This window comes from Euprymna scolopes, chromosome 41, assembly GCF_053919585.1.
Source record: "Euprymna scolopes isolate OS-2025 chromosome 41, ASM5391958v1, whole genome shotgun sequence".
NCBI classification, from domain to species: Eukaryota; Metazoa; Mollusca; class Cephalopoda; order Sepiida; family Sepiolidae; genus Euprymna; species Euprymna scolopes.
In genome coordinates, this window is record NC_136522.1 from 14,167,627 (window position 1) to 14,239,715 (window position 72,089).

General features: G+C 36.5%; 2 protein-coding genes and 1 pseudogene across 2 annotated transcripts; 1 reads left to right on the forward strand and 2 right to left on the reverse strand.

The window, feature by feature from the left end:
- Positions 1-7,746: 7,746 nt before the first annotated feature.
- Positions 7,747-13,730, forward strand: LOC145266353 (protein fem-1 homolog A-A-like). Its single transcript, XM_080121968.1, has 2 exons — positions 7,747-7,964; positions 11,205-13,730. The coding sequence occupies exons 1-2, from the start codon at positions 7,955-7,957 to the stop codon at positions 13,046-13,048; spliced, it is 1,854 nt and encodes a 617-aa protein (XP_079978094.1). The 5' UTR covers positions 7,747-7,954; the 3' UTR covers positions 13,049-13,730.
- Positions 13,731-22,678: 8,948 nt separating this feature from the next.
- Positions 22,679-22,823, reverse strand: LOC145266775 (U2 spliceosomal RNA; annotated as a pseudogene).
- Positions 22,824-58,780: 35,957 nt separating this feature from the next.
- LOC145266354 (protein fem-1 homolog A-like) lies at positions 58,781-66,854 on the reverse strand. The gene is made up of 2 exons (XM_080121969.1): positions 66,597-66,854; positions 58,781-62,273 (listed from the first exon to the last, which is right to left on the reverse strand). Exons 1-2 carry the CDS (start codon positions 66,604-66,606, stop codon positions 60,436-60,438), a joined length of 1,848 nt encoding a protein of 615 aa, XP_079978095.1. The 5' UTR covers positions 66,607-66,854; the 3' UTR covers positions 58,781-60,435.
- Positions 66,855-72,089: the final 5,235 nt, after the last annotated feature.

Here is a 72,089-nt window from a genome sequence, read left to right on the forward strand (position 1 = left end):
CTGATTGTTTCTCCTCTTATCTTGAGCATGTGGAAGAATGGTGAAAAAATGTGTGGTTACTTTTTAAGCATCTAAAACCAAACTTCTATATTTTCATCATCAACATTCTGATCCCTATCTAGCATCAATTGAAATTTTCTTAGGGAGGCTCCATGTTCTGACAAGCTTCTGGGCTTGACTTTTACTCCTTATCTGAAATGGAAGACGTACATCAAATCCGTTGCCAAGGTCGCTGGAAAAATGGTGGGATCGTTCTACCGCTCCAGTAGATATCTACCTGCTGATTCAATTCTATACCTATGTAAGAGCCAGGTACGTCCAACGATGGAATACTGTTGCCACATCTGGACAGGAGCTGCTAGGAATAGCTTATCCTGCCTTGACAGATTTCGAAATAGATTTCGTAGCCTAGTGAGGGGTGGCCTTTCCTTTTCCCTGCAACCTTTTTCTCACGGAAGAGACGTCGCGAGACTGTCTCTGTTTTATCTTTATTTTCATGACAAGTGCTCGTTTGAGCTCCAATCTATGCCCCTCTCGTCGCCAAACATTCACGAGAAACACTCGTCTTCCTGGAAACACTATCAATAATTTTCCGCACTCTTTATCTGTGCCTAAACCTAAACGTAGATCCTATGAACAATGCATCTTTTTAATAACTGCACACGTGGAACTCCCTTCCGTTTACCTGCTTTCCAGCTGACTACAATATGGCTGTCTTCAAGTCCAACGTAAACAAGTTCTTGAAATCTAATTTACCGAAGTTACACTTGTTACGATTACTATGATATTGTCCTTTTGACCACTTTAGCCTCGAGTGGCCTATGGGCCTTGATAAGTAGTGATTCCTTTGTAGAAAAGGGGGATAGAACACATGTTCTCAACTTCTTTACTTAGTGTTCATGATGTAAAAGAGAATTATTTGTGTATCATATATCCTGTGCCTCAGGAAGTGGGGCCCCTTGATTTCTGAGAACTTCAACGAAAGTAAGATAAAACTATAACCAATTTTGAGGTCATTAGTGTTGATGGTTTTAGATGTTTTATTTTACAAGGTCCCTTCAATAAGTTTCTAGACTTTTTCTACATGCATTACAAATTAGGGTAGACGCTAGAAAATTCAGTATGTTATTGCTATACACCTTATGCAATGATTGACCTATCTTTATGATTTCAGATTCAAATCAACAGCTACAGCAAGAATTGGAATACATCCTACTAAAGTCTGAATTTCACAGCTGGTGAATTTTAAAAATGCAATCTGGACGCAAGGAAACTTAAAAAAAAAAAACGATATGAATAAAATTCTGTTTTAAACTTTGAAAAAAAAAATGTCTCAGAAACGTATGGAATGGTTCAAACTGCTTTTGGACTATCTTATTTGAAGCAAGCATCAGTTTTTGAGTAGCATAAGAGATTCAAGGAAGGCAGAGAGTCTATGAGGGGTGGTGAGATGTATGAGAGGAGTAAGAAGGAAGTCAGAATTGAGTGATTAAATACAGAATTTAATGGATAAGGACCGTCGTGTGTCTATAGAGACAATTTGATGCCAGTGTGGGAACTGTGCACACAATAATTCACGAGTAACTGAAGATGCGGAAAATTTGCGCGAATGCACCAGTCCACAACTCCATCCTTGTCACAGACTATTTGACGAAGATGGACATCAAGATAGTTCCTAACCCTAACCCTGACCCTCACCCCCCCTATAGTCCAGACCTTACTCCCTGTGACTTTTGGTTATTCCCTAAGATCGAAGAAAACAATAGAACCTTCAAAGTGCCGTTCCAGAAGTTGCTGGAATAGTACAACAAGCGCATTTCAGCCGGAGAAGATTACTCCAAAGTCGACTAGAGTTTGATGTATGTACTATCAATAAAAGTGTCCATAGGGGAAAGGTCCGTAAACTTATTGGAGGCACGTCGTATTTACGGAAATGTTTATCTACTGCCATGAGAAAAACTATGGCAATTTTTATTTTTATACCCATGTCATTTGGTGGATTAAACCATATCATATTTCGTCTTCTATTATTATTATTATTATTAGTAGTAGTAGTAGTAGTAGTAGTAGTAGTAGTAATAGTAGTAGTTTTTATTACGGACAACCGTTAGTAGTAGTAGTAGTAGTAGTAGTAGTAGTAGTAGTTTTTATTACGGACAACCGTTTGTTAAGGCGACTTATTAGATTGTATTACTCGATTTAAGTAGCCCAAGCCATCTAGTTTTTTCAACCAATTATATCGCTTTCTGGGACACATCGTAAGTATAGATGCATGTAAAATGGATTTCATTAGCAGTTTACACTGTATAGCTAATCTGCGCATGCGCAAAATATTTCGACGGAAACGAACTACTAGTGTAGATTGCAGTAATCAGTAAATGTAATTAAAATGATTACTTTGACGAAAAGATTGAGATGGAAACGATTCTATATTATCAAAACGGATAACGACGGCATTCATTTATAATCGGTGATTTAGCTTTATTAAATGTTCTTTATGGACATTATCATTTTTTTAATTTAAAATGTGGTGCTTTTGTACAAACATAAAGCCGAGAAAAAAGGGCGATGATGTTTCTTTTGTTGTTTTTTTTTTTTAATGGGCCGATTTTAAAGATGGGTTCGTTTATCGTTTTCACCCACAAGTAATAACACTAGCGTATTGCAGCGAAACCTTAAGTCTGCGTAAAAAGAACGTTTTTTTACACACGAGATCTTCGATATGTACTGCCAACAATGCATCGTGCAAAGCCCTCTCTCTCTCTCTCTCTCTCTCTCTCTCTCTCTCTCTCTCTCTCTCTCTCTCTCTCTTATCCTGACATTACAAAATCAACATCGCAATCTAGGGAGAGCTTATTTCTTCTCTTTCAGACAAAAATAGGTCTTGTTTGTTATCTTCTCTTATTGGGTAGGTTTTTTACAGTATTTTGTTATTATCATTATTATTATTATTATTATTATTATTATTATTATTATTATGTAGTAGTTATTTTTTATTATTATTATTATTATTATTATTATTATTATTATTATGTAGTTATTATTATTATTATTATCATGTAGTTATTTTCAAGACTTCAAATATTTAGGTGTCAAGTCGCGGCCATTTTCCTTGTTCTCACGTAACTCTCAACACTATTTTTCGAACTGAACAAACGTTTTCAATTTAGTAAAGCCACTCTGAACTTGTCTAGATAGGTAGAAGAGTAAGTTATCGTGCCTTTGATGATATTTATTTGTTATGTATTTGAATTTTGACACCACCTTTTGTAACTCTGTGTATTGTAACATAAACCCGCTATATATAATTATTTACTATACTAATTATTAAATACCTACAGACACTAGTGTTTCATCCTTTCTGGAATCATCAGTGCAGTGTGTCACGATTAACACCGGTGGATAGATTCAAACCCGGCACCAGAAGACATCTTCGACTTCATTATATATATATATATATATATATATATATATATATATATATATATATATATATGGCAGGATTGTTCTCTTATACATATTGCATTGATAAGCAGAGATAATCCCTGCTTGTTTCTCTTGTGATCCGTTTTTTTCATTTGGCGGGTCAATATCCGAACCTTCTATTTGAACGTAAAAAGAAATTCACCAAAACCGCGAACATTTTCGACTTCCATGAATCGTCTTCAGGCGAGTAATGAATTAAAAAATTACGTTCAATGAATTGATTGAAAAATTCAATTAAAAAAGCTTAAAAGCATGAGTAGGGCTTTTTTGATGGGAAGGCGTAGGTTACAATATGAGACGGCTAAAATGACGGTAATTTTTAGGCTCATTTTCGTGTGCAAATAGATATTGGTAGATGGAGCTGTGAGAAGACCGGTGATATGTAAGAAGGAGAAATATACTAGTCTTTGTCGTGCCGATATATGAATTATTTTTGGAGACACATTCCCTATAGGATATCTGAAAACATACACGACCTTACTAATTTTTAGCAAATTGTTGTCGACATCGGGTTTTTGTGTATTAGTTAGTCGTTTTGAATTTTTTCTGTTACCATTGTTTCTTAAAACATTATTCCATAAAATATTTACAGCAAGCACTGGACTCGCTAGAACCATAGCAAATAAATATATTCTGTTTCTTTATCGTGTAACATGGCCGTTATATGTCCACACTTGCGACCCATACGTTGTGTGCAGACAGTTGCAATGAATGTTGGACAAAGAAACAATTCGACTGACTTTTATTTTTTTAGCTGAAACAACATATATTTATTTACAGGTACTTGCACTATAACGCCTTGTCTATTGTTCTAAAGTCTTTTTGTATTCTATTGTGCTCTAGCGTGTCAACCACATGGTACCCTGTCTTTTCCTTGTCCCTCTCGGACAATGTGTGTAACACGTCTATCTCTGTCCTTCTTGGCAACGTTTTTTCTTCTTTCATAATCTTTTTCTTTTCTTCTTCGTAGCTGTGACGTCATATCGCATATGGCTCGCTCATTTGCATACAGTTGCTGCTGTCATGCGCGCGTCCGCGTTCTCTTACACTCTCTCTCCGCCTCTTTATTTCTCTCTCTCTCTCTTTCGCTTTCCGTGCTCAAAACTACATCCAAACGAAAATTCCATGAACAAAGTTTCTTACCATTAATACAGCCACACAAAGCTGCTTACACACTGATTACAGCATGATTTTTGTCAAGTCTAATGCAAACAAATTCTCACTATGTTGTATCACTGTGCCTGTTTTATTACATGTGTCTTAAAATGTGCTCTGACGAGCTCGCAGCACTTGTGATCTCTTGGAGGTAAATAACTTTCCTACTGACCAGACAAGCGGCAAAATCCCACCTCTATACTGCAGAAGTCCCTAGATGTCGGAAAACAAACGAAGCTAATATTTTCTTCCATAAAGATACTAGACTTTGGAATACCTACGGGTCTCTTTCTCCTTTAACTGTACTGACATACAGAAATTTAAATTTCACTGCTCAACTCCCTACTATGGATACGTCCCCAAATTTTCGCTTCATACCTCCAAGTGGTAATAAGCATTGTTTGGAGTGAAAAGTGACAAAAAATAATGTTTTCTTTTTTTTCTTTCTTTTTTTTTTTTTTTTTTGTTAATTATTTCTCTCCGTCTCTTACTGAAGAATAAAATAAATAAAACTAGGGAAATCAGTAAATGTAGGCTTTGTGGACAAAGAGACGAAACATAACAAGTGAAGCATGCATAGTCCCCTGTGAGTGCACAGTGAACGAGATATAAAAAGTCACCAAGTTCAGCATTTGCCCCCTCCCATTTAGCCCCAAAAGTCCCCAGGGGACGTCAAATCCTGGTTAAAATGAACAAACGGTGCAGTTTTAGGCCTTAGCATATGTAAATTTGAGTTCTGCACCATGCAAAAACGAAATAAGTTCATCACTTGTCTCCACTATTTAGTCCTATAAGTCGCCAATGACTTAACATGTTTAAATTTGAGTTCAGCACCATGCAAAACTGCTAAATATACATACACAGAAAATTTTGGACAAATATGGTAAAATAGTCCCAAAAATGGAGCGTTTTTATTAGGCCTAAAAGAGCCCCTGGAGCACACACAAGAGTTATCACTAAGCATAGACAAACAAAATTATATAGAAATCAGTTTTATAAAAATTCAAGGCATCAATTTTTTTTTTAAGAAGCACAAGTGCCCATTTTTGCCATTTTAACCCGAAAGGCACCCCAAGGGGGGGGGTACCCGGAAAATCCGTTCTCTTACTTTTTTACTCACATCATGTTTAATGTTTGTGCAAAATTTCAAAAAATCCCAAGGCGTAGTTATTGAGAAAAGTGCGAACAGACGAACGAACGAACGGACGGACGGACAAGGGGGAATTTAAAGGTCTACCCTCCTTTTTGTCGGAGGACTAATAATGAATGCAGTAAACTAGTTTTTAAATATTACTAGAACAGACGCGACTATATTGGAAAGCAATACACAAAGAATTGCGCCAACGACTACACTTTGAACACAAGTATATGTTTGGGAAGTGTAGTATCTGTTCGCTTATCATTGGACGATCACCATAGCATTACCACTTTTTTTGGAAATCGTGTATTATAAGTTTTTCCTGTTACTATCCTACTCCCAGGCATTATATTCTCATTTGGGCTGAGAGTGTAGGTTTGTTTATCATGAAATTATTTCCCCAGGCATTACCTTCCTCTTTTAGGGAAAGTCGTGCAGTATATTATGTACGTCATCATACTATCCTCTCAGGCATTATCTTCTAACATGGGCTGAAAGTGTAATATATGTTCGCTAGTCATGAAATAAGCTTCCTAGGCATTACCTCTATCTTAAAAGGAGAGCCCTGTGGTATATGGTTTTCGTCACAATATTATCCTCCCAGGCATTATCTTCACCTCTGTGGTGGCAGTGTAGTACGTATTTCTCTGTCATAGCAGCATCCTCACATACTAGTAAAAAAAAAATATGTGACAGTAGTAGTAGTAGTAGTAGTAGTAGTAGTAGTAGTAGATTAGGCGAATTATAATGCACTAGCGGGCGTGGGGGCGCCCGGCTTTAAGGGGTTTTCTTATGTGACTAGCCTGGGTGCCCAACGTTGTTCGGGTGTTTGGAGGCGTGTGTTGAGCAGAAAAAAAAAGAAGTGGTAGTAGTAGGCAGGCAGGCAGGCTCGAACCCGTACCGCGGAGGAGGAAAAGGACGTGAAAAAAAAACGTGACGTGTTTGCTGTTGTGCCCATCGCCAAATCATAAGTGACGAAGGTTTTAATTAAGGCCAGACAACCGAAAAGAGGGGATGACTTTCGAAAATATCGGCGGAAAAAAGCGACCCATCCCTGTAGAACAGTGCCCAGTTGAGGGTGAAGGAATTATTGCATTTGACCAATTTTTCGATATTTGTCGTCCGAAGCGTCGAGCTTCAACAATCTCGCGAGAATCCGTCGCCTCTGTCGAAAGTTTTAAGCATAATACATACATACATGATGATTGCAACGTCTTGTCAGACGAGTGCCATTCCCTCAGACATTTAAAATCCATGAGCCCAAATGCCTGAGGGAGTATCTATACAAAGACGATGTTACAGAGTCTTAGCTTTGTACGACAGCTAAGTCTCTCTCTCTCGGTTCAAAATGTTGAGATCCAGGAACAAGCAAGAGCAAGATAGCCAGCAACAAATTAAACTGCAGACCAGCTTTATGCGGGTACTGGTCTTCCGCTTTATGGTTTTTTAAATCAGAGATTTGCTTCTCCTAGAAAGGTTGCCTTCACCACGGCTTACGAGAGCCCTCTCCACCCCAAACATACATACATACATACATACATTTAAACAGACTGGTGAGATTTATATTATAGAAGATGATCATCTTTAGTTAACTATTACGTGTAATTATATTCATGCAGATGTCCTACATGATTTATACTTGCGTAATATTTATTTCTTCCTGAGAAAGAAATCTAAATTTTTTTAATCAACTATTTACAGCTTTAAAAGTTAAAAAAATAAATAAAGTTATTTGCTAAAAAAAAAAGTTTTAAATTCGTCGTTATTTGTTTTATTTTTTATTCATATTAGCTATAACGTGGTTTAAAAATGTTCAACTACCGTGGATTTTCCACTGGTTTTGCTTATCCTTACTACTACTACTAATACTACTACTATGACGACGACTTTTCATTCAACAACAACAACAACATGATTAACTATTTAAACACGCAACGCACTCAAAAGGAGGTTGCGACTTTCTTTGGTCTTTCTTCCAGTTTTAACTTTTATTTTATTTGTGCTACTTTAAAAAGTTTTGTTTTTTTTTCTATTATTTTGAGTTTGAGAGACATTTCTTTCTAAGTGTTTCTCTCGCAGTCATACAACTGAAAATCTTTTTTTTTTATGATTTTCTATTTTTTTTAAATTAATTTTCAATTTTTAAATTAGTCAACTACGAACTGATATTAAAGAATGGCTTCAGGTAAGTCTGCCACCAAGTTTTTCGGACAAGCTTTTAAATTTTACGTCAAAGACCGTTGGATTATTTTTTCAATAATTCTATTTCTTTTTTTTTTTTTTTTTTTTTTTGCAACTGTATTTATATTTATCTGTAAACTAATTTGTAATTTGCCACACCCATTTTCGCCAAACTTTTAAACGTTTAAATTTCCGTCCTAAACAGTGCCATACAAATATTTTTAAAATTGGACTTATCACATCTTTTGTAGGTAAATTAAAATTACTTGAAAACCAAAAGATGATTTTTGTCTGAGACATTCGGTGTTGGCATACACCCTTATCAAAGGATGTTGCTTTAATGCGATAGTTTTCGTTCCTTTTTAATACAAAGTAATTAAACACCTTTTCCCTCCCCGTAATATTAAGGTTTTCTAAAGAAATATTTTAGTGTAGTTACATAGATTCACAAATACCCGCCATTGCTGGTCCATCTATACCAGAGATTTACGAGAAACTCTGTTCGTAATATTCAACAGTAACAAAATCCGGTTCGTACAATGCAGCAGTACCAAAATTGAATTGAATTTGAAAAGCCTAAAGAGTCCGTATTCTGTGAGTCTTTAATTTTATATTTCCCATATATAGAGAGGGGGGGAGACTTTTAATAATTGTAAAGTACTTCTGTTTTTTTTTTTTTTTTTTTTTTTTTTTTTTGCATCTTTAATCTTAAAACTTATCAAGATTTCGAAATTTTAGAATTCGATTCTGAGGTCCAAAGTTTCGATTTATTTGAATTGAGGTAAAATACGAACTGTGCTAAACAAATATATAAATTTCGAAACCAATTCTTAAAATACCAAAATTTACTTGACGTCGAGATTATAAATCCGTCGTATCCTGTGTACAAAAATAAATAACTTTGCTCAAACTTCTGCGAGACTAATGTTTTTCGATGTAATTTTCGTTCCGCTACCAATTACTTCGCAAAAATCAATTTCTTTCGGTAGAAGACATAAAACTGAAGACAGGAACGTTACTAGATTTACCAAATTTCGGGGATTTAGCAGATTAAGTGGGGGAAAATCAAATATACAATCAAATGTTACCATGGTTACTTTAGTACCTATCTGGCTTGTTTTGTCTTTAAAGTAGTTTTTTAAATATCAAAATTCGGTTTTTACGAGTGGTTTCGCAAACAAGATGGAAGCCTACAGTTTCTTTCAGGGGAAACAAACCTGCGGCCATTTTGTTTGTAAAACAAGCCGTAAAAAATGAGTTTGTATACTTAAAACAAAACAAGCCAGGTAGTTATATATATATTATATGGCATAATCACGTTGACACGCCATGTTCCTGTCAGCTCACCGATTAAGCAATAATGTGCCTGGCCAGTACCAGATGGGTGACCATTTGAGACTTCCAGGTTCTGTATGTGCTCTCCGATTGTCCCGGCATTTTTTCCAGTCGTCCTGGACTTCTCCTTGCTACTGGACTCGAGCAGTGCCGATTCAGGAGAGGAGTGGTTGGTTATTGTGCAACCTTTGCCACACTATTACACGCGCAACTGCGTCTACAGGGAGTATCATTAGTCTTTCGAGACTAAACGGAGGCATCGATCTATATATGTATGTACTTTCTTTCGTTTGTTGGCTTCTCTGGTTGAGGGTAATACCTCTTTTAGGTAAGTCTTCAGTGAACAACCCGGCCACATTGACGGCACTTCCTCTTGTCCTACGTACATGAGAAAAAAATTCCTCCTAATGCTCTTGATATAGGAAATTAAATTTTAAATTACCAAATTAAATATAAGTATTGACCGATCCAAACAAATCATTAAACCGATCATGAAAGTCGCCGGAAGTAAAGTGTTAAGACCCCCGCCGAATATACTCGAAGCAATATCTATTTTTACAGAAAATATACTAACGTGTTTTTTTTTTTTTTTTTTTTTTTTTTTTTTTTTTTTTTTTTTTTTCGGCATAAGATTATCCGTGAACGATTTTTAAACGCGTTCAGATAATATTTTCAGAACTATTAAAAGGGTTTCAACTATCGAGGTTTACGAATTAAGCAAAACGAAGTAAGCCTCGTTTTGAAATTAGGTTTTCATGTTTTTTCTTTATATATCAGGGAGGGGTGACTTTTTACACTTTGTTTAACATTCCGAACAAATGCTTTTTTTTTTTTTTTTTTTTTTTTTCGCTTTGAGAAGTTCGGTCTGCCTTCCCCCCCCCACTTCGTCCCGTATTTTATTTACGACTTTTTAACAGGTGTTCATGCATTTAACGACCCGCGTTCTGTGTTAAATAGTATTTTCAAGTTGTACGATAGTTTTTAAATTGTTAGGTGAAATTACAGAATTTTTTACGAAACCTTCTAACCCCCCCCCCCCAACACACACATGTTAAATAGGTTTCTAAACGTTATTTCAGCGCGGGTAAATGCAAAAAGTACCTTTTTTTTTTTATCGTTATTTCTTGGATAGTAAATTTCTCCTAACGTCTTTTATAAAGTGTTTGCGCGAAACAGATCCTAAATCGGAACCGAAACGACAGTTGTACCAAAGCGAGCAAGACGAATAGCTATATTAACACGATAGCGTGTTTTCTGTGGCACGCTTACATCCGGATTCTTATGTACTTCCATTTCTTGTCATAAATAATTTCACCAAGAATTCATAATTTGGGTTTAGATTTAGATTCTAGCTAATGGCACTCCGATCTATTTTATAATTTTATCAAGAATTCTTACGAAGTTTTGGTTTCGGTTCTGTTTATAGCTGAAGGAACTAAAGTTATATATTTGGGATTCGGTTTCGATTCAAGCTGATGAACCCAAGTCGTATATAGATATCTTTGCGATTTTTAAAATCGCAACATTACAATATATCAAAATCGCTAGAAAATTAACTCTAATAAATACAAAATCTGCAAGAATTAAAATATATTTAAGCGTATTTTACGACCTGGCTACGCCGGGCGTCTCTGCTAGCTTAGATAAATAATTTGCAGTTTAAACAATAGTTCAGAGCGTCACTGAATATCTACAGAATGCCAACATCAGTATATTACACATGAATCAACCTCCTGTGGAATTTCCACAGGTCCCGTTAGTTATATAGATTATGCTACATGTTTACATTGTCAAATTTAAGCAGCCTTATATCATGCATAGCTGCTAGATTTTTCTGCAAACCAAACTTGTTAGCAATTTTCTTTTTGTTTTAAACAAATTCCTAAATATCACATTTCATCTTTTACAGGACCCCAACCAGAAATGGAATTTGACAAACTGACCATACTTCATAAACTCACCGACATTTTTGACGCTATCGACACCGGTTCGTTACATAAAATCGAGAAGATATTCACTAGCTTCAGCGACGATCAGTGCAGCACAATCTTAAACTCTGCCATACAATGCTGGTCACCACTCCCCTATGCAATCAAGAAAGCCAGGATAGACATCGTCCAGTACCTTCTGGAGCATTCACTTCGACAGGGTCGGGAAACTATGTGCGATAACTGGCGAAAAAACCACCATCCTCTGTCTGTCGCTCTTGAACGGTCTAATTACAAGTTGATCAAAATCATCGCGCGAAACCTGCACGACATCAACGAAATATTGCCAGGTTGCTGTACCCCGTTGACGAAAGCTATCAAATCTGGAGATCTCTTGGTAGTCCAGTTAATGCTGAGGCTTGGGGCCGACGTGAACGTTCCGTGTCTACACGGCACGTCTCCCCTGATGGAATCTACTTCGAAAATTGACATTTGTCGCTATTTGATCGACAACAACGCTAACCTAAACCAATGTGATAACAGAGGCTACGGAGCGCTTCACGCAGCTGTCGAAAAAGGTGATGTGGATGCTTTAGAAATGCTCGTGGACGCTGGCGCTGATGTTCGCCTTGTCGGGAAAGACGGTATCACCCCGTTACTACTGTCCACTGTAAAGTTGAATATGAAGATATTTAGGTATCTTAGGGAGATCCCCACGCTCATTGAAATGGAGCGGATTGACGCTAAGGACGCCTACAATGCATTTATAGTGCTTGCGGGCTTTTCATCACTGGATTACTGGTACGAAACGCTAGAATTGCGACAAAATGGGTATCCTAAAGTATTATGGGTCCCAGATACTGATGTTCTTTCTTCAGAAAGAGAATTCTCTACCACCGACGAGTTAGACGCCATAAGGCACCGACCGGTTAAACTAGGCTACCAAGCTATATTGGTCCTTAAACGGGTCTTCGAACGTTCCGAAACTATCCAACTTCGGTCTCTTATTGCTACGGCTGTGACTGTGAAAGAGGAAGGACACCTGCAGGAACTCCGTGTCCTGCTGGATTATGCCCAATCTTCAGTCAATAAACTGGGTAACATGTCCTGCGTGTTGGAAAACACAGATTTTATTACATTACTCTTTGATATGCTCCTCATTAATCGTGACGAAAATGAAAGGATCTTCTTCCAGGAATGTGCGTTGACACTCTTCGAAATTGTATCGGACGCAACAGCTGAGAAGTGGGGTACCATTAAGGAAGATATCTGCAAGGATCACCACATTGAAGACTTATATTTCGATGAAACCATAGACGCATTCCTGCACATGCTGAATAGCCTTGACCACCTTGAAATCCTTGAGAAGGAAAGCAATCTCTTCGGGGCCGTTGTTAGAAAGGTCGTGGAAAAGGACCCGCGTGTTGACTACAACCAGTCTCTCTTGCATGTGGTTATCAGATTTGGCAGGGAGAAGGAATGGAACACAGCGAGGCTAGTCGAAGTGTTGCTTAAACACGGTGCCAACCCGAATTCAAAGGACTACTTGCGGCACACTCCCTTGATGTATGCGCTCAAACATGCGTCGAATACGGAAGTAGAAAAGATTGTATACAGCTTGATGGACGCGGACTGTAATTTTGGCTATTTGTGTAAGGAAGGCTACTCCGCTATGGACTTTAGTCGTTGGGGAACGCTGCCTAATATTCCAAAACAGCCACTAGACTTGGACTCTCTTGCAATACGGGTAATTGTCGATAATAGTATTCCGTATTCTGGCGTTTTGAAGAAGGAAATTGTGGATTTGATCGACTCTCACTTGTAGACGTCTGTTTGTTGCGGAACTGTACGGTCTGAAAAATTACTGTTGGACTGAAATTCAAGGATTTTGCCTAGCTTTATCTGCTTTCCATTTTTTTTCTTTTTTATTAGTTAGACTGAGAAAACTTAATTTTTCTTCTGTCTCTATTCGATGCCAACTTTGTTTCTTCAGCTGAATTTTTTCCCGCCACATAAGAGATCTTAATTCTATCTCTGTGGTTAGGCAATTGCATAACTTTTATTCCTATTTTTACAAAGCTTACCGTATTTTTTATCCAAATCTGTTTATATTTACGGATTGACTTAAGTTAGTTTTTCTTTCTTTCTCCATTCTGAACATGATCGAAGCTTGAACATATCCAACCATAGAGAAGATCGTAGTTAAATATAGACAAACAAGTAAATAGGAACCTTTTTATCAGTCTTGCTGACTAGCAAGGCACCCCGGCGTTGCCTGGGACAAAATTATAATTAAAATCTGTGTTCATCTTTTCCCCCTCTGATTTTAAAATAATGTAAAATTGAAAAACTGGTCTCCCCCCCCCTGGTAACAAACCTGGCCCAGTTGGCTTTCAAACGATATTTTTTTTTAATTTTAGATATTCATCCGGACCAACGCCGACCAAGAATATACCAACATTGTGGGATTTTGTTTAGTTTTTTTTTTTTTTTTTTTTTACTTTAAACTGGACGCCTGTTAGTTTATATAATAGAAAGCCGCTGGCAGTGCCGTGATGAATTTCTGGCATATAATACGGTTTTATCTCCATGGATGAATCGGTTTATCACCCGCTAGTTTTTAGGGTTAGGATTGATGATTTGCGTCGGTTGGATTGTTCCCTCTACTGTCTCCGTCTTGAGTGTTAGGTGCACAAGTTTTCGACCGATGTAATCTTCGACTTTCGCGAGATGTACTTTATCGAATTCTGGAATCGAGCATATCGACCGTGACTTAAAGAAATTACGAGTTCCGCAAGAGGCATCCGAATAAGGTCGACCAAACATTTTGTGCATCTCCCCACTTCTCTCATTTGTTATTTGCGCAATGTTTCAGCCGATGTAGTTGATTTTCTTCAGGTACATCAACTAATCCGGGAACCTATTCCTGTGGCTTAACTAAATTTCGTGCCGATTTTAGTTCGACGGCATACACATGACGAAGGTAGGCTCCTCCTGCTGCAACATTTTGCAAATTACGCTCAAGATGAGAACAGTAGTTCGAACAATCCAAGTACTTCGCTAAACTGACTTTCAGCAGTATCAGTTTGGTGCTGTTTTTTTTTGTGGAGGGGGTGGTGTCAGCGTCACATTTATGCTATATAATCAATACATCGTTATTTGATAAACAAAATCTATCGATTTAGTGTTTACTGTTGCTTTCTACGGCACAGCCCGTCTATAGAGAAAGCAAACCTTTTCGACATGTAAGAATTGATAAACTTTTCTTGTATACTGTTTTAGCAATGAAAAAGCGTGTAGCTTATGGAACGTAATTCAGCTTAGAATAGTCCAGTACAACAACTTTTATACTCCATGGGCAGAAGAGTTCTTATTCAAGGGATGTAAGTATTTATAATGCTAGTCCATCGTACTAAGAGATGGACTTGTGTTAAAATATTTTACATAAATTCATGCGGTTCTAGAATATAAACTGGTCTCTTCGGAGTTTCAAGTCTGGCTCTAATAGCATTTAATTTGACAAACAAAAGGTGGCAACTGAAAATTTGTCTTGTATGTATGAAATATAGATATGTAATTATATGCGTATATTGACCATCGTTTCTGAAAAGGCTTCGAGAGCCCTTATTGTTGACTATGCAAGTCATGCGTTTCCTCTCTGAGTGATATATAAAGATTTTCGTATTGCATATTTCATCCATTATTGTAGTTTTATTTCTCTTTTAAGTCAACATTTTTTAAACTCCTTTATGATAATATTGGTATCAAAATAAAGTTTTAGAATAAATTTATGAAATACTAGACTACCCGTGACCCGTTGGGTCAGTATGTTATATTAGCTATGGAATTCATGTATGAGCGTGACACTTGTGACGTAAAGAAAAGTTTTTTTTTTTTTTTGAAAAAAAAAATTTACAGTTACTGAATTATAGGTGGTTGGTCATACTTATAGGTAAATATGCACTGAACAGATATCATAATTATAGTTAAATTCAAATTTTGATATATCTGCTTTTTACAACGCTTATTTCTGTATTAGGTTTAAGTTATTTTAAACCCCACTCTTCCCATGTTAAATAATTTCGCAATAATAACGTTAATATTTCAGTGCGCAGGTCAAATTCTGCAAAAGAAGCGATTTGTATTTGTGTACATTGTTATGGGTTAATGTTTATGCGCGCATGCGCAACCGGATGTCGTAAACTGGAAAATGGGGTACATACATCGTTACAAGATCATTCGAGTTTCCTAATTATATAGATTGGGAGTCGAAAAATGAAGTTGAACAATAAAAATGTCTTTTGTAATTGAAATTATTATGCATGACGTTTCTCCTATTTATGCGTTATGATTGTTATATTTGAAGAGATAAACTTTTTATTCATAAAGCTGCCGTAAGTTAGTATTTAAGCGAACAGACACTGAAGGATAAAGTCAACGTAGAACTAGTCTCTAGAGTTAGTTTCTGTTTACCTGACTTTTTTTTTGTCAGCAGTCGTACGTGTTAACATTAATGGATCTGCGGAACCTTGGCTGAAAAACGAAATATCAGTGTTATGCCTACTAGAGAGACCTGTGGAAATTCTACGGCGACATCTTTCATACATAATATATTGCTGCCGGGCCTTCTGTGAACGTTTCGCTATATTGTAACCCTTCTGTTAAAACTAAAATTGTTAATCCAAGATATCCTTATGGGAGTCTGATACATCATAGGGATCCTCCGCACAAACGAAAGCCCAAAATATTACCTTTAGCCAGAACACGATTTTTTTTTTTTTATATAGTTACGCTAGCATTTCAGCCTGGCGTTGCCCGGATGTTTGGAGGTGTATGTTGAGCAAAAAAAAAAAAAAACAGTCGTCAGTTTTTAACTTGGACCCCTTAACATTTTGGGCTCAAATCAAGTTAAATTTCAAATGTTTAGACCAGAAATTGGCTGAGTAATTTGGTACGAACCGCAGAGGTCATGTTTTAAACTTTGACCCCTTAACATTTATTGTTTTGGGCTCAAATCAAATTATAAAGTTAGATCCATGTCCAAGGAACCTACTCTAAAATTTCAATTGTTTAAACCCGAAATTGGCCGAGGAATTTGGTAAAGTTCTCAAAGTTCAAATCGTTGAACTTTGACGACTTGTTGAAATTTTTAATAGAGAAATAATTTTTATATTATTTATACACATTCAACATCTCGCCATTTGGGTCAAGGAACGCATTCCTTGACCGGCAGGTCACTTTCAGCATCGGTATAGTTCACTTTCTAGCAGCCATATCCACTCCTACCCTCTGGAGGGGAGGAGGAGGAAGGGGCTTTTGCGTTAGTTCGAATCTTGCCGGCTAAGAAGGATGCTATTCGGCTCCGTCAAAAAGAATTCTTGACGTTAAATTCTACGGGTTTTTTTCTCTCCTCCTTTGGAGAAAGACGTTTGTTTAGAACTTCATTGGTTGGTACTAAACTATTAACGTTATTTTATTCTCAGTCATTATAAGATAACAAGATCTTACGACTGGAAGATTAATGCCGGTTATTAAGACAATCGAGTCTTACAACTAGTAAATTATTATTCTCCAAGGATTAACGAAGGAAACTACCGTGTGTTGAGGAGTTCTTTTCTAAGAACAAAATTTAATTTCGCCGACGAGACGAGCAGAATATCGTCCTTAGAAAAGAAATACCCATCTTTGAAAGATTTTTCAACCGAAGTTTTCTTGGGAAGGAAATCTTCCATAATTCAAGAATTTACCCCGTATTTGTACACATAAAGCCTACCAAAGCGGCTTTATGGTCTTCTCTCCCCTTTGAATTAAAAGTCACATTGGGCCTTCACAAAGGAAATTACTTTCTCACATTTTTGTTTGTCCTTTCGGAAAAAAAGAACATTTTGTCAAAGAAAGATTAAATATTTTGTTAAAAGGACTAAATTCTAAACAAGGACTGTTTTCCATTTTTTATGTTCTTTTCTTTCAGCCTTTCTTGCAAGTAAGGATTGACGTCTTTTTTTTTTGTATTTTTTATGTATTTTTAAATGTTTCCTTAAGGGTTTTTTTTTTTTACCCCAACCTTGGGAAATAAAGGCAATCGATAACTTTTTGTTTTAATAAACTTGGATCATTTAAAACTTATTCGGGTCTGTATCTCTTTTGCTCATTTCAACTAGTTACCCTTTTCAGAGAAATTTGCCATAAATGCTTTTCCCCTCCTTTTTTTTTTCTTTCCTTTTTGTTACCACAAAAAACGGATTTTGGTGACGAACCCAAAATTTAGTCACCCTTAATAGCCAGATTTCTGGCCGAAAACGGATTACGAAGATTTTCCCAAATCTCTGTACCCTGCATATCAAATTTGGAGTCTGTAGACTGAAAATGTACAGTTATTAAGTAGGGAAATGTGCACACACAGACACGTTCACTTTTCTAGATACATAGATTGTGACTTAAGTGATTTGGAGATTTCATTTAATAAAGGAAGTGTGAGTACATATTCTTTTCATTGTTTTGACTCTTTAGTATATATCCATTAATTTATATATTATATAAACGATGTGGTTCTCGGTTGATTATGTCTAACTGTAGGATATATACCAGAGCGTCAGAAATAAGAAAAGAATATTTTGTTGTCACAGCCCAAGTGACAACGTACTAGAAACATTAAATTAGCGTATTTATACACTAATGTCCGTAGTATGTTGTCACCTTATATCCTCATTTTTAATAAATAGGATCTCCCGATTGAATACTTTATGAACTGGAAACCGTGACACACGTGCTACGGTAGCAGTGTCAGAAATTTCGTAAAAATAGCGAATAATTCCACCCCATCTTTCCAAGCTTATAACTCCTCGAAAAATGCAATACAAGCCCTAATTTTTTTTTCAATTAAAGGAGCAAGGACCAAGATTTCATTAAAAAAAAAGTTTTTTTTTTTTTTTTTTTTTTTTTTTAAAGGTTTTAAACTTCGGACTTTACAGGTAAAATTCTACAAGAACAATATGTACTTTTTGTTTTAAATTTGAATATATTATGTATTGACCTTTTCTCTTCAATTTGTGAGTAAATAATTATGTACTTATGGGGGTCTAAATTAATTATTAGACATTTACAAAATGGGAGGCGTGAATTATTCGACCCCCTGTCTTTCCAAGCTTATAACTCCTCGAAAAATGTAATTCAAGCCCTAATTTTTTTTTCAATTAAAGGAGCAAGGACCAAAAAAAAAAAAACAAATAACGTGGTTTAAAAAAAGTTTTAAACTTCAAACTTTACAGGTAAAATTCTAAAAGAACAGTCTTTTTTTTTTTTTTTTTTTTTTTTTTAAATTTGAATATATTATGTATTGACCTTTTCTCTTCAATTTGTGAGTAAATTAATTTACTTTCGGGTTACTAAATTAAGTATTTACTTTTTAATAGACACTTAAAAATTGGGATGGGGGGGTCGTGAATTTAAAAAAAAACGTTTTTCTAAAATATTATATTCAATTTATTGGAAAGAACATAAAATTTCACACTGACCCTGAAAATATCGTAAAAATAGAATCAATAGAAAAATTTTGATAGATTTTTAATTGAAAAATATTGAGTTCGGAAAATTCATTACTGTTTAAAAAAAAAAAAATTTCTATTACTTTTAAAACAACTGTAATAGTTTATTTTGGAAGTATAATCCATAAAGAAAATAAATAACCCACTTTTAACAGAAATTCCGAGATTTTTATATTGTATTCGCAGTTTCGTGTTAGGGGTGTCAAAAATTCCTACAAAAATTCTGATACACCTAGTGCTACGGTATTAATATATACTAACAATTGTCTTTCTTTGTTCTTATAAAAACTCGAGAAATATTATGGACTTTGAGTGGTGCAAAATGTTCAAATTGCGTATTTTATGCATTAGTTTTATTTCTCAATTACTACATTATATACGAGGTACTTTAAATGTTTCCAGACTTTTTTTATATGCCTTTTGTACGTGTCTGATAAGCGTATATTTAGTAGTTTTTGTATGTGAGTTTTCACATCTACACGACAATAACGGATAGCCTTAAACAATGACTAATAAACCCTTGTCTCCTTGACATGCCTTATTCATCGCCCCCCCCCCGTGACGGTCCTGACTATGACCTTAAACTATATCTGATGGTGAGGCCCCAGCTTGCGAGCTTTGGGGAGTGTGGAGCCACCTTTTAATTGACATTGCTCTGAGGTCCATTCTGACCCGGAATGGTAGTACCTGTTAACTATTTATGGGTTGAATAGAAACCGACTTAAATAAAATAAAATATTCTATTAAAAACATTCTTCCAAGTCACTTGATTCGACATTAAATAACCTGAAAAGGGTTGATGTGCCATAAAAAAAACCAACCAACCAACTTAAGTGAAAGTGATTTTTTTTTTTTTTTTTTTTTTTTTTTTTTAATTTTATGAATAATCGAAAAAAAAATTGTACATATCGTTATATAGGCGCCTGAAATGAAGGCATCTTGAAAACATTTGCTTACTTTTATCTTGCACAACTTACCTCGTGGATGTATGATCTTTTTACTTTTTAAGTAACGACTGGATCTAGATATAGGTTTTATGCGTAATACGGACTGTGCTGAAATTATTTAGAAAGCCCTTCTTAACATCGGGAGAAGGGGTCGTTTTGTTACTATTTTGTACTTAAATGTAACAATTTAAACAAAAGGGGCACTTACGCAGTCAACATAACCTTGTTGAAATAGCGTTATTAAGAACGCCATTAGGTTTTCGAAGACTATTAAAAAAAAAAATAGTTGCTAAAAAAAAAAGAAACTGGAGGGTTCGAATCGTACCAAGGGAAGTAATTTATGAAAACAGAAAATCTTAAGACAATTTAGCAAAACTCAATTTTCACGAATTTTCTTTGAAAACTGTTCTCATTAATAGTTAATTTTCTACTTTATCGTTTTTCGTGATTTTTGAATACGTTCATATGATTGACATGACTATGCGTCATCTCGGTCTCGAATTTGTAAGAAATAAATACGATATGGTCTATATAGATGAGTTTAAATGTATTGAAATGAATAAACTCTCTACAAAAATGGCTAAATACATATGTAGAAATTGTAAAATTACAGAAACATGAGAAACCCCGACGTGGATCTACGTTTCGAAGTTGCATCCATGGTTCAATTATTAAAGTCCTTGACAAACCCTTGAGATATTTAACATTGTCGAAACTTAGTTCGATGTCCGTAATGATATACAGGGTGTCCGTAAAGTTACTCTACAGTCGAATTACATCCTGTGCGTTTTTTGTTTTCCAATATCGCTTCAAAATAAATTTGCGATCTTCCAAAGTTAGCTTGTGTGGCATGCTTGATTAAATAAACCTGTAAAAAAAATTAACTATTAATACAAATATAAAACAATAAGACTGTATAGTAACTTTACGGACACCCTGTATATTGGCTTGCAAAACAAAAAAACCGGAGTCGCTCCCTAGGCATTCTCTGATAGTGGCGCCTCAGGAGATTAGCATTAAACTGAACTCCTTTCAAAAAGGGGTCCTGGATATGACCTTAAACTATATCCAGTGGTGAGGCCCCAGCTTGCAGGCTTGGAGTGTGGAGCCACCCTTTAATTGCCATTGCTCCCAGGTCCACTCTGACCCGGAGTGGTAGTACCTGTTAGGGTCCCAACTATGGGTTGAATAGAAACTGACTTGCAAAATACAAATATATTCTATTAAAAAATGTTTCTTCAAAATCACCGGATTCGGCATTAAATAACCTGAAAAGGGTTGATATGCCGTAAAACAGAAACAACCAACCAACCTTCCAAAAAGGAAAACAACGCATACACAGGACCAACATCATCCCGTAATCAACAGAGGAGGGGGGAGTGAACAGAAAAAAGAAAGAAATAAATAAAAGCAGAGTCTTTTTTTTTTTTTTTTTTTTTTTTTTTTTTTTTTTTTTTTTTTTTTTTTTAACAAATTTATTAGTTACCCTCCCGTCGCGACATAACTTAGTCTCTCAGTGTCACATGTCCATCTAGCTGAGCTGCGTTTTTCTTCCGACCACAGCCGGCCTAATCTCGTCTTCGACTTTACACAGCCATTTTCTTCAGACACGTATTTTCCTCGTCTAGACCAGTTATTTTTTTCTCTTTTTTTTTATCGTGCACGCTTAATTTGCATATGCGCTCTTTCGGACACTGCTGCTGCTGCTGCTAATCTCTTCGTAAGCCGTGCATCTTTCGCTGCTACTGATATTTTCCCACCTACTCATATAATTTTTTTTAGCTGTTTATCGGACGCCGAACACGAGATGTCGTGGTCTGTGACAAGGAGTGCGAATCGGCTAGACCTCTCGCTGGAGGCTTGACAATAAATATACTGGTGCTCTGCTGCGTGGCTGACACAGCTATTAAATTATGATTTCTGAGATGATCTCCTGGCTTGAATTGGAATACAAATAAGGCTGCCCGGCGTTGCTCAGTCGTAATATACGCTTAAGTATGATATTTTAATGTATAGATTTTTGTATTACAGAACCAATCCTCAATTGATTATCATATTGTACCCAATATATAGTGATTTCAAGTTAAAAAGGCCGATAGCCATTAGTCGCGTACTCTCGTGTAATGAATGAATGTAGGATTGACCAGAAATTCTTAAAGATAAACTAAAATGACCGAAAAATGGGCTGAAATGACTTAAATAAAAAGTAAATGACTTTAATGAACTTTAGGATGAATTGAATGACTTTAAGAATGACTTGAATGTTTGAAAAATAACTGGAATCCTTCAAAAACAACTTGAATGATCTGGAGAATGACTTGAATGGCTTTTGAGACTGACTGTTTGTAAAGTGGGTGATCATTTTACATTAAATTAATACAGGAAAGTGATCCCCCACTTTATATCATATATATGATTTAGCTAATATAACGTTTCAAATTCCCTATGTGGCCAAGGATAAGTTACAAACATAACTACAGCATGTAGTAAGCACAGATGGTATTTATTTGCTCCCCCACTGAGCAAATTAGGCACAAGGCCGTTTTTAATGTGAGGTAAAAACCAGCTCCCCAAAAAGGGGGCACTCTGGTTACCAAAAATAATAATTGTCCCAGTATAGAGGGTTTCCCCTCCATTGACTGGTACAAATTATCTTAAGTGCAGCATCTGCCGGAACAGATGGTATTTATTTGCTCCCCCACCGAGCAAATTAGGCACAAGGCCAATTTTTAATGTGAGGAGTGAAGGGAGGGGGAAGGGAAATGGGGACCAGCTCCCGAGAGGTGGGAAATGGGAGCTGGTTAAAGGTCAGGCATGTGGGGTTGCCCCCACATCTGGTCTTTGCTAGTCATAGCTAGTCATAGCTTGCAGCATCTGCCGGAACAGATGGTATTTATTTGCTCCCCCACTGAGCAAATTAGGCACAAGGCCGTTTTTAATGTGAGGTACAAACCAGCTCCCCTAAAAGGGGTCACTCTGGTTACCAAAAATAATAATTGTCCCAGTATAGAGGGTTTCCCCTCCATTGACTGGTACAAATTATCTTAAGTGCAGTATCTGCCGGAACAGATACTACACTTTGATCTTGGCCAAAAGGCCAAGAAAAGCTTAAAAAACTTAGAACAGCATCTATTAACAGACATTTGATTTTAACCAAAAAGGCTAAGTACAAAAGTGTTACGGACAGACGGACGGACTGAGTGACTTAATGAGCCGCTTGCATGTGACTAAAAAAAACATTAGATGGTTTTCTTGCTGATTATCCATCTAAGCATACTATGATAAAAAGTAACTTATAAAATGCAACACTTAGCTTTAATATTTGGTGAAAAGTATTTAAGAATGTAGTTATGTGCAAGAAAGCAACATTACCTGCTAAGTACTATAAATATCGCATAGGATTTCAATTTAGAGGGGCTCCACATGCACATGGTGTATTGAGGATTGACTGGGAAAAAAATGCCCCAATTGACAAAATCGGATGAAGAAATTTTCAATGAAGCTAAAAATCTAATAAGAAACTGTCTAAAATTGTCAGCACATCATAAGCAAGCTATGAAGTTGCTGATCTTGCCATATCGGAATCTTTACGAAACCCAGTGGTTAGTGATTTAGTGAAGGAGGTTCAACTCCATAGACATACTGCAAAAGTTTGTCAAAAATATGGTTGTCAATGTCGTTTTGATTTCCCTACACAACCAATACATAAAACCATAATCAGCCCGCCATCTAATTATGTTTTTGATAATGAAAAGGATAAAACAGAAAATGATCAAATATACCAAGGTAATTAATGCTGTGAAAAAGTATTGGAAGATGATAAAATGAAAAAAAAATGTGCTGAATTGGATAAATGTAATAAAAATTCAAAAATTAAATATACACTTAATCTATTATTAGAGCATGCTTACTATGAAAATGAAGATTTTTCTTATGTCCTAGATGACTTTCGGTATCTCTTTCATGGAAAAATTGCTGATAATGGCACAATCCAACTACCTGATATAAGAACTATCTTAGATTCTCTTCCTAATTTTGATATGGAGGAATGTTCCCTGACTAAACAACGAATTGAACTAGTTAGAATTTGCTGGTTTTGATATCAAAATGTTAGCTCAAAATTAGAATATGAAAATGCATTGCCTGTCAATAAATCTGGATATCGTCCTTTTTACAAAAGGGATATCTCAGAAACAATGGTTAACACCTATCACCCTGAGTGGTTAGCTGCCTGGAATGGTAATGTAGATATTCAATTGTGCCTCGATTTTTTTTTACTGTTATAACTTACAGAAGTGATTATTATTCTAAAGATGACAGTTGGACTATGCAACATTTGTTGGCTACACTTCAAGATGCTGAAAATGCGGACTTAAGAACAAAGTTAAAGATTCAATCCGTTTTTATTACTCAACAACAAATGGGTGAAAGTGAAGCATACTTTAGAATTCTTACTCATTTGCATCTTAAGGGTTCTAATATTGAATGTACATTTGCACCCACTGGATTTAATCCTAGTTGTATTTTACAAAAACCTGATACTGCCAAATATTGTGAAGATGCACTTGAAGTACATGAAAGAAGTTAAATATGAAGAGAAAGCATCTATGTATGAAAAATATTTAAGGAGAGATTGTAGTGTTCAATCCGAGTTAAAAGATCTTTGCAATTAAAAAAAAAATATTCAAGCGCAAGAAAAAACCAGAAGATCATGAATTTAAACAAAATATTATTAGAAAACAGTTTAATTTCAATGGAAAACTTATTGTTAAAGATGTAATTATAACAAAAAAATATTAATCATGAACAGGTTTTTAAATTACCAACTTACATTAAGTTAAAACCTACACAGGCGGATTTACCTGGTTTTATGAAATTAAGAATTGAAGCTGTTTTGAGACATCATAAATTCAAGAGGCCAAAAAACCTTCATGAATATCTTTTTTCTGAACTTCAACTGTATCATCCTCACACAAATAATATAGCTGATGGCCGCCAGTATTGTCTTTTAGATGAAAGAGATGACTTAGAAATTTGTCAAAATACTTTTAATCAAAGTCACTTCTCTGAAGTAAAGAAAAAAAACTCATGCCTTTTCTAGAAAATGTTGAAGAGGGAATGGCAGCTGCTCGTGAAATAAATCATGCTATAGGTGAACAATTAGACCCACAAAATGAACAAGACTTGAATATCAAGAAATTGGTCTTGTAGATAACCCTGAATATACAGCAAGAGATTTTGAAGGTGTATGTGACGAAAATGACACTCAGACAACACCTGGCTTATTTAAAATCATAACATTAAGGCCCGAAAAAGAAGTTTTTTTTCCACTAATCCACAGTTGATCAAAGAATGGTTGTTGACGTAGTATGTAAATACATTAAAATAATACTGATCACAAGAAAATCCTCTTTCAGATTTTCTGCACCTCGACTTATTATTCAAAGGAGAGCAGGTGCTGGGAAAAGTTCAGTCATCATGTTATAGTGCAACTAATAGAAAGACTTTTGAGACGTTCTGGTGATAATTTAGATAATCTTTATATTTTGTCATTGTCATTTACTGGAACAGCAGCTGCAAATATTGATGGGATGACATTGCATAGTGCTTTTAATTTTCCATTTAGCAATGAATTTCTAACTAAGGGATCAAAAATGATTTTGTTTTTAAATTTAAAGATGATTATTCTTTATGAATTTAGCATGGTAAAAGCAGATTTATTATATCAAATTGATCTCCGTTTAAGAGAATTATTAGAAAAAAAATCAGTGAACCTTTTGGTGGGTGTGCAGTATTAATGTTTGGTGACTTACTTCAATTGAAGCATGTTATGGGCAAATACATTTTTGAATTGCCAAGTTCAAAAGATTACCATGTTTCGTTCTATATTGAATCTTTATGGGCAACATTTGGAGTTATTGAACAGCTCACCAATCATCGACAGCGGAGGAGATTTTGATTATGCAGAGGTTTTGAATAGAATTCGAACTGGTTCTCAAACAGATAAAGATTATAAATTGCTTGAAAACAAGGGTAATCATCCTTTTTTTTTTTACAAGGTGGTCACTACTTATCAAGGCCCGGAAGCCGCTCAGGGATAAGGGTTATTGTAAGTGCAGTACGTTAGTGTGGATATTTAAAGTGTCTACTTAAGGGGGCGGTTAATCAGGAATTTGTTTACGTTGGGCTTGAAGACATCCAAGGTGTAGTCAGAAGGGAAGCAGGCAGACGGAACAGAGTTCCACAGGCGTGCAGTTCTAAGAAAGAAGCTTTGTTCATGGAATCTACGTTTTGATTTAGGCATAGATAAAGAGTGGGAAAAGTTGTCGACAGCGGATTCAGCTAGACGGGTGTTTTTCGTAAAAGATTGGCGAGGGGGGACCAGAGATTGGAGTTCAGACGAGCACCTGCCATGGAAATAACGATAAAACAAAGATAGGCTTGCAACGTCTCTTCTGTGGGAGAGAGGTTGCAGGGAAGAGAAAAGGGTATCCCCCACTAAGCCACGAAGTCTATTTTGTACTCTGTCAAGGTAGGATTGGCTGTTTTTAGCAGCTCCTGCCCAGGTATGGCAGCAGTATTCCATCTTTGGGCGTACTTGGCTTTTATATGGATAGAAAATTGCATCAGTAGTGAGATATTTTCTGGAGCGGTAGAAGGATCCGACCATCTTTCCAGCGACCTTGGCAACAGACTTGATGTACGTGTTTCATTTCAGATCAGGAGTGAAGGTCAAGTCCAGACGCTTGTCAAAACATGAGGCTTCTCCTAGACGAGAGCCATCCATTTCAATTGATGCCAGATGGGGATCGGAGCGTTGATGATGTAAAGATAGGAGTTTGGTTTTAGATGCATTAACGGTAACCAGCCACGTCTTCCTCCACTGAACCACGCGCTCGAGATCAGAGGAGAGAGAATCAGAGAGAGCTTTGTCATTTACAGCCTTTGATGCGTTGCCGTAGATGGTCGTGTCATCAGCATAGATGTCAACGAATGGTTTAAGTATGTGTTTGGGAGATCATTGATGTAGATCAGGAAGAGAGTTGGGCCTAGGATGGACTCTTGAGGGACTCCAGCATTAATACTGCAGGCCTCTGATTTTTGTCCATCAACCACTTATGAGCCTATCGGAGAGAAATGATTTAATGATTGAGAGAATATTTCCAGTTATACCGTAGCTGGAGATCTTGTGAAGTAGGCCTTTATGCCATACCTTGTCGAAGGCCTTTGATATGTCAAGAGCAATTGCCCTGGAAAGGAAGCCTTTGTCAAGAGATTCACTAATCCTATGAGATATAACCGTTAGCACATCTGTGGTAGAATTTTTAGAACGGAAACCATATTGCATGTATCTAAGAAGGTTATTTCTACTGAGGTGGTTGACTATTTCTCTATTTAATATGGATTCCAGCAACTTACTTATGACACACAGGAGACTGTACTGAGAGGGAGATGACTTATCACCTGAATTCTTAAATACAGGGCATACTGATGAGATTTTCCAGGGTGTTGGAAAGCACTTCTTCTTAAGGCAACGCTTAAACAGTTTTGTAAGTATGGGAGCAAGTTCAGGTTGAAGCTTTTTCAACACTATAATTGGGATGCCGTCAGGGCCAGTTGCCGTTACTGGAATCAAGGTTCTTGATTAGCTTGGCGACCTCATGCACAGATATTTGTATATTACCTAGTGTGTTTTGTGTTATAGGAAATATGGGGAGTTGATGGCCTTCATCGCATAGGGTAGAATTAGCTGCAAAGTTCTTTGCAAATAGTTTGGCTTTGTCTGATGGTGACGAGATGACCTCTGGTCTATTGATAATGTTTGGGATAGAACGCACACTTCTGTTCAGTATCCTATTTGTTATTTGCCAAAACTGGTGGGAACCAAGCCGCTGATCAGCAACTTTGGATTAAACAGACTGCGCATATAGCTCTCTTGCATTTTTTATTACTCTTTTACAGTGGTTGCTGGCAGACCTGAAAGCAGCTTTAGTCTCAGTGCATCTATTATGTTGGTAGTTATGGAAAAAGTGATTTCTGTGCACAATGGCAGCAGCACATTCCTGGGAAAACCATGGCTGTCCGTTAGGTTTTTGTTGGAATTTTTTAGATGGTATGAATCGATCTATGCCTACAATTAACCATTCGGTTAGGTCTGATACTATAGAGGACACATCCTTTTTAAACATGGAATGCAGCGGTAGATCAGATATGAATGTACAGAAGCTATCCCAGTCAGCCATGGATTATTGGTATACAGTATGGTGGAGGGGTACGTCTGGGGACTTATTACATTTCATTTTTATCTTAACTGATACAATGGAGTGGTCGGAGAATCCTAGAGGGGAAAGAACCGTGAATGAACATAGCTCAGGGGAAGTTGAGAGAAAAAGGTCTAGAAGGCTTGCAAACTGACCGGTAGTATCTGGCACTTGGGTGGGCTCGCGAACAATCTGAGTGAGGTCGTAGGCAGTGGCAAAGTCATGACAGAACCTCCCCTCGTCATCTGTCTTATTCGAGTGGGTCAGCCATTCCACGTTATGGACATTGAAGTCACCACAAATGTGAATGTTAGCCGAGGGATGTGCAGACAGGATGTGGTCTATTTTCTCAGCTATACTCTTAAAGATCTTATCTTCCGGAACAGATGGTATTTATTTGCTCCCCCACCGAGCAAATTAGGCACAAGGCCGATTTTTAATGTGAGGAGTGAAGGGAGGGGGAAGGGAAAAAGGGGACCAGCTCCCAAGAGGTGGGAAATGGGAGCTGGTTAATGGTCAGGCATGTGGGGTTGCCCCCACATCTGGTCTTTGCTAGTCATAGCTAGTCATAGCTTGCAGTATCTTCCGGAACAGATGGTATTTATTTGCTCCCCCACTGAGCAAATTAGGCACAAGGCCGTTTTTAATGTGAGGTAAAAACCAGCTCCCCTAAAAGGGGTCACTCTGGTTACCAAAAATAATAATTGTCCCAGTATAGAGGGTTTCCCCTCCATTGACTGGTACAAATTATCTTAAGTGCAGTATCTGCCGGAACAGATGGTATTTATTTGCTCCCCCACTGAGAAAATTAGGCACAAGGCCGTTTTTAGTGTGAGGTAAAAACCAGCTCCCCTAAAAGGGGTCACTCTGGTTACCAAAAATAATAATTGTCCCAGTATAGACAGTATTGACTGGTACAAACTATCCCAAGTGCAGTATCTGCCGGAACAGATACTACACTTTGATCTTGGCCAAGAAAAACTTAAAAAGCTTAGAACAGCATTTATTAACAACAAATCTTTTATCTTAACCAAAAAGGCCTAGCACAAAAGTGTTACGGACAGAACGACCGATGGAGTGACTTATAGAGTCGCTTGCACGCAACTATGAATATGACTTGGGTACAATCACGTAGAATCGAAACCAAAAAGGTATGCTTCCAGTTCCGAACCCGTATCCAGGCAGTGATTGGGGCAGAAGGGGGCTACATTGAATAGATGTCAGCCCTTACTACATAATCAAGTAACCTGAATTGATTTTTTTTCAATAAGTTTTTAAATAAAGCTGTAGTGTTATTTTCTATATGGCGACAACCTTATCGTTCCACCCCATAGCTTGTTTGCTTTTAAATAGGCATTTAGAATAAACAATTTGACCTGAACATATATTTTTGTAAATTTGTATTTTGACTCTCAGCTGAAAATACTAAATATTACGAGCTTTATTTTTACAGATAACTAAATTTTTAAGATGTGAAAAAAAAATGGCTTCAGGGTTACCAAAACTAGAATAAATGTTTTGCCTTTTATAGAACACGTGAAAAAAATACCACACGTTAAGTGCTAAAAACATCTATTTCTTTACCACAATTTCAAACGCACCATTTGAAACGGTTGCAAATTTGAAATACTCTGACCGAATATATTCAATAGGAGTTAACGGACATCTGAAAGACTTCATCATGAAGAGATGTTATTTTTACTGTATTTTTTCTCTTTTCTTCTAGTTGATCAAGTTTCTTTGTTGTTATATATATATATATATATATATATATATATATATATATATATATATATATATATACCCTACTCAGCGGCTAAATTCTTAATAGTTGCTGGTGGCACCAGATGTGGCAGTACTGTCTTGAGTCACCGAAACTGTTATCACTCTGGTTTACAGCTGATGAGAGTGGGGTATTACGCATGCTTTCACATGTTGTATGATATATAAGTAGCAGCAATTTTGTTCTAAGATTCTGGGTCGTTTATTATTGACTGTTCATTTTGCCATTGCGAAAATAAACCCAAATTAACTCAATGACCTAAATTATGATGCAGATGATTAAAACAATATTTATTGGAGATTTTAGTTAGTTTAAAGAGTGATGCAATGATTTTCTTCAAACTAGAACAATTATAAAGTCCAATAAAGCTTCAGCCTCTTTTCCATCGATGAAATGTTGCATCCCTCTGCCTTTTCTACAAGTATTTTAGTGGTGAATGCTCTGACGAACTGCAATCACTTGTTCCCCCAGGACGTGAGCAGCCGGACAAACCCGATAGGCTGCTAAATCCCACCCCACACTGTAGAGATCCCTAGATGTAAAAGATCTTTTTACTCCAATAGTTTCTTACCAAGAACCGCTAGACTCTGGAATTCCATTCCAAGTCCCTGCTTCCCCAACAGTACTGACGTGCAGAAGTTCAAGTGTAACGTGAACCGACATCTTGCTGCCCAAATCCCTAGATAGTACCCCAGTAGTTGTTGCCCCTGATAGTAGCCCCCTACACCAAAGTGGCAATTTGTCTTGTTTGGGGTGAAAATGTAATTACATTTTTTTTTTTAAATAGTTAAACTACCACTGAGGATTTTTGCATTTCATAAACTTACGTTGATTATTATCCAGAGTGCTGGAAAAAAAGTGTAATGACAAGAAACGAAATTCTTCACTCTCTGAGACAGATGGCGGCATATTGAATGTAAGCAATGGACCGTTGCAATCTGGGAGGATCTGGCATCTACCCAGATACTGAACTAATCCGTACAAGGTGTGTCTGAATCGATTCCAACTTTATTTATGCTGTCATGGAATGATAGATTTTCCTCTTACGATATGAAGAAATTATGATTTATTAGACAAAAGATAAGATTAATTATCCAAATAATAACATATATTAAAAATAAAATATAATAAAAATAATAATTAATATTATTAATTGTAACAAAATAAAAATACTTAACATATTATATAATAGTAATAAAAATAATAAATTACTTAATTGAAAGGAAATAACAATAAAATATTATATAAAATAATATAAAAAGTATTACTTAATTATTTGAATGTAAAACGTTTTTTAGCGTCTCTGGAGATTATCAAAACATGGAACAAAAAACATTCTAAAACGTTTGTTCCCGAAGCTTCTCTAGCGATAGCTATAATTAGCGAACGAGCGCTATTTCTAACTCAGTTATAACACGACGTTGGGATGCAATGAGACGCGACTAACTATTATAACTCTGACCGAAGGAAAACACAAGAAAATTCGAGTCGTTAAAATAACAGATGAACCAAACAAGACACAGAGAAAGATCTCTTTCATCAATAACTGGTAAATATAGATTTTTTTCTTAATTATATTTGACCAAAAAGCATTTATGTCTAAAAGATAAAAACAAACATTACTATAAAAACATTTACTCCTAATAAAAGGGAAATAACTAGAAAACAGAATTATCTCCCTTACACTATCGATTATAAACAACTTACTATTTTGGATTTTGTTTTCTTTTTCTTTGTTAATAAACATTCAAATTATCTTTTTTTTTTACTCTTATTTTTCATTGATATGTTTGCGGTGTTCCGATACCCCTAGACTAGGAACAAATCCGTAACAATGCTGTTATATTCATGTTTACGAATTAGTTTAACCAGATCATAAAGCGTAAAATATAATAAATACAGGGTGAGTCACGGGAAATGGATGTTCTCCTTTAGTCAGGGATAGGGAGATAATCTTTAAACATTATACAATTTATGTTGAAATATTCGCAGAGTTTTGTTTTCCTTAAAAACATCCGTTTCCCGTGACTGTACAAATAAGAATCAGTTGTGCATACATTTGAAGGGGTGGCGGCAGAAGATAGTCTAATGGTTTGGTGACAAAAAAAGGAAAATGGCAATAATTGTTGCATAAACTGGTCATATTCGAATAAATTTGGGCACGGATAATGCCTCTGTGTCAACTGAAATTAGCTTTTATAGGCTCGTCAAATATGAACTGAACAGTTAACCCTTTACCGTCAGAATCTTTTTTATGCAATAAATACTTTAATCATGAAACTCGTACGTTACGGAAGTTAGCGTGCAAGTTACTCGCGTATATAACCCCCCCCCTCATTCACTTGTTGAACCATGGATAGATCTGCAGTTTTAAGACCAGTTCGGTTGACAAGTTATAAAAATAATAAATATTTCCTATACAGGTTTTTATTTATCTATTTATTTATTTATACATTTATTTATTTATTTTTGGAAAGGCGACTTAAAGGTACAATTTGGTGAGAAAGGATTAAGAAACAAAATGCGCCATAATTGTTTCGAGTAATCTCGTCAAAAGTAGCTGAACAGTTAAAAGAAAAGGGCCGTATACTAAAACAAAAGATTGATGTTGTCTCGAATAAGCAATTAAGGCTTATAAGTCGCATGACTAGGCAAGGGGGTATGCTAACTAGTTTAGTCCAAAATTTTCGACAGGAAGTTTTAACCAAAAGAAAATTGTTTTGACAGTCGACGTGGAAAACTATCGAGCCCAAAAAGAAAATATAAGTATTACTGATATGATAGGTAGAAGAAATTTAAAAGATGTCAGCCATGATTTAATCCGATCGAATAAATAAGGGAGTTATAAAATACTTCATCTATTTACGTGATTTTTTTAATGACCTCCTCGTTCTGTAACCATAAAAATTTTTGTATATTTAATTTGCTTTTAAATTGTCGCCGTTAAGCGTTACCCACGTAAGCATCGAATTTATTTCTTAAAAAGCAAGTTACAGTTATTGTTTTGACTAATTTTTTTCAGCGACGCCTTCAATTTTAGTAACCGTTTATTTCCGAATTCTTTTCTGGTTAGTTCTTAACCGGAAGTCGGCTAGATCAGTAGTGGAATTGCATACATCATCAAAAGATCTAATTTGCATCTTCTTTTAAACATTCATTTTAATTAGTTTTTTTTTTTCAGTTTTCCGATAGGACTAGCGAGAGGTACCCAGCGTTTCCAGGGTGTTTGGAGGTATGTGTGGTTTAGGGTAAAGCAAAATCCCGGGGGTGGGGGTTAAAATAAAAAAATGTTTTGGTAGGTAAGTATGAGGATCGAGCCCGAAGCCTTGAGGTAAAGTTGTAAATTAAAGTGTGAATTAAAACGTGCGACGTTAACCATTGCGCCATCGCGAGATGCTAACGGAAACACGTTTGAATTTATTTAATTACTTGGATTTGGCAGGTGCACGTTTTAATGACTTAATGAGGCCAAGTTTGACTGCGGGATAGTATTTCATTTACTACGGGAACGCTTTTTTTTATTTTTGTTTTCCCAAGATGTTATAGGAAAAAGACTAACCCACATGCGGCGAGCGACAAATGTTGAATATTTATCTTCCCGAAGTCGAGCAAATTAAATAGACAGGCGAGCTCCGTTGTAAACACTGAGATATTACGATTTACATGTGATATAAAAAGTTTTTAAAAGTTGTTAGGCGACCGACCGCTTCTCTGAAAAAGCTCTTTGTAGACATACAGAAAAAGCGAACACACATACACACATACACACATACATACATTTTCGATGTTATATTTATAGATGATAATCTTTAACTATTACGTGTAATTACATTAATGTAGATGTTCTGCATGATTTACACTTGCGTAATATTTGCATAAAAAGGTGCATATATATATATATATATATATATATATGAGAGAGAGAGATAATTCGTTTAAAACATTTGCCTACCAAACTCCTCTCAGTTTTAGGTTTACAAACATGAAACGTGATATATAGGGTATTCGAACACAAGCGAACTTTGTATTTGTGTTTTAGCCGGGGAAAATCTATGCACAAGTGTGAAAATTAAAAAAAAAATTGAATTTGCCAAGTAATGATCGAACAACAAATATGCATGCGTAACGTAATAGCTATTGGTTCATTTTTTTTTTAATGTTTAGCTTTGCAGCAAACATTTCTTCGTAGCTCAGGCATTAACGTCAAAGGAAAAAGTAAATCGCAAACTAAATGTTTTCGGTTTTGATTCTCGGTGTTGCCGCACGAGTCATTTTTTTTTTAATTTTTACTTCAAACATTACTATATATATTGGTGCCATCAGCGAGAATCGAAACCAAAACATTTAGCTATTAGATATTTAAACACTTATGTATTAGTTACGATATTGAATTCGGCGATTTTTTTTTCGGTAAAATCGTGCAGACATCTAATCTAAATTTATATATATATATATATATATATATATATATATATATATATATATATTACTACCATGGGTACCCGGCATTGCCCGGGTTAACATGAAGTTTCTTTTGGCAACAATTTCAAAAATAAAAGAACGGATAAAAGCGTGTAAATGTAATCGTCCAAAAAAGAAGTACGTGATATCCTATTTCGGCAGAAAGATACAAAGAGAAAAAACTATTCTCTGGATATTGGGCACTTCTTGTTCTCCGTGTGTTAACAAGACCCCCCCCTCAAAAAAAATAACTAAATAAAAATAAATCAAAACAACTTTTGTTTCAATAAAAATTGCAGCGAGTGCCCGAACGACCGAAATAAAATTAGCCAAACACATGCGTAATATGCATTTTTTAAATTTTTGTAAAGGAACTTTTTTTTTGTAAATAAAGGAAATTTTCAATTTGCTTCTTTTTTTTTTAAGAGACAGTGGGCTTTTTTTTTAATTTGCTATTTTGAGGGAGGGGGCTTTTTTGTTTTTAAAAGTATTGCTGACGCTTGAATTAGAAGCGGTCAAAGAATGGAATCATTTTTTTTCAAGCTAGAAACTTACTGAGATTACCAAATTATTTTATTTAGTGAAGTTTCTAAGGGGAGATAACCATACGTCTTTAAAAGTTGATGTCGGAAATAATTCCAAGTAAATTAAATTACATATATTTTCAATTAACTGTTTAAAGTTTATAAAATAACAATTTTAAATAGAACATTTAAAACAATTCTCTCACTAGAAACATTAATATACCGCTATTTTGTAAAATAGATTTTCCTTAATGCAATATGCAAATGAGGTGGCCTCTTAATTGTATATTTTGCAAGTATCATTCTATATATAGAAGAAATGAAAGAATAAAGCATCGGACCTTTTATATATGTTGTGGTGGCACACATGCATTTGCATATGTGGATAGTAATTACACATAAATAGGAAGACTCAGTTAGTCTGAGTGTGTGTTCACCAGAAGCCACCGAAAGCCGCCGAGAGCAGATATGTTTCTCCAGCAAAGACTCTCTTATTTGACACCATTATGTAAATATCCTATAAATATACCTTTTCCTAATACACTTCTAATTTGATCTACCTTTGTTTGTTGAGTCGTCATTTGTATTGCTTTCTACGTTACTTGTTTCAACCTGCAAACTTAACAATATAGTTTAATCAAATTGTGAACAGACAGACATAAATACGAATTTATATATATAGACATAACAGGATCAACAAATGTTTCACACTGTCATATTTAAAAAACAGTTTTTGTACATTTTTCATTTCCGAGATGCTTCTAGGGGTCGAAACTTCAACTTCAAGTTCAGCGACCACGCACCTTTTCGGCTTCATGAAAAAAATTAAAAAAATACTTTTATGGTCAATATAATTATCGATATAAAATTGTCTCTATAATAATAAAAAGGTAATCTACAATAATTAGAATATTGTTAAAGCGTATCTTTCGACCGAGCGACGCCAGGCGGCCTGTTTATTCGTTCCTAATTATATTTCATTCCATAGCCCTTGAGGAGAATAGGCCATGTACAACTTCTTGTAGATGTTTTTGTAGCGAGGACTTCTTTTTACAGGGTGAGTGTGCTGGCCCCACGCCCAACCTTCCCAGAAGGTACATACAGCGCCTAGCCTTCCCAAAATGGTCACCCATCTGGTACTGACCAGACTCGTCGTTGCTTAACTTCGGTGATTTGGCGGGAACCGGTGTGTCAACGTGATTGTGCCGTACTCCTAATTATGTAAAGGTATAATAATATCATTCAATTCTACAGACGATATTAAATATGGTTTAAATATTTCCCAATTAAAATACGAAAAATTCTCGTAGATAAAATAAAAGGAAACATAAAAATAAAAATAAAAAAAATAATGCTGAAGTCAAAGGGCTCCTTCAGTCCTTCTAACCCTAACCCTAACCCTAACCCACAGATACCCACGAAGGGGTGTCTGCGCATGAATTTTTTTGGCATTGTTAAATACCCGTGGCAAGTGAAATGTATGTATAGGACGACTAGAAACAAATGCCGAGATAAGCGGAGAGCACATACAGCGCCTAACATTCCTAAATGGTCACCGATCTGCTACTAGACTAGCCAGGCTCAACGTTGCTTGACGACGGTGATCTGACGAGAACCGGTGTGTCAACGCGATTATGCCGTATAATGCTCAAGTAATGCGGGGGTAAATTAAGAGAAGGGTACGGGAGTATTGCAGTATAGACCACGACCCTCACAAGTATTTAGCAGAACTGGCAAAGGTAGTACAACATCCCAACGAAAGGCTGGAATTTTTTTTCGAGCAGGTGTAAGGATTGGCAGAAATAGCCTATGAAAGTGGCCAAAAGCTTGACCCCTTAGTCCGGTAACAGGTCGAACTTTTTTTCTTTTTTTTTGTCAAAGGGCTACAGGATTCGAAAGTGAAATTAGTTGTTAATATAGCTAATCCAGATACCATAAACACATATAGTCTTGCCAGGGGAGAGGAGGACAGATAGGGGGCTACAGTAAAATATATATAAAAGGAAGACCCGGATTGAATGATGGTCAACTAATTTTTCACACTCTTAGTAAAAAAAAAAAAAAACAGTTTGTCTTTTTGTTCTACATTTTTCATTTCCGAGATGCTTCTAGGTGTCGGCACTTTCTCAACTTCACGTTCAGCGACCACGCACATTTTCGGCTTCATAAAAATTTTAAAAAAATACTTTTATAGTCAATATAATTATCGATATAAAATGTATTCTATAATAATAAAAACGTAATCTACAAGAATTAAAATATTGTTAAAGCGTATCTTACGACCGGGCGATGCCAGGCGGCCCTTTTGTTCGTTCCTAATTCTATGAAGCTATAACAATCTCATTAAATTCTAAAGCCGATATTAAATATGGTTTAAATATTTCATAACTCAAACACGAAAAATACTCGTAGATAAAATCTATAGTAGAATGTGAAAAAAAAAAAATAATCGATGAACATAAAAGTAAAAGCCATGTAATTATGTAACGTCGTTGGATGCCGTCATTAAAATAACGTGCGAGTCTGCATTTTAAGCTGTGACGTCATGGAGAGGAATAGATTTTTTTTTTTTACATATGCGTCACCACTTATCAAGGCCGATATGCCACTCAAGGCTAAGGGTTAAAGAGTGTACACTAGTCAAAAGGACAATATAGTAATCGATAGTAATGGAAATTCGGTAAATTTGTTAACTTAAGAGGAACGGCTCATCAGAAACTTGCTTCGATCATGGAATCTACGTTTAGGTTTAGGCACAGATAAAGAGTGTGTGGGAATTATTGATAGTGTTTTCAGCTAGACGAGTGTTTCTTGTGAAAGTTTGACGAGGGGGGACCATAGATTGAAGCTCAGTCGAACACTTTCCATGAAAATAACGATAAAGCAGAGACAAACTCGCAACATCTCTGTGAGATAGAGGTTGCAGCGAAGAGAAAAGGACATCTCCCACCAGGCCACGAAGTCTATTTTGAACCCTATCAAGGCAGGACAAGTTTTTTTCTAGCAGCTCCTGCCCATATGTTGCAACAGTATTCCATCCTTGGACGTATCTGGCTCTAATATAGATAGAGAATTGCATCAGCACTGAGATATCTACTGGATCGATAGAAGGATCCCACCATTTTTCCAGCGACCTTGGCAACAGATTTGATGTACCTATTCCATTTAAGATCAGGAGTAAAGGTCAAGCCCAGAAGCCTGTCAAAACTTGAGGCCTCCCCAAGACGAGAGCCATTCATTTTAATTGATACCAGATGGGGATCAGAACGTTGATGATGTAACGATAGAAACTTGGTTTTAGATGTATTAAAAGTAACCAGCCACTCCTTTCTCCATTGTACAACGTGATCAAGATAAGAGGAGAGAGAATCGGAGAGAACTTGGTCGTTTACTGTCTTAGATGTGCTACCATAGATGGAAGTGTCGTCAGCAAAAATGTCTACGAATGATGTAAGGATGTGATTTGGAAGATCATTAATGTAGATCAGGAAAAGAGTTGGGCCCACGATGGACTCCTGAGGGACTCCAGCATTAATACTATGAGCTTCTGATTTTTGCCCATCAACTACTACTTTTATGAACCTATCAGAGATAAATGATTTAATAATTGAGAAGACATTTTCAGCTATACCATAGCTGGAGATCTTGTTAAGTAAACCTTTATGCCATACCCTAGTATGTACACACAGAAATAATAAGGACAGGGGGAGGGGGGCAAAAAGAAGAAAAAACGCGTGGCGAATGTAAAATTATGCGGGCAAAAACCGTCTTATAACATTTAACGAAATGTCCTAAAGAAAACCCCCTATAATATAAACCTCACCTGTCTGTTTAAATGTATGTATGTATGTATGTATGTATGCCTAAAATTTTCGACAGAGGCGACGGATTTTCACGGAATAAGTATCGTTTTGAAGCTCGACCCTTCGGACGAAAATATCGAATAATTGGTTAAAAACATTAAATTCGTTCACTTATATATATATATATATATATATATATATATATATATATATATATATATATATATATATATATATTAAAAATAATACATATGCCGCTCCCCATTTGAGGGTACCAAATTAGTCAAAGGGAAAATTATTCCGAACTCACATTTAGGTAAAAATGTAATTTAGTATAATTCATTTCAAAACAAATATAACAATAACAAAAAACAGTTGCATTAAAACGCTATACATTTCAGCAGTAGTGCGAGATAGCCTAATGGTAGAGGTTTACGCTTCTGTCCATGGGGTCTCGATTTCGAATCTCGCTAGATTCAGCCACTCTGGTGAGTCGTAGACGACGAAGAACGTGCCAGTGGATAATCATATTTTAAAAATAATACATATACCGCTCCCCGTTTGGGGGTACCAAATTGGTCAAAGGGGAAATTATTCCCAACTCGCATTCAGGTAAAAATGTAATTGTCAAGTATCGCAAAAAACTCAATGATCTTGTAACGAGTGAAGTAATCCATTTTACGGTTTACGACATCCGGTTGCGCATGCGCGCATAAACATTAACAAATAACAACGTAAACAAATAAACGCAAATCGCTTCTTTTGCAGATTTTGACCTGCGCATTGAAATATTAACGTTATTATTTCGAAATTATTATTTAACATGGGAAGATTAGGGGTTGTTTTGCAACTATTCTTTATTGCAACTATACTGTCGCTATTTTCCTACAATTAAACAAATTTAACTCGTTGACAACATAAGAACAATTGTAGTAAAGCCAAGACTACTACTACTACTACTACTACTACTCTTTATCCGTCCCTTTTCCTTCCTTCATTCTTTTTTTTATTTTTGTTTACAAAAAAATACAACAAAAGAACAATTCTGACGCTGAAATATTAACGTTATTATTTCGAAATTATTATTTAATATGGGAAGACTAGGGGTTGTTTTGCAACTATACTGTCGCTATTTTCTTACAATTAAACAAATTTAACTCGTTGACAACATAAGAACAATTGTAGTAAAGCCAAGACTACTACTACTACTACTACTACTACTACTCTTTATCCGTCCCTTTTCCTTCCTTCATTCTTTTTTTTATTTTTGTTTACAAAAAAATACAACAAAAGAACAATTCTGACGCTGAAATATTTACGTTATTATTTCGAAATTATTATTTAACATGGGAAGAGTGGGGTTTAAAATAACTTAAACGTAATACAGAAATGAACGTTGTAAAAAAAAGCAGACAGTATTAACAATTGTTTATTTGGATAATTTAACCGCGAAATAATACAACAAAAGAACAATTCTGACGCTGAAATATTAACGTTATTATTTCGAAATTATTATTTAACATGGGAAGAGTAGGGCGTTGTTTTGCAACTATTCTTTATTAGAACTATACTGTCGCTATTTTCTTACAACTACACAAATTTAACCCGTTGACAAACATAAGAACTATTGTAGTAAAGTAAAGACTACTACTACTACTACTTTCTATCCGTCTCTTTCATTCCTTCCTTCATTCCTTCCTTCTTTTTTTATTTTTTGTTTACATTTCTAGATACAAAATAGTTGTGTGAGAACGGTGAATTTATTGACACATTTACTAATCTGTTTTAATATTAGTTTTATTTTATTTATTTGGGTTTTATTTTTTTGCTTCAGTTTTTATTAATTATTATTTTTTTTTTTAGATTTTAAGTTTCTATAACTTGGTTGAAGGATTCCAATGTGGGTTTTTCATTCTTATATTTCTCCTCGGTAGGTTCATGTGCGTTTTTGCTGCTAAATGACTTTCGCTGGCATTCGATTCTTAGGAAAATCATGTCTAATCTTCGATTTTTGAGCGATTATTCGGATAAATAGGTACTTTTACACGAATAGGGCGGATATTTTTTTCATGATTCAGTGATACGTCCGAATGCCATTAACCTGGAATAATCAACGCAATCATAAAACGTATTGTTTTACTGTGTACATTTTCAGCGTCCCAATTGTTCTTTTGTTTGTTTGTGTTTTTTTTCGCGTTTTAATTATCCAAATAAACAATTGTTAATACTGTTTGCTTTTTTTACATCGTTCATTTCTGTATTAAGTTATTTTAACGCAATTTTTTTTTACAAATAATCTACTTTAACCCGTTGACAGCCATAAAATAAGTTATGTTGTCATTGTAAAAAAAGATATATCAAAATTTGAATTTAATATAATAAGTATTATGGTATCTGTTCAGTGCACATTTACCTATAAGGATGGCAAACCACTTATAATTCGGTAACTGTGAATTTATTTTTTCCAAAATAATCAATTATAATAAACAGAACGACTCATAGAAATCTATCTATATTCTTTTTTCATTTTAATATACTTTCATAGAAATGTTTCTGTTATGTCAAAAAACAACTATTTTCTTTACGCCACAAGTGTCACGCTCATACATGAATTCCATAGCTAATATAACATACTGACCAAACGGTTTACGGGTAGTCTAGTATATATATATATATAACATATATATATATATATATATGTATATATATATATATGTATATATATATGTATATGTATATATATATATATGTATATATATATATATATATGTATATATATATATGTATATGTATATATATATATATATATATATATATATATATATATATATATATATATATATATATATTGATTCATTCGACAAGCAGTGCGAGTCGGGTCGTATTTCTCTTTCCTTTCGCCAGCTAAACTTTGTAAAATTGTCGAGAGATTTATGGCAGAAGTGTTTCTGCCGTGTGCTAGCGTCCAGCTGTGTTGGGGGCGTGACATGAAAGAAAATACCTATTTTCGATCGCCATGAAAAAATTTGCATCCAAGTTTTATTTTCTTTGCGAGGGCGTGTCAATGTTGTCCGGGATTTGATAAGAACCAACACATATTCAACCTTTTCAGAGTTTTTTTTTAAAATTATTATTGCATTGAGAACGAAGATTACCATTGCCAAAGAATGTTGTCTACCGATGGTGTCCCTTACCGCTGTAACATTCTCTTCTGGCAATACTCGTCTTGTTGAAACCGCCATCAACATTTTATCCCACACTTTATCTCTGCCTACACCTAAAATAGATTCCATGAACAACCCTTTCGTTTGTCTGGTTCCCAGCTGACTACAATATTGTCCCATTGACCACTGTACACTTATTAACCCTTATCCTCGAGTGGCCTCCGGGCTTTGATAAGTGGTGACTCCTTTGTCAAAAAAAAAAATGTGGGCTGTCAATCAAATTTGATTTTATCTCATATGTTTGTATCATCGTGTGGCCTCTGGACCTTAAGGGGTGACTCCTTAAAAAAAAAAGGATGCCTACTATCCTTCCAATAATACTACTGGTTATTTTGAAATCTTTTTTTTTTTTTACAAAGGAGTCACCACTTATCAAGGCCCAGAGGCCACTCGAGGATAAGAGTTAAAGAGTGTACAATAGTCAACGTAATACCATAGAAATCGTTAGAAGTGTAAATTTGGTAAATTTGATTACTTAAAAGAAACGGCTCATCAAGAACTTGTTTACATTAGACTTGAAGACGACGATATTATAGTCAGCTTGAAATCAGGCAAACGAAAAGGTTTGTTCATGGAATGTGCGTTTAGGTTTAGGCACAGATAAAGAGTGGGGGAAAGTATTGATAGTGTTTTCAGCTAGACGAGTGTTTCTTGTGCATGTTTGGCGAGGGGGACCATAAATTGGAGCTCAGACAAGCACTTGTCAGGAAAATAACTATAAAGCAGAGACAGGCTCGCAATGTCTTTTCTGTGAGAAAGAGGCTGCAGGTAAGAGGAAAAAAGGCATCTCCCACCATGCTACGCAATCTATTTTGAACTCTGACAAGACAGAATTAGGGTTTTCTAGCAGCTCCTGCCCAGATCTGGCAACAATACTTCATCCTTAGACATACCTGGCTCATATACAGGTAGAGAATTGCATTAGCTGGTAGATATCTACTGGATTGATAGAAGGATCCCACCATTTTCCTAGCGACCTTGGCAACGGATTGTATGTATGTGTTCCATTTAAGATGAGTAAAAGTCAAGCCCAGAAGCTTGTCAAATACGAGAGGCGTACAATAAGTAATGCTCCTGCCCCACTTTCCATAGCAGTAGAGCAACGAAACTTGGCACAGTTATTAGTATTTCTCTACATAGGAACCACCCAGAGTTATGCATTTCTTCCATCGTTTGATGCCGCTCTGGAGACCGTTTTTGTAGAACACCCCAGGTTGGTCCTCCAACCACGACGTGACTTCAGAAATCAAGGCTGCATATCTGGGAAACGCTTTCCCTTCAAAAACTTCATGGCTGGGAAGAGATGAAAATCAAAGGGTGCAAGGTCAGGAGAGCAGGGAGAATTGAGAGGATTTCATAACCACACGCCCGTGCTTCTGATCTGGTGACATGCGAGTTGTGGACCGGGATGTTGTCCTGCAGGAGGAGGATAACTTTGCTGAGCTTTCCCCGCCTCTTGATTTTGATAGCTTCCCTTAATTTCCTCAAAAGTGTAGCATAATAGGCTCCTGTAATTGTGGTACCCTTTGCGAGGAAATCTGTCATCACTAATCCGTCCTGGTTCCAGAAGACTGTGAGCATGACCTTGCCAGCGGAGGGCTGCACCTTTGCCTTCTTTGGAGGTGGTGAGTCCAAGTGCTTCCACTGCATTCACTGGGCTTTGGTCTCTGGATCATAGTGATGGACCCAGGTTTCATCCTGTGTAATTAGTCTTCTGAAAAACTTTGACTACTCTTCTTGGCACATGTCCAAATTCATCCTCGAGCACTCGACGCGTTCTCACTTCTGGAATGGTGTGAGCAACCTGGGAATCCACCTGGCAGACACCTTATGCATATGCAAATGGTCATGAAGACCCTGTACTAATCTTGACATCTTGTGCTATTTGGCGAATAGTAATGCACCGATCTTTCAAAATGGCAGCCTCAACTTGACAAACAGATGCCTCATCTATAATAGAAGGGGGCGACCAGGTCTGGGAGCTGTTTCCACAGACTTGCGGCTATGTTTGAATTCACAATGGCAGCGATTTACAAGGCCATATGATGGGGCATTATCACCATAAGTTTTTTTCATTTCATCAAAAGTCTCCTGTTGTGTGCGTCCTTTCAACAAAATACAAAAACCGGATCACTGCTCGACATTCAACAGGCTCCATTTCACACCTGACTCAGTTCAAACACATGTGAAACAGAAACCACAATTAGTTTAGAGCTGTATTTGCCACATAAACCGTAGAGATATAAATCATTGCACATGCAAAATTTCAGCTAGATCAGACAACTGGAAGTGGATCAGGGGCATTACTTATTGCAGGTCCCTCGTAGAACCTCATCAAGACGAGAGTCATTCATTTCCATTGATGCCAGATGGGATCAGAGCGTTGATGATGTAAACAGAGAAGCTTGGTTTTCGATGCATTAAAAGTAACCAGCCACTTTTCCCCCATTGTACCACGTGCTCAACATCAGCGGAGAGAAAATCAGAGAGAACGTAGTCGTTTATAGTCTTTGATTTGCTGCTATAGATGGTAGTGTTATCAGTATAAATGCCTACGAATGATCTAAGGATGTGATGTTGAAAATCATTGATGTAGATCAGGAAGAGTGTTGAACCCAGGATGGACCCCTGAGGGACTGCAGCATAATTACTATGAGCTTCTGCTTTCTGCACATCAACCACTACTCTTATGAACCTATCAGAGAGAAATGATTTAATAATTGAGAAGATATTTCCAGCTATACCATAACTGGAGGTCTTGTGAAGTAGAGCGTTATGTCATACCCTATCAAAGACCTTTTATGTGTCAAGAGCAATTGCCTTAGAAAGGAAGCCTCCGTTGAGAGAGTCGCTAATCCTATGAGATACAACCATTAGCACATCTGCTGTTGATCTAGCAGAACGAAAACCATGTTTCATGTCACTAAGAAGGTTATTTTTGCTGAGGTGATTGACTACTTCTCTATTTAACACAGATACTTTGAAAAAAAGAAACCAAAGATTACAAATAACTAGCAGGCCACCTGGCGTAGCCCGGTCGTAAAACACGATTAAATATTAATTTATTTATTGCTATCTCGATTCTAGTGATGCAGTGGATAGAGACGTTGAATCTCTACGGTTCTAGGTGAGAATTTTCTGAAGATAGTGGTTTCAATCCTACCCAAAGCCGACCAGAGGCTTACTTGGCCAACACGTGATAAGACGCCAACAACTATTGATAGCAGTAATTGCTGAGAATGCCGTTAGGAGATCCGGAGTTCCTATCCCGTCGCGGTTACCACCTGACGAAGGCCACAGAAATAGTTGGGAGAAACGTCGTGAAACAACAACTAAAAAAGATGAGGATAATAGTCCGCAATAACTAAATTAATAAATAATACTCATCTCAATAATGAATTCTAATTAAATAATATGCACGATTAAATATGATATTCGATAGAGGCGACAGATTTTCACGAGATTTATATCATTTTGGAGCTGTACCCTTCGGACGACAAATATCGAAAAATTCGCCAAACACATTAATTCCTTCGCTCTCAGCCGGGCACTTTTCTACAGGGCGAGTCGCCTTTTCGCTGATATTTTCGAAACTCTTTTCGATTGTTTAACCTTAATTTAAACCTACGCCACTTTCTGTTTGGTGATGGGCGCAACAGCAAATATGCCACGTTTCTTTTATTTTCACGTTCGTTTTCTCCTTCGCGATACTGGTTCGAGCCTACATTCCTACTTCCACTTTGTTTTTGTTTGTTTGTTTGTTTGTTTGTTTGTTCTGCGCTTAACACACACCTCCAAACACCGTGGCAACGCCGGTCACCCGGACTAATATGATGATAAATACGAAATCTGCATTCATCAAAATATCATATTTAAGCGTATTTTACGACCGGGCAATACCAGGCGGCCTGCTAGATTTATTATATTTTGTCACATTTATGCGACTTTACAGCATTTTATTAGAAAGTATATTTGTTTTGTTTTCTTTTTTTTTAGTCCTTTTTTTTTACAAAAATTCCTAAATACCACAGTTTATCTTTTTCAAGATCCCAAAAGAAAATCTAATTTAACAAACTGACCATCCTTCAAAAGCTCATTTACATATTTGACGCTATCGACAACGGTTTCTCTACTAAAATCGAGGAGATATTCACCAAATTCAGTCACGACCAACACGCCACAATCTTAATTCCCACCATAGAATGCTGGGAACCACTCTCTTACACCATCTAGAAAGGCAGGGTAGGCATCGCTTCTAGAACATTCACTTCGACAGGGTCGGCATGTGCTTCAACTGGCGAAAGTATCACCATCCTCTCTCGAAATCTCCAGTTTCAAGTTGATCAGACTCATCGCGCAACACATGCACGACATCAGCGAAATATTACCAGGTTGCTGCACCCTGTTGACGAAAGCCATCAACTCTGGGGATCTCTAAGCTGCCCAATTGATGGTTAGGCTTGGAGTCGATGTGAAACATCCGTGTGTACAAGGTACGTCTCCCCTGATCGAATCGACTTCGAAAAGTAGGATCTGCCGCTATTTGATCAAGAACAACATTAAACTAGACTAATGCGACGATTGAGGTTACGGGGCGCTTCGCGTGGCTGTCGACAAAAGTGAAACAGATGCTGCAAAATCCCCGTGGACGCTTGCGCTGACGTTCATCTCATCAGCAGAGATGGCATCGCCCCGTTATTACTATCTGCCATAAATCTAGATATAAAGCTATTTCGATACCTTAAAGACCTTTCCATATACACTGATATAGACAGGATAGATGTTATGGATTTCTATGATGCGGGTTTTCCGACACTGAAATACTCGTACCAAACGATAAAAAGGCGAGAAGACTCGTACACTGAAATTCTTCCTTCTGATCTAGAATGCTCTACTATTGGAGAGTTGAACGCCATAAGAAACCAAACGGTTAAATTCGTCCACCAACATATATTGGTCCTCAGACGGGTCTTCCGATGTTCTAAAACTACCCAACATCGGTCTCTTATTGCAACAGCTCTGAATATGAAAGACTTAGTACACCTATATGAATTTCGGGGTTTGCTAGATTATATACAGTCTTTAGTCTATCAACAGAGTAGTACGTCCTGTGTGTTGAAAAATACAGATATCATTAAATTACTCTTTAACCACGTCTTGGATGGTGGTGATGATGATGATGATGATGATGATGATGATGATGATGATGATGATAATGATGATGATGATGATGATAAAGAGACGTTCTTCCAGACAGAGTTCAGAATAGACTTCGTAGCCTAGTGGGGGATGCCTTTTTCATTTCCCTCCAACCTCTTTCTCACAGAAGAGACGTTGTGAGCCTGTCTCTGTTTCATCGTTATTTTCATAGCAAGTGCTCGTCTGAGCTCCAATCTATGGTCCCCCCTCGCCAAACATTCACAAGAAACACTCGTTTGGCTGTAGATACTATCACTAATTTCCCCATCCTTTATCCGTGCCTAAATCTAAACGTAGATTCCATGAAAAAAGTTTCTTTCTAAGAACTGCACACTCGTGGAACTCTTCCGTTTACCTGCTTTCCAGGTGACTACAATATGGCCGTCTTCAAGTCCAATGTAAACAAATTCTTTCTGAGCCGTTCCCCTTCAGTAATCCAATTTTACCAAATTTACAATTCTAACGATTACTATATTGTCCTTTTGACCACTGTACACTCTTTAACCCTTATCCTCGAGTGGCCTCTGGGCCTTGATAAGTGGTGATTCCTTTTTTTCAAAAAAAATAAATGTGCGTTGACCCTCTCTATATGGTTGCGGATGCATTAATAAAGGAATAGGACCCCATTAATGAGGACATCTTTAAAGATCATCACATTGAAAAGCGCTATTTCAAAGAAACCGTAGACGTATTCTTGTACATACTGAATAAAATAGACGACCTACTAATCTCTCCCGGTGAAGCAAATGGCAACGATGCGGTTGTTAAGAAGGTTGTGGAGGAAGATCCGTGTATTGAATACCACCAGTCGCTTCTACATCGGGTGATTAGATTTGGCCGACAGAAACATTGGGACACAATGGCGCTAGTGGAGGTGTTGCTTAAAAACGGTGCCAAACCAGATTCAAAGTATTACTTGCAGCACACTCCGCTAATATATGCGCTCAAATATGCATCAGATGAGGAAATAGAAGAGAGGGTGTATAGATTGATAGATGCGGGCTGTAGCTTAGACTATTTGAGCAAAGGGAGGTTACTCTGCTATGGATTTTAATCGTGGGGCGATTCTATCTAATATTCCGAAAGTGTCACTAGAGTTAAACTCCGTCGGTCGGTCTGTCCGTAACACTTTTGTGCTTGGCCTTTTTGAGATCAAAGGTCTGTTGTTAATAGATGCTGTTCTTAGCTTTTAAGCTTTTCTTGTTTTTGTTTTTTTGGCCAAGATCAAAGTGTAGTGTCTGTTCCGGCAGATGCGGCAAGCAAAGACTAGCTATGACTAGCAAAGACCATATGTGGGGGTAACCCCACATATCTGAACTTGGTCAAGGTAGGGATCACCCTACGACCACAGTTACTATCCAGCTCCCATTTCCCACCTCTCGGGAGCAGGATCCCCCTTCCCCTCCCCCCTCCCTCTCTCTCCACATTAAAAAACGGCCTTGTGCCTAATTTGCTCAGTGGGGAAGCAAATAAATAAACAAAGACCATATGTGGGGGTAACCCCACATATCAGACCTTGGTCAATGTAGGGATCACCCTACAGACCAACAGTTACTATCCAGTTCCCATTTCCCACCTCTCGGGAGCTGGCCCCCCTTTCCCCTCCCACTCCGTCTCTCTCCACATTCAAAAACGGCCTTGTACCTAATTTTCTCAGTGGGGAAGCAAATAAATACAACATCTGTTCCGGAAGATACTGCAAGCAAAGACCATATGTAGGGGCGACCCCACATATAAGACCTTGGTCAATGTAGGGGCAACCTTTCATACAAATTGTCACCTCCCTCACGCAGGAGGGACCTTTGTGGCCTTCGGGCCAAGATCAAGGTGTAGTATCTGTTCCGGCAGATGCTGCAAGCAAAGACCATTGCCCTTGTGGCAATCTTCTGGTCCATGTAGGGGCAAGCCTACTTGGGCCAGCTGGCAAATCACTATCCAGCTCCCATTTCCCATCTCTCGGGAGCTGGTGCCCTTTTCCCTTCCCCCTCACTCCTCACTTAAAAATCGGCTTTGTGCCTAATTTGCTCGGTGGGGGAGCAAATAAATATCACCCTTCATACCAATTGTCACTATCCAGCTCCCCTACTCCCAGGGGAGTTGATCCCCATTTCCCCTTCACTCCGCATATTAAAAATCGGCCTTGTGCCTAATTGGCTCAGTGGGGGAGCAAATAAATACCCTTTTCTTGTTTTTTTAGCCAGGATCAAAGTGTAGTATCTGTTCCGGCAGATACTGCAAGCAAAGACCATATGTGGGTGCAGCCTCACATATAAGACCTTGGTCAATGTAGGGGCAACCCTTCATACCAATTGTCACAATCCAGCTCCCCCACTCCCAGGGGAGCTGGTCCCCATTTCCCCTTCACTCCTCACATTAAAAATCGGCCTTGTGCCTAATTTTCTCGGTGGGGGAGCAAATAAATACCGCCAACCCCTTTTCTTGGTCTTTTGGCCAAGATCAAAGTGCAGTATCTTTTCTTTCATGCTGTTCTTATGTTTGTAACTTTGTAATATAAAGTGGTGGATTACTTTTCTGTATTAATTTAATGTAAAATGATCACCCACTTGGCATTAAGTCAGTCTCAAAGCCATTCAAGTAATTCTCCAGATCATTCAAGTTTGAAGGATTCCAATTATTTTTTAAGCATTCAACTCATTCTTAAGGTCATTCAATTCATCATTAAGTCCATTAAAGTCATTCTAAGTCATTTACTTTTTTATTCAAGTCGTTTCAGACCATTTTTCGGTCATTTTAGTTTATCTTTAAGAATTCCATGTCAATCCTACATTCACGCATTCATTCATTACACGAGAGCACGCGACTAAATGCTATCGGCCTTGTTTCTTAAGAGCTGTATTTTCTTTACGTTGTAAAAACATTTTTTTTTCAGATCCTATGCTCGTGAGGAGGCAATTACCTAGATACTGTTATTTCTATTTTTACAATTCTTATTTTTAACAAAATCTGTTTATATTAACAGATTGGCTAAACTTTTTTTTTCTCCATTCCTGAACATGGCTGAATCTTAATCATATCCAACAAAAAGTGGCAAAGTAAGAGAAGGTCATAGTAAACATACAGACATGTAAAAAGCCACCCTTATTATTCTAGATGACTAGCAGAGTAAGCAGGCGTTGCATGGGATAAATGTGTGATTGAAACTCTTTTCATCTCCCTGCCTATATCTCTCCACCTTTTTCATCTCTTCTATTTTCTATCTTCTATATAATAAGATGACTGCAGAAATTTCCCTCTGGGAATATCGTAGATTTGCAACAACAGATGCCACATAGAAATGCAATACGTCTCAGCCGTAAGCCACTATCTTATGTAACTTCCGAACACCATTTCAGACATTTGGGTTATAATAAAATGCTACATTGCATCCTAGGATCAACATCATCACAACATCTTTAGGGGAATGAGTTCCTATTTTCTCCCGTAAATATTTAGTCCTCTCACCACCATCAGTCAAATCGCAGATACATTTACACTTTCCACGGATATTGAGATTACACCAACCATAACTGGCATATAAATATAACAATCTTTTCGATTCAGAAATAACGATTCCCTTGCAAATTCCGCCCATTTTGATTGGCTGAAACCTGACAATCCTCATATTCCGGAATGAAAATATGTTCTTAAAAGAACGCTTCAAAAAGTTTAGAATATGTCGTCACTCTCTGCTAAAAATACAAGCATATTAATCGCTCATAAAAAAGCAAAATACTGGTAACATTAATTACTGGAACATACATGCACAAGTAAAATAAAAATATAAACATAACGTATTTTTCATCTTTGGTTACACAACCTCAATAATGTAAACACAGCATTGGTTTGTGAATGCAAATATGCGGAAGATACTCACATGCCTCCTCACCTTCAAAAGAAAAGTCAGCATTGAAGAAAAAAATTTTTACGGGTAGCAATATTTATTTCTCGATTTTGGAACGATTATCGACCCTATAGGATGCTATATTTGTTTTGTTTCTTTTTTTCTTTGGAGGGGGGCATTTACTATTTCTGTAGACAATTTCATTTACTTCTATATTTTTCAACGATTATCTAGGCTTCAGTTTTTAAATAAATTTCATTGGCTACGGAAACATTATATACGAGTGTTTTTAACAACTTTAATTTTCTTTTTCGGACTGACTATCGAGACTGCGCACAGTTTTTTTTTTGTAACACTAGGTCCACTGTACAGTTTTCTTTCAAATGGCGACTTTTGAAAGGTCTTCGACTATGCTGATTAAGAAAATCTCATTTTAATTTTGCAGAGACAAGTAGTTTTCGAGATATAAAGACCTGTTTGTGCACTTTAATTCATTGGCTGCCATGTTTGTATGCACGCGCGATAAACAAATCAACTTCTCTCCTAACGTCACGAATTTTTTTCATAGCATTTGCGGGTGGGTATGTTGACAACGAATATCACGGTTAAATTTGGGGAAAATTTTAACAGTGATATTCGTCTTCTCCCCCCCCCCTTCCAAATGATAAAAAAAAGTTAAAAGTTGTAATTGTTTTGTTTTACACATTAAAAAAAATTGCGACACTCAGACTTATATTCAAGACAAATAACTTCAACAATAAAACAAAACTTTAAAACTACTAAGCACTCCTCCAAAACCCTCACACCCAACGCCAGCATATACTCTATGCCTTGTAATGACTGACACTAAACATATAGGTGAAAACGCGACGTTAGTTAGATATAAGACTTAGTGAACAAAAGAGACAAAGAATGGAAACTCCTTAAATGCACTCTTTTCTCATTGTGCTGAACATGACCACTCGTTTAATTTTCATCATGCAAAAATTATCAAATTCTGTATATAGAGCTAAACGAAGACTTCTAGAATCAGAACTTGTTTCAAATACTAGCACCATCACGCAAAGAAAAGGTTTCTACAATTTAGCCCCTATTATAGGAAATATAATAATCAGAGCAAAATATGAATACAGATTCTGGGTAATCAGTTTAAATGTCTTTAACCGTCTCTCCTCATAACTTAATAAATCAGATAAAAAAATCGATTCAATAAATGTGCATGTACATATGTATTTCGCTTTTATGTATATATATATATATATATATATATATATATATATATATATGCCATTCCACCAACCATTATCCCCTTAAAAATAATTATATATATATATATATATATATATATATATATATATATAAGCATAGAATAATCCAACCTTTCCGCACGCACATTTATAGTTTCAGCCCAGAATGGGAAGGGCTTTTCCTTTTTCACTCGCATGTGCTCTGTAATCGTTTTTCTTTTACATTTTTCCTACGAAATCCTGATGATGTCCTTTTTCAATAGCACACACACATACATATATATATATGTATATATATATATATATATGACACGTGTTATAAAAGAAAACTGACAATGTCATGATGAATCTCTGACATAATATTGATTATTTTCCTTTGCTGATTAATCAAGATCGATACAATAACCCAACTGACACAAAGTATCTACTGTCATCGTCTTGAGTGTTATTTTCAATGTTTCGGCTGATGCGACCAAATTCCGTGCATATTCCCGCGTCCGACAATGGACACCCGAATAAGGTCGGAGATCACATCGGCCAAAACTTTGTGTAACTGTGACCACTGTTCTCATTTTGAGCGTTATTCGCACAACGTTTCAGTCGATGAGACCATCTTTGCGTGCATCAGCGAATCCGTGAACCTTTGTGGCTGAAATAAATTTCGTGGAGATTCCCGAGGTCGACTTTTTACACCCGACCAAGTTAACTATTTTTTTCAGATCTTTAATTCCGGTCCTAATAGCATATAAACTGGCAATTTAAACGCTGCTTCCGGAAATATCCGTTATTAACAACGGGATCGCAATTCTATGCAGATATTGACCATTTTCTTAAAAGGCTAGATGTGCGTTCCGAGAAATTAATGTTAGACCGATTCATCCGTATAAATAAAGTTTCCTGGCTTGGAGGGATACATTTTTAATCTTTTCAATTTCTGTAATTTAGTGTCTCAGGACATTTTTATAATTAATATTTTGTGATAATATTCGTATAAAAATGAAGTCTTAGAGAAAATGTAAAATAAAAAACAAAGCATGCATGTTAACAAGACATAAAAAAAATGACTAATTTCAGCATTTGCCCCTCCCCCATTCAGCCCCAAAAGTCTCTAGGAGACGTAAAATTCTGGTGAAAATGAACAAACGGTGCAGCTTTAGGCCTTAACATGTAATAGAGTTCTGCACCATACAATAATAAAAAAAAGTCCATCATTTGCCCCCCCTCACTTAGCCCCAAATTTCTCAAAGCCTTAACGTATTTAAATTTTAGTTCAGCATCATGCAGAACTTCTAAATAGATATACACAGAAAATTTTTGACAAATATGATGAAATAGTCCCAAAAAGGGAGTGTTTTTATTAGCCCTAAAAGAGCCCTTGGGGCACACCCAAGAGTTATCGCAAAATATAGACAAACAAAATTATATAGAAATCTGTTAAGTACAACTTTTCAGAGAGTTGTATAAAAATCCAAGGCATCAATTTTTTTTTTGTTTAATAAGCACAAAAGTGTCAATTTTAGCCATTTTAACCAAAAAGTCAACTAGAGTTTTCTCGGAAAATCTGTTTTATTACTTTTTTTTTTTTTTTTTTTTTTCCACTTATTTTTAATGCTTATGCAAAATTTCCAAAAATTCCAAAGCGTACTTAAGAAAAGTGCGGACAGACGAACGGGCAAGGTGAATTTACAGGTTCACCCTCTTTTTTTGTCGGGATATGGGGGGGGGGCAAAAATTGTGAGTTGTTGAGCACCGGTCATGATTTTGTTGGCATTCGTTTCTGATACCTTTCTATTAAGAATTTTTTCTTGAAGGATATCGAATATTTACGGAAGGGTTCATGTTGTGTAAAGATTGGAAAGTTTCTACGGTTCGAACTTTCGAAATCTAGGTTGTCAGCTCGTGTCGTTAACCTCTCGGTAACTATTCGAAGAGTTCTCACAGACCGATGACTACCGCATGGTGTAAAAAATTATCTACGAAAATAATGTCATAAGCAGCCCTGCCGTTTAACAGCGTTAGTGATCATGGCTCTCCAATGTGTGTGTTTATCCATAGTCCGAAGCAGCTCAACTTTTGATAATCCCGTCCAATCGATCAAGTTGTCCACCAAAGTGCGTTTTAGTCGACCTTGCTTTTTTTTTTCATCCTAGCATTCAATAAAAGGTGTTCTCTGCCCCTATTTATGGTAAACATGTCTATAGAACATCATTTGTCTTTTCATGATGGCTTCCATGAGCATTCCTTTAGAGCATCCAGATAGATTCCAGATTTCTTCATTAAAAATGCGATCTTCCCAAACGACCCAACATTTGTCTCACGAGACAAATTTCTTCGTTATAAATGCGTTTTTGCATTTAGGGGCAGATAATCATGTTTTCACAACCATATAACAAAACAGACCAAACATACGCCTTAAGAATACGTTGTTTAGTCTTGATTGTGATAGTTTTTTGCTCTAATGCGTAGTTAAGTTTAATAACTGCTTGTTTAATCTGAGCCATACGTGATATTATCATACCAAGATCTTCCTGTAAATGTAATCCATGATCCAAGGTAACTGAATTTATCCAGCCGAGTAAAATCTATCTAATTATAAAACTAAGATCACGTTTATCCACTGCGCTACGGGCCAAAGCCATGAAAATAAGGATAAAGCAGAAACAGGCTGGGAACGTCTCTTCCGTGAGAAAGAGGTTGCGGGGTGGAGAAAAAGGCATCCCCCACTAGGCTACGAAAGCCGGCCAGAGGCTTACTTGGCCACAAACGTAGCGAGATGAAAACTATGGAGAGCAGTAATTGCTGAGGATGAAGTTAGATTAGGAGTTTTTATCCCGTTGCGGTTACCACCTGACGAAGGCCAGAGGAACAGTTGACCAACACGTCGTGAAACTAAGATAAGAGTAATAGTCCGCAATATATAAATTTATTCTCAAACGCACTTGTGATGTTAGGCTGTATAAAGTGTTAACTTTAGTCAAAATCGCCTGTTCCTTCTTTTATCGGATTATTTTGTTTATTGATACTTATCAAAGACATTCTGATAAAAAAAAACTACTTAACATTGCCAAGCACGTAAAATACCTCAGTCTGAAATTTCTTAAAAATCAACCCCACAGTTTTCGAGTCCATAGGGAACGAACTCTCACACAAACAAGGTTCCTTTTATCTACTAGAGATTTATGACAAGTTCTCGTTCTGTTTTTTTTTTTTTTGTTTTTTTAACACTGGCGGTGAGGCATTAGAATACGCCGGCTGTCCCCCCTTGCAGGGAGGGAAGTCCCTCAATGGAGACTCCTGATAGCCGTCGGTGGCGACCTGTGATACTTTAGGACGATATCCTGGTGGTCGAAGGATTTTGAAGTCAAAGTTAAGCACTACCACCCCTTTACATACCACTTTGGCCCTCACGCGACAAACCCAGATACATTATTAAAAAAAAAAAAAAAAACATATCCACATGAAAAAAATATTCAAAGAAATTAACAATGTATGAGTAGATGTTAAAAGGCGCTAGCTTAGGGTTAAGCGATCGCGTCTGGTTCATAGACCTGGATATGGCTGTAGACTAATCATCTGGTCACTAATATTAGGGAGCGATTCACAGGCCAGAGATGACACGTGCTCCTGTTCCTTTGCGTCCTCGATTATGTTAATGGGGGCGTCTCTGATCTGGCAGGGCGAATTGGTTTCTCCAATAAACCCCTTTTGTAGCTTGGTTGAGAAGGTGGCGCTGACATTTTTCAGACCTCGTACTAAAAAATATGAGACCACATTCAGAAACAGAAACGGATAACGAGGAATACATTATAGAGTGGCCATCTTCCAATAATTTGGAAAGTGGGAACAACTCTGGAACAGAAAAATTTTATGTTGGAACCGAAAAACGCTAATTGGGGAAATTGTTGTTTTTTTTTTTGTTTTTTTTTTTAAATAATGTAAATCACTTCTGATAGCGCAAGCAAACAAGATTACTTGACTTTACCAATAACCTCATAAACATAGCAAATGAAAACATCCCAAAATCATCCACCTCTACCAAATAGAATAAACCATGGTTTACTAAAGAAAGTAAAGGCAGTCACCCACAAACGCCAAGCCTTAACAAATCCCAACATCAAAAATTTGGGTCATCCTGACGCTCCGCACTCCTTTGTTTATCTCGGAAGTGACGTCACATAAATCTTATAATACGGATGGCTACAATTGTAAAAATAATTTTTCTTTTTCTTTCATTTTGAGCTCCTTTTTTCCCCCCCGTTTGTTTTTGTTTTCTACAATTAATAAACCAGTTTACAAGTAAAAAAATAATTTGTTTTACTTTTTAATTACCAACACAGTAGCGAATTTAATTTTTTTTTCTCTCCCATTTGTTGTATTGGTATTTGAGCGGAGAATCTAACATTTCTTTTCATTTTGAGAATTTGTTTTAGTTTTTAATTACTAACACAGCGGAAAATTTAACTTTTTTTTTTTCTCACATTTCTTATTTTGAGCGGAGAATTTATTTTATTTTCATTTTGAGCTCTTTTTCCGATCTGGCGTTACCTTTTATAGGTACTCCTGCAGTCCTCCTGCACTCCCGAGCTATTTTTTAACGCTATTATTTAGAAATCTATTATTTAACATGGGGAAGAGAGGGTGTATTCTAACTATTCTGTACTTTCACCTAACAATTCAATTAAAAAAAAAAAAAAAGGTAAATATGAAGAATTACTCCACCCTCGAAAATTCCTTTAAAATTACCACTCTTAAAGGTTTTCGCGGTCGCTAAAAACGAAAATAACGTTTAAAACGGGAAAAAAGGAGCTCAAAATGAAAGAAAAATAAAACAAATTATTTTTACAATTGTAGCCATCCGTATTATAAGATTTGTGTGACTTCACTAAAATTTATAAATTATTTTATTACTTAAATACTTTTACAGTTTTAAAAAGGGATACAATTATAATATCGCGTGGTCTATTTACGCAGAATATCAACAGAATGCCTAGCAACAATATATTACACAGGAAAGATGCCACTGTGGAATTTCCACAGGTCCCGCTTATATTGTAATATTACACCTGGAATCCTCTCAATATATGCGGATGACTTTCTGATTTTTTACAGTCCCACACAAAAAGAGAAAGAATCTACAACATAGCATCAACGCTAATGATTTTATATATTCTATGCCAACACCGAAAATTTCACAAAAAGGACCCATTTCGAAATTAGATTATGCTGCAATTCTCAGTCAACCAACATCTATATATATATAAAAGCGAAAATATGTATGTATGTGTGTTTCTGTGTCCACTAAAAACTTTCGACAGACACGACGAAAATTCCAACTTGGTACCATATTGAAGCCCCATCCTTCGCCATTTTTTCACGTGTTCGTTTTTCTGTTTTCTTTTTTCGATTTTTTACATTCAACATCGTTCGTTTGCTTTACGTTAGTTTGTGGGGGTTTTTTTTTTCGATGTTTTGATTACCCACCCCACCTTCGCTTAAGTTTTAACGTCCGTTTTTTTTTTTTTTTTTTTTTTTTTTTTTACTTCGCTTATAACAAAAACCTGGTTATTGACCTTATTTGCTGAATAGCTATTGCTTACGTCGTCGTAACGCTCTACGACTTCCGTGCAGGCACCTGTCAATTTGGTTCTTACTTGAATAAATTCAAACATCTTTCAGTAACTCATTCTTGCTGGCCGAACGGTTTATGTTTTTTTCACATTTTATTTTCCAACTTCGCCTCAGAGCTTCGGGTTCGATCCTTCCAACTTTTACACTCCCCCCCCCCGTTTCTTTTTTATTTAACAGCACACCTCCAAACACCCGGGCAACACCGCTAGTCTATATATACATAGGATAGCGTGTGTGTTAGTTTGTGTGTCAGGGTTACATCCGAGTGACTGTCGTTTAATTGTTATGGGCTTCCATTTCTTGTAAATAAATTTACAAAGAATTCTTTGTTTTGATTCCTGTTCCAATTATAGCTAAGGACACCTCACAAATATATTTTTTTTAATTTTATCAAGAATTCTTCGTAAGTTTTGGTTTCCATTCAAGCTGATGCACCCAAGTTATATGGATATATATATATTTAATCGCAACGTTATATGTAAAAGTTGATAGAACATTAATACTCTATAATATATACAAAATCTGCAACAATTGAACATTTACTGGTGTCACAAACTCTGATGTCACAAATTAGATTTTATGTTAATGTATATAAAATAGATCAAAACCCGTATACGAGAGAAAAATCTCATTTTCGGGTTACATTGTATATTGAACTTCTTGACATTTGGACTGTACATGAAAATCTAAATAGAACAACTACCCTTATTCTACAAGACAAGAGTTTCACAAACCAGAAACGTATCTATAATCTTGTCCTGCGTTGTTTCAGAATATAGCACCAAAAACTGTTTTTGTCCTGGTATAAAACTAAATGGAACTGGTCTTAAAATAACACTTTTTTTACCCTTTTTTATACCAGATGTAAGGAGATATTTTATATCTAATAAGAGATCGTGGGGAGTTGAGCAGCGGAGTTTAGGTAGATATAGTTAGGGGACAGGGGAGGGATTACCAAAGTCGAAAGAAACAAGAGTAGAAGACCTTCGGCATTGAGGGGGCTCAATAGTGAAGGGTGGGATTTTTCTGCGTGTCGGGTTAACCGGGATTATGCATGCCGAGGAAGGAGCACAAGTGCTACGAGTTCACATTCCATTAAAGTACTTGGAAAAGGGCACGGGGTTACACAAGATTGTAGCGATGGAACATGGGATCGATGGTACGGGACCTATTAGATTTGAGACTTTGAATCAGTCACGAGTGCGCTTAAATGTATCGACCCAGACGTAGCAACAATCCTTTATGCATATTCGAATGGGGTAAGTAATTTGCTTGCACAGTACAGTAGAGAAAGCCCATCTTTGCTATTGTTAGACTGGGTTAGTAATAAGAGACTGAGGAAATTTCTAGAAAAACTAAAATATGTTCATAGAATTTCGCGTTGGTTCTATCGATAGAATGAAAAATAAAATTTGATGGATAATTCTAAGATATGAAGTAGATTAAAAAAGTGTCCGCCGAGAATGTTTGTGTGTGCGTATATATATATAATTTGATAAAATTCGGACTATCATACGCGTTAATTTTTTTTTTTTTCGAATAGTCGAAATATAATTGCTAGGACCTTTTCGCTTCCAACTACTTTTCTCACAGAAGACGTTTCAAGTTTACTTTATAGTGGATTTTATGAAAGGTGTTCGACTGAGCTCCAATTTATGCTGATCCTTGAAAATGTTATGAAAACTCGTTAAGCTACAGCAACTGTTATCAAGCGAAGCATATTGCGTAATTGAGCTTTCGTCAGCGACAAAGCAAAACTCGCCAACTCGTTGTATAAATAAACAAAACTTTTTTTTGTCTTCATTACCGCATCATAAAATTCGTGCGGTTTGCTTGAGGACGGGGGGGGGGCGGAAGGAAAGGTGGATAAATTAGAACCACACTTGTCGGTGTTTATCTTTCGGCTGCCTGACTGTTTTTCGCCTTTTGCTTGGTTATATGTGACCTGCTATGGGTTCAGAGCTGCACCTCCTGACCGGTGCACGTGTCAAGTAGATGACCTTTCCTCTTGTCTCAATCTGACAGTTTGACCTTATCGTTCGGTGCGTTTGTTACCTGAAGCGTGCGTGCACCTCGACTGCTACACAAGTTCCCCATTATCAGTGCCTAAAACTAAACGAAAATTCCATGAGCTAAGTTTCTTTCTTTTAGCTGTTCGTCTGTGGACCAAAATACAGTTGAGCTTCTTCCCGGATTACTAACATGATAGTTTTCAAGTCCAGTGTAAACAAGTTACTATAGATCCGTCCTCTTAAATAACTAAGCCCTACCAAATTTCCACTATTACTGATGTTTTACCAACTACCTAGCACTTATTAAGTCTTATCCTTTAGTGGCCTCCCGTCCTTGCTAATTGGTGACCCTCCAGTATAAAAAACAATTCGAACATGTCGAACATACGAGGTCCCCCTATATGAGTAAATAAATGTTATGGTTAAAGAAAAAAAAATTACTGTCACCATGACTGTTTGCGCAACACGAAACATACCTAAAACTAAACGATAATTCCACAAGCAGAGTTTCTTTCTTAGAACTGTCCGTCTGTGGAAGAAAATACCGTGGAACTTCTTTCCCGATGACAATTACATGGTCGTTTTTTAGTACAATTTCATCTTAACTAAACCCTACCTAAGTTCAACCATTACTGATAATGTTGTCCTACCATCAACCTAACCCTTATCCTAAAGGGTCCCGTGTCATAAGTGGTGACGCTCCAGTACAAAATGGAATCCAACCAGAAAAGGACAAGTTCACTTATGCAGATCAACAAATTCCCTGAGTATCTTTGGTAACATATTTTCATAGGGCAGATTGGCGTCTAAAATTACACGAACTGCTTGACATGATAGATCGATTGGATCGTGCCGGACATTAGACATCGTCTCCCAACACGAAAAACTGTTAACATAATAGCCCTCGCTACTCTGACAATCCAAGTGGGCTCCGTGTTCTAGCAGACATCCAAAAAGTTCCATACATCTGTCAACAAACGGACGTTTCATGGTATACATGAGCGGGGTTTGCCGAATATAATCCTTCGAGTTCACATCAAAACCTGCCTCGAGTAAAACCTTGACCAGCTCCAGGGAATCCCAATTGTTGCATTGAGCAGCACTTATAGCCCGGTGTAACAAACTCTGATGATTATCGACACGTGGGTCATCTTTCGCTAGTTTTTTAACGACAGCGGAAAATCTCTTGAAGTCTTCTGTAATCTGGAGAGTTGTAAATATGTGAACCATGTGCAAGAATGTGTCGATTATTTCGAAATAGTCATCGGCATCGATAAAGGGCCTGCCAATGTATCGCGATTTTATGAGAGACCATCTTTCGCTAACAGTTCTGGCTACCATCTGGAATAAAACAAACGCGCCGTTTCTAAGGCATTCGTCAGATTCACCTATGATAGTGATTTCAGAGAATAACAGTTTGAAAACATCTAACTCGTCGAGAATATAAGCATGAGCATCTTGGTATTGACAAATAGTCTGTATATAGCAGATCAGCTCCCAAAGCTTTTCAAATCTGCCAGCCTTCTTGGCAATCCGTGCAGCCTGGATGATAGCACGAACATATGTGCTTCCAAAGAATCCGAAGATACGTTCAACCACCAAGACTCCTTGATAAGCCAATAACAACTGGTTGTCTCGAATAGTTAACAGTTCTTCCCGGGTAGAAAATTCCACAGAAAACTCATACATCTCCCGAGCTGGGACCAATATTGCTTTAGGGCGGTTATGTCTCATTTCAAGAGCTGTCAGCCAGGAACAAATATCTCTACTACCGGAAAGCACTAACCAGGCGTTAAAGATTTCCACAGCTTCTATCTTCGCCGTCACAGAATACGCAGAAAGCCCCGTGAAGTAATTCAAAATATGAGGGGTCATTAAAAACGTAGACAAGATTAAGGGTGTATAACCTTTCTGGCTGCGGATGCATACGTTGGCACCGGCCTCAACAAGATATAAGACGGTCCTCATTTTATCAGCCATGACGGCAACATGAAGAGCGGTGAAGCCATGTTCATCTTGTTGATCGATTCTCGCTCCGTGTTCAACAAGGAAACGGACGCTATTAATGCACCAGCTCAAACCTGCATGACTAACAAATGGGTTACCAGCCGGGCCACAAGACAAATTGACGTCGGCTCCCAAGTCCAAAACCATTTTGATAACCCAGATCCTCCCGCATAAGACGGCCAACAGAAGCGGAGTATAAAAACCGTTGATAGCATCATTAATATCGTGAAGGTTATGAATGATAAGTTCTACTATACGACGATCATTTCTAACAATGGCGGCTGCGAGCGGGTGGCGTTGAGTATTCCAGACCCTGCAAAGCTCTTCCCGGCCTTGGCGAAGAGAAAGTTCCAGCAAGTAGCGGCAGATTTCGAACCTCCCCAGAAAGGCAGCGTGAAACATAAGAGTATTGTCGTGGACCGTGGAATTGAGTAAAGTAGTCGTACACTGGGGAAAAAGTTCTTCAAAAAAAGTCCGGATTAACGCAAGATTATCAGCTTCGATTAGTTTCAGTATTTGCAAACGAGCCGAGAAGACAGCCCTCTTTAACGGTCGTGAGATCCGAGTACCTGAAATAGATAAAATATACAAATTAGTCATACATAAATATAATATATATTATATAATATATATAATATAATATATAAGTGAAAGTGTGTGTATGTGCGTGTCTACATTATCCTGTACAATATCTCAATTTTCAGTCTACAGACTGATAGACAAGGTATTGATTTTTGGGAAAATCTTTGTAATCAGTTTTCGGACAGAAATTTGGCGATTAAGGGGACAAAGTTCAACGATTTAATCTTTGAGAACTAAACACTTGAAATTTTAGATATAGGTTCCTTGGACATGGATCTAACTTAATTGAGCCCAAGACAAATGTCAAGGATTCATAATAGCGCCAAAGTTTAAAAAATTGACCTCTGCGGTCTACATGACAATTTCTGCTCTAAAATTTGAAATTTTACATAAACGGTATTCAGAGATAGCGCAAGCTTTTAATCGGTTTGGGTCGAAAATTTGAGCTACCAATATATAAATTAATGTATGTTTGCATGTCTGCCAAAAACTTTCGACAGAGGCGATGAATTTTCACAAGATCAATATCGTTTTGTACTCGACCCTTCAGACGACAAATACCGAAAAAAAATGGCAGAAACCTTTAGCTTACGATTTACTTTTCTTCGGCATTAATGCAAGAGTTTTTGGTTTCGATTCTCGGTGGTGGCGCACGAGTTAAAACTTTCAATCATTACTATATTTTGGTCCAATATAATAAAATACGAAACCTGCATTAAGCAAAATATATTTAAGCGTATTTTACGACTGGGCAATGCCGTGCGGCCAAGAGGACCATAGATAAGAGCTCAGACGAGCACTTGCCATGAAGACGACAGAACAGACACGCTAAGAATCTGGGAAAGAGGTTGCAGGGAAGAGAAATAGGTCATTATTTACTAGATTTCGAAGCCGATTTTGAATTATCAAATCTGTATAAGGCGCGCCGAGCAGCTTTTCTATATGTGAACAGGGTGCATTATTTTATTTGGTTTTTATACAGGTATGATCGCATTGGCAATTGAGATACCTACTGGAGCAGTAGAATGATCCAATTTTTCGAATCTTCACAACAGATTTGATGCACATGTTCTACTTAGGTCACTGAAGCTTTTTTACCGTCAAAATTTGAGAATGTCCGTTAAAATCCGATATGAAATTTGCACAAGTTTATAATTAAACTCACCAAAGTGTTGTCCGTTTACAAGAAAAAGGGGTGTAAATCTTAGGCTATAAATTAAGGTATAGTACTTATGTAAACCTTGTAATCTGAATCTCACCTGTCTGTATGTATGTATGTCTGCCTAGAACTTTCCAGAGGCGACGGATTTTCACGAGATCGGTATGATGGTCGACCCTTCGGGCGACAAATATCGAAAAAACAAAAAAAAATGGCCAAAAACAATTCCTTCACTAAACTGGGTACTTTACAGGGAGGGGGGGTCGCTTTTTCGGAAGTCATCCCTTTTCGATTATCTAGCCTTAAATTAAACCTTCGCTACCACCGGTTTGCCGATGGATGCCACGGCAAAGATGTCACTTTTTTTTTTACGTTCTTTTTCCGCCTTCACTGTACGGGTTCGAGCCCGCCTTCTTGCTACCACTTTTGCTCAACACCTCCAAACATCCGCGCAACGCCGGGCACACAGGGTAGCTTTTTTAAGATTATTCATTTACGATATATTTTGTTCCTTGAATTGTTCGGTGAAATTACAAAATCCCTTCCCCATGTTAAAAAGGTTTCTAAATATTTCAGTATCGTTCGTATACTGAAGTACAAAAAAAAAAAAAAAAAAAAAAAAAAAAAAAAAAAAAGCGTCCATATTACAATCAACGAATTTTTGCAAAACAGCAGAACGCTAATTCATGTGAAATCTCGAAATAATCAGATTACGTCTTATCTTCTAGAACATGGCCGCCCCTCACTTAGAAAAAAAAAAAACATTTCTCGATCGAAATAAGTAACATTTTCACTTATTTCGATCGAAATAAGTAACATTTTTTTCGGTGATCTTCAATCCAAAACGGATATAACGTTTTTCGATATTTTTTTAATGTCTCGATTAAACTGTACAAGCAGCGTTTCTTTCATCACCGCAATTGTCTCATAACGACAGCCTCTAAAGTTTGAGCCTAGGAGATAAGTCACAGAAAACAAGGCATGGACTATAGAAATGGTGAAAAACTGTCTTGATGCCCATCTTAGGCAAAAGAATCTGTGACAAGGATGGAGCACCCTCAGGACAAACTTCGCAAGTCTTCCGCATCTTTTTTTCACGAAGAGATGTGTACAGTCTCCAGATATCAACCTGCACTTATTGTCCTAGAAACAGTCTTTATGCATGAAATTATTTCTGCTTTACTCCCACGCCACATCATCTATCACAGACCCCATGCTTTCCTTAAAGCATGCTAAAAAGCCGTTGCCCGATTCATATAAAAGCATTCTGAAACGACCACATGCGGTTTCTGTAGCATTTTTCCAATTTAAATGTAATTTTATTGCATATCGTTCTTCTAAAGTGTATTCCGTTTTTGAAATTCACCAGCTGTGACAGGCTTTAGTAGGGTGTATTCCAATTCCTGCTGTAGCTATACATTCGGACCGGAAATCATAATTGGTCAGTCATCTTAGAACATTCTGAATTTTCAACAGTCTACAATTTTAAATGTCTGTACACAAAAGTCTGGAAACTTATCGAAGGCACCTCATATCCTATTCTAATTCTGCGTGTTGATGTTCTAGCGTTTTTGCGGGCTATTATACTCAGTTGTTTCACGAGGTTTCAGCCAACTATTCCTCTGGCCTTCCTCAGGTGGTAACCACGACGGGATCGGAACTTCGAATCTCCTAACTGCATTCTCAGCAATTACTGGCTTCCGTAGTAGTTGTAATCTCACTACGTTTGTTTTTGTTTTTTTGTCAAGTAAGCCTCTGGCCGGGTTTGGGTAGGATTGAAACATTAGCTTCAGACAATATTCACCTGGAACCGTAGAGATTCAACGTCTCTATCCACCCAATGAATTCCAATATATATACCATCGGTACGGACCCGACCAGGGAAGAAATTCTTTTATAGAGAATTTTTTGTGTGGATGAGGAATTATAAAAAACAAGGGGAGAAATCTCGAAATTGGAATTAGTCATATTTATAAAGGTGAAATTGCACAAGGGGATCACCCGAACATTTATCCTGGAGTTTTTTTTTTGTTTTAATATTCAACTGTTTACACGTGCATTCAGGTCTGCTGCAAACAAATAGGAGTTTAAATTCTCGCCGACAAGAAAAACGTACAATATTAACACCGTAAAAATCCAATGCTTTCTATAATAGCATTAGTGCAATGGCCGCCATCTTTTTTGTTTAACGAAGTGAAAAAGTTATGGTACATATATTTTTCTTAACAAGCGAAAGGATATTTCTTTTTTTTTTTTTTTTTGTTTTTTTTTGGTAAAACTTGCCGTTCTTAATATGAGGAGGTTGGGGTGTCTATTCCGTCTGCTACTTGGCCTTCGGGTCAAGATCAAAGTGTAGTATCTGTCCCGGAAGATACTGCAAGCAAAGACCATATGTGGGGGCGACCCCACATATAAAACCTTGGTCAATGTAGGGGCAACACTTCATACCAATTGTCACTATCCAGCTCCCCTACTCCCCGGGAGTTGGTCCCCATTTCCCCTTCATTCCTCACATTAAAAATCGGCCTTGTGCCTAATTTGCTCGGTGGGGGAGCAAATAAATACCTCAAAGTGTAGTATCTGTTCTTCAGATGCTGCACTTTCATTTCTTGTTCTTTCGGTGGAGGAGTAGTCCTTCCCGACTGAGACTTTTTATTTTTGTACCTTTTCTCCGTTAAAAACGACCCTAGTGTCTAACTGTCCCGCGGGAGGGGGGGGGGGCATTGTAAATAGGTATAATAACTGCAATTTCTGCGCATGCGTATCCACTTCACCGTCGTACATGAGGGAAAAAAATTGCGGTCAGATAACTATACTAGTAACCACGGCTAGTGAATGTTACTTGTGTAAAGAATTCGTGTCAACGACAAAGTTGTGATATTTGTTCGCAGCAGACCAGAAAAAAAAAAAAAAAAAAAAAAAAAAAAAAACCCTGTAAACTGTTGAATATAAAAAGATTTTAAATCAACTTCAGGTAAATATTTGGGCGGTTCCCCAGTACACTTTCACCTTTGAGATATTTAAAAGTACAGGAACAGCATGAAGCAATGCATGTCGAAAGCGAAAAACTGGTTGACTTTCTAGTTTGTTAGAACCAAGTTCAGATATAAGTTCACACGACAAAGATACGTCAAATTTTAAATTTACTTACCGTCGGCCATTCTGTTGTAAATACGAATTCTTTTGAATTGTATTAACTTTTAAGAATAAGATTTAATTATATAAAAAATTAAAAAAAAGGAGATATATCAATAAAACGACTAAAACTATAACATATCAACTTCTTGCGCATAAAAATCTTGCATAGTTTAGTATATACAAATCGTTAAAAAAAGATATGATGAAATATTGGTACGATGCCGGATCCGTACCCTGTTGGGACTGTCAAATCATATCGAGGGATATGGTAATAGAACCAACATTTTTACTTTTATAAGATTTTAAACTTCTAAAACAGTTTAATAATAATTGACATTTAGGGCAATCTATACAACGAATTTAAGGGTGGATGGGTTATTCCAAATTATTTTAAGAAAGGGTTATAGATAATTGCTGAATAACCTCAAGTGAAAGTGTCTGTGTATCTGTGTACATTTCTCTACGAAACAACTCTGTCAATTTTTAGTCTGCAGACTCGAAATTTGATATGCCGGTTACTGAGATTTGGGAAAATATTTGTGATCGGTTTTTGGCCAGAAATTTGGCGATTAAGGGGTCAAATTAAACGATTTGACCTTTGAGAACTCTACCAAACTCCTCCGACAATTTTGGGTCTACGCACTTGAAATTTTAGATATAGGTTCCTTGGGCATGGATCTAACTTAATAACTTGATTTGGGCCCAAAAACAATAAATTTTAAGGGGTCATAATAGGGGTCAAAGTAAAAAAAAAATTGACCTCTGCGGTCTCTTCCAAATTACTCAAACAATTTCTGGTCTAAATATTTGAAATTTTACATAAAAATTTTTTTAGTTATCAATATATAAATGTATGTATATATGTCTGTTTGCATGTTTGCCTTAAACTTTAAATAGAGGCGACGGATTTTACCAAGATCAGTATCGTTTTAAAGTTAGGTCTTTCATACGAGAAATATCGAAAAATTGGCTAAAAACATTAATATCTTCCCCTTCAACTAGGCACTTTTCTACAGGGGGGGTCACTTTTTTCGCTGATATTTTTTAAAGTAATCCTCTCCTTTAGATTGTCTAGCCTTAATTTGAAAAAATGTCGCTTCCGGTTTGGCGGTGGTCGTAACACCATAAACGTTAGGTTTTACCCCGTTCTTTTCCTCCTTTGCGGTACGGTTTTGAGCCTGCCTTCCTATTACCACTTTTTTTTTTTTTGGCTCAACATACACATCCAACACCCGGGCAACACCGGGCGCCCATGCTAGTAGAAAATAAAACTAAACTAGCGGGACATGTTGAAATTCCACAGGAGGTTCATTCATATTGGTGTTGGCATTCTGTAGATGTTCAGTGTAAATGGAGACGCTCTGATATTATTGTAGCTTTTTTATTAAAACTACTAAAGTATTTATCTAAGCTAGCACGAACGCCCGGCAAAGCCCAGTCGTAAAGTATGCTTGAATATGATATTTTAATTCTTGCAGATTTCGTATATATTATTATAGAGTTAATATTCTATCGATTTTTTTTATATTATAAAGTTGCGATTTCAAAAATAAAAAAATAGATGACTTGAGTGCCATCAATTATAATCAAAACCGAAACCAAAACTTATGAAGAATTTTTGGTAAAATTATTTATGACAAGAAATAGAAGCACATAACAATTAAACGACCCGGATTTAAGCGTGACACAGAAAATAACACACACGCTATCGTATTAATATATAGATAATAATTGACACTCATTCAATAAATTCTACCAATCGTCCAGAAATACAGTACTCAAAGTTTTTAACTGTTGTGAAATACTGTGTTTCAATATCAATTCTCTATAATGCATTAAATTACCGCTTAGATTAAGTCCAAACATTTAGTGCTCAAAGTTAAGATGTTGGAAATGGACTCGGTTTAACTAAATATGGAATGGAAGTTACTAAACATGAAACGAAATACGAAACTATCCCTATATATATATATATAATGAACTCATTTTTCCCTCTGATTTTGACCTGAATAGGATTAAAAATCAAGACATTTCATACAAATGTAATATGTACAAACTGCAGCACAATATCTGAGGTGTGTTATATTACCTCTCCACTTCCTCGATTATCGTAGTTGCTATATTCTTTCTGCTGAGTGTTCATTGCCAAAATCGGTTAAAATCTATGGAACTGGTAAAATCTTTTCTCTCTAATAAATTCCTCATTCCCCCGTCACCACTTTCCACCGTTGAGGGATTGTCCACAAGGGACAGTTACGAAAGAACACCGGTTTAGGTTTTATTTATTTCGTAGTTACTTAGAAAAACTGGAATGGAATTTTACTTAACCAAATCGAAGGGTTATTATCCTTGTTTTATCGTTATTTTCATGGCAGGTGCTCGTCTGAACTCCAATCCCTGGTCCCCCCTCGCCAAACTTTCACGAAAATCACCCGTCTAGCTGAATCCACTGTGAAAAATTTCCCCCACTCTATATCTGTGCCTAAATCAAAACGCGGATTTCATGAGCAAAGCTTCTTTCTTAGAACTGCACGCCTGTTGAACTCTGTTCCGTTTGCCTGCTTCCCTCCGGACTACAACTTGGATGTCTTCAAGTCTAATGTTAACAAATTCCTAATGAACCGCCCCCCTAATTAAACACTTCATAAAATCTCCTCACTAACGTGATGTACTTGCAATAACCCTTATCCCTGAGTGGCTTCCGGGCCTTGATAAGTGGTGATCACTGTGTAAAACAAAAAAAATATATATATTTATGCCATTTTTTTTTCGCTGTGTTTTTCCCCCGAACACATCCATCATTTTTTCCCTGATTTATGCTTTGTGTTTTCCCGATTTCTTTTTTAAATAAGTTTTACGTCTGTTCGCTGTATTCTTTTGTTTTGGTTTTGATAATGTGGTGATGCCTATGTAAAAAACAACAACCGAACAACGCCGGGTACCCCCGCTGCTAGTATAGAAATAATTTATTCAAAAATTTATTTTGGTTTTAAATTTTGGGGGCTATCATAAAACATTGAAATATAATAAACTTACATGTTTTTTCAATTTCTATAGTTTTTGTTTTAACGCTTGTATTATCACAAAAAAAAACTATTGAAATTATTTTATTATTTATATTTCTATAAATGGTGTTGTTTTGAAATACTAATCTCTCATCTACTTCATATACCTGGCTAAACAACCAAAAAGCAGTCAAAATTTTAAAACCTAAAAATTTAAATTCCTCCCTCCTCCTCTCCTGCCCCCTTTTTTCTCATCCTCTCTCCCTTCCCCCTCCCTATATCCATATATCTCCACCTACGCCTACCTGAATATGTTACCCCCCACACACACTACAATCTAATGTATTTAACCTTCAAAACTTAAATATTGTCGAAACCCGTCTCCCTCCCCCTGTTAGCCCCTCTTTGTTTTCGTATTTCCCCTAAAACACTTCTTCCAAATACTAACAACCATTTCTGTAAGGTCTGAGGAGGCTGTTGGATCGTAAACATGGTCCAACATCCGAAACATATGTAACCAAACAGATAAAACGGTAATAAAAAAACAAGCATATATATATATATATATATATATATATATATATATATATATATATATATATATATAACTCCCTTCTTGTATTTTTTTTTCTTTTCGTCTTTTTTTAATTTTTTTTAACGGATTACACCTCTTTTATATAAATATTAGTGTTGGGACGATTAATCGGATTCGGAATCGGAATCGGGAATCGAAAAATTCAGAGCTTTTTGAAGTATTGGAATCGGTATCGGAATCGGAAAAATTTTAGCCTATTTTCCGATGCCAAAACCGATTCTTTTAGTTATCTTTTTTATTTGATTTTGTTTTAAGAAACGTCTTCCACTGATCGCGGTAATAATAAAATGATTTATTGATTTTATTTTTTAGTAAGACTAAAATCTCTAGCTCATCCCTCCACAAGTGTGTATTTTACGTTTGAGAAAATATATACACATTTAAGATATGTTTTTACAGTAATCAAGACAAAATAACACTTTTATTGTTAAATATTTAGAGATTTATACAGAATCGGAATCGGTAATTGTATGGGAATTTAGTACGGAATCGATAATCTTATCGGAATTGGGAAAAATATTGGAATCCTCGCATCACTAATAAATATATATATATATATGCATTAAATTCTTGCGCATTTATACATTAATTTTTTACAGTAACTTGCACTTTTACACATTAATTCTGTGTACGCACTATTCCATAGCTAGCTATAACATATACTGACCCAACGTGTCACGGTTAATCTAGTATATATATAAACGTGAGAATGTGTGTGCGTGTGAGGAGACTTCCGAACCTATATACTCAACGAATGTTTGATGTACAGACTTGAAATTTGGTATATAGGATAGTCAGACATGTGGAAAAAATTTTAATTGGGTTTTCATTCGGAAAAAAATGAGCTACTAAGGAGTCGAAATAAAAAAATTAGTATTGGGAGGGGGTCATCGGATTTCATTTGAATGTCAACTATTTCACGACGTTTGAAAACACTTTTTAAAGATCGTGGCAAGTTAGCGTAATGGTTATCGTACGTGGCTCATTGTCTGTAGGTTTCGGTTTCGATCTCAGCTCGGGTATTTTTTTTTTACTTACAAGAAGTGAACTGTTTAGAAAAAAAACATAATACTCGCATGCACGTGTCTCAGTTTCTTTCCGTTTTTGTTTTTTTCTTTTGAAGAAATTTAACCTTACGTTTGATACCGGGCAACGTCGGTTACATCTTCTATTATACAGTAGAACTCCGGAATACGGCAATTACATTAGTAAAGAAATACAGTACAGTATATAATACACATGTATATAATCATTATTTATAACACCGTAAGGCGGGGGGCATTGCCGTAACCAGGGGTACGGAAAACATCGCATTCCAAATCGTAATCCGAAAAATCGTATTCTAAAGCCACCGTATCTCGGGACCATCGTATTTCGTGGTTCTACTGTATCTATAGTAGTTAGAATGTGTGAATATGAGGATAATTTTTAACCTATGTATCCAACCATTTGTTTTTTTTTATCTAAAGACTTGAAATTTGGTATATATAATCGAATTTCATCCGGTAAAAGGGCTGTCAAGCAGTCAAAATTTTAAAAATTGATACGTAGTGATCATCGGATTTTTTATCTCTTTGTCAACTGTATCACGAATACGCATGCGTGAATCGTTAAAATGACATATTCCTAATGTTAAGAATATGTAGGTTTGAAAACTCTTTTTTTTTAAATTTCGTATCAAGCTGGACGAATGGTTATCGTACTTGACTCACAGATTTCAGTTTCTGTCTCAACTCGAGTATATTCTTTTTTACTTACAAGAAGTGAACTGTTTAGGAAAAAACCCATCATACTGGCATACACATGTCTCAGTTTCTTTCCGATTTGTTTTTTTTCACTTCCTTTCAGAAAAGGGATTAAACGTTACGCTCAATATCTACGGTATTTATGTTTATAATAAATAAGA